At 33.9% G+C, this 56,311-nt stretch overlaps 1 protein-coding gene across 1 annotated transcript; it reads left to right on the plus strand.

The window, feature by feature from the left end:
• Positions 1-23,033: 23,033 nt before the first annotated feature.
• On the plus strand, positions 23,034-51,992 carry LOC129801830 (calcium-activated chloride channel regulator 1-like). The gene is made up of 4 exons (XM_055847187.1): positions 23,034-24,794; positions 46,499-47,642; positions 48,107-49,152; positions 50,477-51,992. Exons 1-4 carry the CDS (start codon positions 24,642-24,644, stop codon positions 51,833-51,835), a joined length of 3,702 nt encoding a protein of 1,233 aa, XP_055703162.1. The 5' UTR covers positions 23,034-24,641; the 3' UTR covers positions 51,836-51,992.
• Positions 51,993-56,311: the final 4,319 nt, after the last annotated feature.

The raw sequence follows: 56,311 nt of genomic DNA on the forward strand, positions 1-56,311 counted from the left end.
ATCTTCCTCCAATCTGGGATATGTTGAAAGACTAAATACACTTCCTTTTTCATCTTCTAAAGTCCACATGTTTGCTGAATTTTCTGATGTATTAATGCCATACAAGATCTTCTCAAATTACATGACAAAATGTTTCGTCTCTAGAAAAATTTTATCATCCACTCCACTCAATATGTCCTCTAGTAAAGTATAGGATCTTTTTACCCGCCTCTTGCACTTGCTTGCGTATCACGGGTTTCATATTGCATTCAAGAGTACTGATACTGCATTGGAGGAACAGTAGAAAACAAGATTCTCCTTCCTCAATGCTTTCAGTATTTTTACCCTGCTGTACTTTAATACACATGGATGTATGTTTTATCGTTTTTTTTATCATTCCGTTGAGAAAGACGCAAGAGTGTCGTATAAATTCCTCAAGCTTCAATATTTGTTACAGTAGATGCATAGATTTGAAACAACGTATATTTATAATATAAAGCCATCATAAGAAAAAATAACAAATCTGTTATATATTATTTGTATTACTAGAAGTAGTACTATTATATTATTGTAGTATTATTTTTATATACAATATTTATTAGGAATTATTGTAAAATTTAATAAAGAAACCATTTTACTCTTATTTATTCTTATGTGGAGATAATGTTTTGCCCATGAACTGTACAGTTTTATGACGGGCTACCACTTCAGCATCCCTCGCAGGTTTTTTGGAATTGCCAGGAAGACAAGTAGATTGGAAACATGTGGCGGAAAGGGAAAGTGAATTTGGACCTCGACAGCAAACGTCTGCATAATTAATGAGATCTTATGAAAAAATCATGAAAATAAAACTCAGAGAAAATCCGAGATAGAATTGAGAGAAATATCCTTTACAGAATGTGATGCATACTTTACGTGTAAAAGAGTTTTCTGCTCGGTTCAATAATAGTAATAACAGGATTTTTTAATGAATTGTATAGAAGAAATCATATAAATAATGGCATTTTCGAGAGATTGCTTTGTCCAATTGCAATCTTTTACTCTATCTAAGAAAAAAAAAACTGTTGCCCGCAGAAGTATCAGTTTATTTGGAAATTTATTTCTAGTGGATTTATTAAGAGATGTTCTCTTCAAATTATTTCTTAATGTGGGTTTATTGAACCCCAAATTAATTAGAGTTGATATTAAAGACGACGAGTGAGTAAAGCTCATACGTATAAAATATTAGTAATCAATCATAATAGTTTAATAAATTATATAGAAGAAATCATATAAATAATGACATTTCCGAGAGATTGCTATGTCTAGCTTGAGTTTCTGTGAATATTTATTTCTATTCGATTTCATATAATTCCATATATAATTCATTGTATAATACCTCCTAACTTCAATTCTAATTCGAATTTGCATGCATGCGAATTTGCTCATATTTTTAAATATCTCACGTCCAGTAAACTGATCTAGGATTGTGTATTTTTCATCGTTCTTCTGATTTTATTTTAAATATTTAAAATTGTCTAATTTAATATATTAAAATAATTGAAATATAAATTAAATTAGGAACACATTTTGTTTATTTTTCGTCTAATTAAAGCATGTAGATAAGGGGTGTGCAAAAACCGTGTGAAACCGAACAAACGTCAAATGAACCTTGCACGTCAATGGTCAAAACGCTACCAGAACAAACTTATTTTGATGTTTATTCGGTTTCAAACGGTTCTTGCACACCCCTGAGTAGATGATAAATTTACTCCAACACTGAAAAAAAGAGGGTGCGATTAACTTTTTTTCCTCAGAACTTTAACACTTTTTAGGTGTAAAAATATATCAACATTTTTTAATGTTAATTTTACACCTTTTTAAGGGTAAAATTAATACGAAAAAGGTTAACTTTAACCCCCAATACACCTAAAAAGGGTAACATTTACACCGATTTCGGATCAATACTGCAGGGTAAAAGTAACATTTCCGGAATGTTATTTTAACTTTTTCGGATTTCTCTCAGTGAATGAAAAAAGTTCTCACATGTTATCCACAGTATATATTAAAAAAAAATAAATGTATTTTCGGAAAGATAATTTTATTTGATTTTTTCGAAGATTTTGTTTTTTTTAGTCCAATGACTTTTCACCGAATCGCACCTCTTCTTAATTCCCTTCATTAAGGACTTGACAAACTCGTCTCCACGGTCTCGGAAGGCTTTTTTTTTAATCTACACGCTTTACATTGCTTTATATATAATACTAGTTACTGAGTTAAAATATATATTAATTCTGATGTTCTATGCTCAGAAAATAACTCAGATCATATTTCTACAATCTGTATTGAATATAAAATCCTTAAATAAAATGACGAGAAAAAAAGCGTAAATCCCTCCTTTTAAAATTCAATGCACTTCACTAACAGACCGTGTTGTGAGCAGGAGAGGAAATTGGATTAGGACCATGAGGGCGGAGATAGCATTATGGGATGTATATGTTTCAGATATCTTTTGAATTCACAACACAATATTGCTGAGAAAATTATAGAGCTGTGTCAATGGTATTCTCAATTGAGGGAGTTTTGAAGATTTCATCCTCCATCCATTGCATATGAATAAGGGTTGATTTTCTTCCATTGAGAGTCCATTCACAGGCAGGAAATTTTGTCTCTTTTAGTAAAATAAGCACTTCAGATGAATTTGCTGAGGATGTGCCTTCAGATCAAAAGAGGAAATTGTCTTTGTTTCGCTAACCTTTTGCCGGAAAAGATATTTCCACCCATTTCTGCAGAAAAACATTCTTCAACCCTCTTCAAAAAACCTCCTCAGTTTGAAAGCATAATAGAATTTCAGTAATTTTACTAATACCTCCCAATATTACTTTTATCTGACATAAATGAAGGTATTCCATATTGCTAATCATATCTTTTATGATAGTTCTGATATTGAGAGCGTAATTACAATACATAAACAAAAAAGAGATGACAGAGCGTGCCAGCTTTGCGGATTGCTCGAACTCATGAAGAATTAAGAGAAAATTTGAAAAGAACATCCTAATAAATAAACTAGAAATAAATTTTTAAATAAATTGATACTTCATGCGAGAAACAGTTTTTTTTCTTAGGTAGAGTAAAAGATTGCAATTGGACATAGCAATCTCTTGAAAATGCCATTATTTATATGATTTCTTCTATATAATTTATTAAAATGCTATTATTACTATCATTTTTAATATTAGCCTTTATCACTCATCATCATAAAGACAAACTCGAATCAATTTGGGGTTCAATAAAGCTTCACTATAAGAAAAGGACAGATAATCCTAACCGGCTTATGTAGGTGAGATTCATAATGTGAGTTAACTCGGAATGCATGCAAATTCGATTTAGAACTGAAGTTGGGGGACGCCATTCAATTACCTTGAATCAAATTCGTGAAATTATACAAATTTTGTATTTAAACCAAAATATCAAAGATTTGGATGAACTGGCACAAAAGTGATATATGGGTGAAATGTAGACCAGAATGTTCTCTATAATTTTGCCGTAGAACTTGATCTCATCGATTAATCAGGAGCCGAGATAATCGACGTTGTTTGTTTCTGAACTCGTTTTTTCGACCAGAGCGCCCCAAGTGTTCATTTTATGAACTTCAACTATATGAAAGAATTTTTGTATTTTGTGAGACTTTCCATTTAAAACCTTATTTTAAGTGTCTTGGTGGAGTAGAGGCAGTCAAATTGGCATCTGAGTGATTTCAAAGCATTATTATGGGAAAAATCAATTTTTTCACACTTAAACGGCAAAATCGGACAGATCGCATTATCTGATCGAAAAATGATGTATGGACGAAATGTAGAGACAAATGTCCTCTACAATTATGTCGAAGTAATCATCAAGATCGGTTCAGCGATAGTCGAGATAATTGAGGTTATGTGATATTGAAATTGGTTTTTCGACTGTGGCGCCCCTGGTGTGGGACCAACACAGTTCAAATGTTCTAGAAAGTTGTAGCATTTGGTGAGATCTTTCGTTTAAGCCCCACACCCATCAAAATCGGTCAAACAGAACCAGAGATATGATTTTTTGAATTTCGTGAACTTTGACGCCTCATATCTCCAGTTCTATTATAACCACAGCGCACTTACGCCTCATTTTGGAAACGCCCTAGACTGGACTATAACACTCTAAAATTTTATTAACTTGCACAATGCCGTTTTTGAGAAAACTGAGTTTGAATTTTGATGAATTTTGACGCTATCGCAGCGCCACCTGTGGTGACTTTTTGAACTTTCATCTGAAAGTGCTCATCGAGACGAAACCAAACACCCAAAATTTAGCTCAAACTGTTAATTAGAACCGGAGATAGAGGCCGGTCAATATTCGAACTTTGACCCCTTTATACCTTGGGTCAGGGGTTACGGATCGACTTAAATATTAGGCGAGATTCTTAACAATCTCACCTACTATAATCCTAACAAAATTTCATGTCCTCCGATCGAGCTCAAACTTGGCCAAAATGTGTTTCGCCACTTCCTGATCACGAATATATGGGGGGCTAAGTTACGTTCCCGGCCGGCCGGCCGGCCGCTATTTGGAGCTTAATAGCTCCTAAACTAAAAGAGATATCGACTTGCGGTTTTCGGCGAAGGCTATATATCGGGTGAAAATTGCAACTTGGTGCATTGACCCCCCACCCCTCCTTCCGCCATTTTGAATACCGCCCTTTTTTTGTTTTCTCAATGTTTCCGCCCCCATGGCATCGACCGGTTTCAAATTTTAGTATGTTATGGCTGGGCCTTAGAGCTATCGATCGATACCAAACTTAAGGAACCCCCGACCTCCCTGACCCGAGCTATAAAAGTTTAAAATGACTATAACTCCGGTTCTAATTGTCAGAATTTAAAAATTGAGGGCGATTTGAAAGGCTCTCGTGAAATGCCACTTCCCCTTCTAACATCGCAAGTTCATAAAACCACCGCTAGGGGCGCTGTTTTTAAAAGATTTTTTTTCAATTAACTTATTTGTTAAATAACTCAAAAATTCCATTGTGTATCGGGCTGAAATTTTAGTATGTTATAGCCGAGGATTATATCTATCAAATAAAAAAGGGACAGATAATCCTAACCGGCTTATGTAGGTGAGATTCTTAATGTAAACTAACTCGGAATGCATGCAAATTCGATTTAGAGCTGAAGTTGGGGGACGCCATTCAATTATATTGAATCAAATGCGTGAAATTATACAATATCTCTTTTAGTTATCCATACAATACATATCTCTTTTAGATATCTGTCGATATCTCTTTTAGTTTAAGAGCTATTAAGCTCCAAAGACTGGACGGACGGACGGACGGACGGACGGGAACGTAACTTAGCCACCCATATATTCGTGATCAGGAAGTGATGAAACACATTTTGGCCAAATTTGAGCTCGATCGGACGACATGAAATTTTGTTAGGATTATAGTAGGTGAGATTATTAAGAATTTCACCTAATAAAGTGACTCGATACGAATAATAATAATTTAAGATACTTACTAACATTAAAAACGGACAACACAAAAAAAATTGTACATATTTTTTCAGTCTTCTTAAGTTTATAAGTCCTTTTGCTAACTAAACAACTACTATAATAAATTTTCCTATAAGAACTGTCAGCATTATCATACAAATTTAGGGGGAACTGGGGCAGTAGTAAACTGAGGTAGTTGTAAACACTGATTTTTTTCATTAATTTTAAGACTCAAGAGGATAAAACCCATAAGCATTCATAGATACCATGGGGATGTATGTCCACAGATGAATTGGTCAATAAAATCCTAATACTTTAAAAATAAAAATCATTTTTCCCCAAAATGTTGATATTTCGATTATTTTGGTCATTTGGATTTCCACCTGGAAATTGAAAACTGTGTAAAATAATCGAAATGTAGCAATACCAGTTCTTTCCTACATCTTTTAGGATTATATTTATGCATTTACTAGACAAATTGAGATTCTCATTATTTCAAAAGAATTAATAATTGGTCAGAAAACAGCATTTGGGGTAGATGTAAACAGGCAATTTCAATTTCACAAAATGAGTAGGTAAAAGAGCGGGAAATTGACCTTCTTGCGAAATATCTATAATTCATAGATTACGAAAAAAATTGGTGGCGCTGTGTTCAATAAAAAGTCACATGATGCCAAAATATGGGGAAAATCCATTGAAAAATGTCTTTGATATGCATGCTTTTAGTTTTTTTGCTATTTTAATTATTCTTTGTAAAAAGTGTCGTGATTTTTTGAAAGATATACAGTTTTTATATATCTCTTAAGTAATTAAAATAATCGAAAGTGGTGCAAAGTTAATTTGAAGGGTGGAAAAAAGGGTGTTTACATCCTCCCCAGAAAGTGTTTACTTCTACCCCAGGTATTTTGTGAAAAGAGAAAAATGCACAGTGACACAAATTTTATTTTTAGGGAAAACTCAATTGTTTTCAAGCATCCGCATTACCCTCGACGAATTGCCTATACCCAAGGGTAAAACATGAGCTAAGAAATATTTTCCAAAAAATCACGGTGTCCTTGGAAAATCACCTCAAATTCGCATCTATCGAAAATGGTTACATGTGCCCCAGTCTCCCCTATAGAGGCTTGATTTTCTTTTTATTGAATGTTATGACTTATATTAATTTATTTCAAAGCGATTTGTTGAAGCTCCTAGACTTAGTTTATGAAAGTTCTGGTAGTCTGACAATGATAGAAATCCCTGTGAGGTTAAAAACTATATAGAACTCTCCCAACTGCGTAATGTAAATCATATTAAACTATCTCACAAAAAAGCCGTACACAAAACGGAGGTGTTTCTTCAACGTTCTGTGAAATATGCTCTCAAACTCTCAACTTGTATGACAATAGGTATAAAAAGCTGGTGAGTTCTCTATAGAAGGAGGTGCTTATTAACTACATTAAAGAATGATTTACAAGAAGTAAGCTATGGAGTGAATAAATATTATCCAATGCTTCTCATATATGTATAATCTAATAGATTTCGGGTATACCTTGGAGAAAAAATTCTCGATACAATTTATCAATTAAAATCTGTTATGTAGAGGTGTGTTTCAAAAAGGCGTGAATAAGTGGAAGAAAAACTGAAAACTCACGTTATTTGAAGCAATTCCAGGGTGATTTCTCATCCCATTTAATCGACAAATTGTCTCTGTACGAAAGAAAATAATTTGATTTAAAACCTAATCCGAAGAGCGATTAATCTTGATGTGAGACATGACAGTTTTTCAACCACTGTCCTCTTTAACATGTTTCACATTTAAAACTTCCAGAAGCACGTCCCGTGGAAATACTTGAAAATCGAAACATGGGGAGATTAGTTTCATTTTTAACCCGGGATTTCACTTAATTCATCGAAGCACATAAATTAATTGGTATCGTGCGTCCCTAATTCGATTTTGAATTTCTTATTTGGCACTGCTAGTGAGATCTCGTGAAAAGTTCAAATTTTTGTAACAAAATCCAAATGAAAGATTGAAAATAAAAAAAAACACACATTTTTTCCATCTTTCACTTTTTCTGTCTCAATGATCTTACGACGAAATAGAGTGATTGGACGCACTCGAAATTTTAAATGATTAACCTATTTTCTTTTCTATTGTTGCCGGCATCATAGAGAGATCTTGTTACAAATCTCTATTTGAGAGCTTTGAAAAAAATATGTTTTTGGAGAAAGATTTTTTGTATAGTTGCAAATAACATAATGTCATCTGTATGTAATAATATATTAATATAAAAATGCTTCTAAATGGTACTGCTATAAGGTATTATAATAATTACTTAATTTTTTATCACAGTTCCACTACTTCGTAGTTTTTGTGAGGTTATAGAAAAAAAGAAGATAGTTAATGAAGGAGAATGTCCAATTGTTAGTGGACTACAATGACATGACATTTCATTGGAATGTAATTAATACTGATGGTAACAGAAGATGCGAATTAACCAATCAGTCATGCCTCTAATGTTTCTCTTCTCAGATGATCAATAATGAGAAAATGAATGGGGTAAGTACCCCTTTTTCTATGTGTATGGTGCATGTGTCAAAGCATGGGTTTTAAATAATTCATTCGATGATACTTGGTTTATTCGCAACCCTATTTGTAAGAAGCCCCTATGTTACTCCGCAGAATATAAATCTGCTGCACCCTGGAAAAGATTCAAGTATACACGAGTGAGTTGAGCCAAAGGGGAGATAGGTATAAAGAGATATAATTTTGATGAGAAATTATTGTAAACAAAAGGCAGGCTGATAGAAAGAGGAAGGATAAAATAAGGGGAGATCCAGGACAAACAGCAAAAATAATTGGATGTCCTTTCACGCTCTTTCACATGAACCAGTGATGTTTTGGATAAAACCAGGCACATTCAGGTTTATAGAAAATCTTAAACCCTTTGACATATATAGAAATATGATTGAAAATTTTTCTACATGAACCATTTTTGCAATCATAATAATTAAAATAAATATTAAATCACAGTAATTACTTAAGTCAGTTGTATTGGCTGGATCTTTGAAACCTTTATATTTAAAAGGGGTGGCAAAGCGTTCCAGGCTTTGCGAAATGCTCGAACTCGTGACTTAGATGCTATACCTCAAAAGTACTTTCGCATTATTTACCGTTTACCGGTACTCAACTGATTTGAATCAATTCATAAATTCAATTCAATTCAATTCACTCAATAGATTCCACAAAATAGTTTAGAGTAATAAAAATTAATTCGAACAAAAATTACATATCGGTAAATAACCTGTTCATTACCGGTTCACGACCGATTTGAACTGACTTATAAATCACTCAAAATATTTCCCAAAATATACCTCAGGAGTAATTTAAATGAATTTCGTATAAAACTATTTTTTATCGGTTATGAACCGGTTCATTACCGATTCAAAACTGATTGGAACCGGTTCAGTTTTGTAGGAATTTCCAAGACCTCTCCAACGAGCCCAAACATGACCCCATTCGCTTGATAAATGCGCTCTCTAGTGTCTTTTTAATCTTTGACCTTGAAAAATCGTTATTAGGAATGATTCAACGGTATTTTTTTCTAAGGACGAAATGTCCGTCTAGGTAATCTCTAAAACATATCCAAAAATGAAAAAAAATCTCACGACGCGTGGGGAAAAAATGAGGGGCATGTTAACGATCCTTGGTTCGACTTATGAGGGGGGTCCCCCGAAGGTCCCAAGTCGCTATCTCTAACCGTTTGGCCCCTAGAGCTGGCGACAGCCGGACGGAGAGATGGACAGACGGACAGCGTAACTCCAAAAAACTCGAAACTTCAGATTTCCAAAATTCTACCAAACTATGATTCATTGGGGGGTAAGGAGTCGAAATATATATATAACTCAAAATTGAGGGATTATATATACTGCTCTCTCCGTGGAGTTCGAGCAGTAAGATCTAATACATTTAATACGTTATATATTTTATTCGATTTTAAACGTCATGGTCATGAAAATATAGGGTAAATTAAGCTAATTCAAAACCTGCTCCAAATGGAAATTTTTCGTTACTCCAAATGGAAATGTCATTGTTTTCATGATAAATACATTACTAAATTATTATATTTATTAATTTTCTATACCATAGTTTCATCATTTAATTAATTTTGCTCCAAATAAAGCGAAAATCTGTTCATATTCTCAAATTTTAATTTGTTAATTTCTCAGAAAAATTAAAAGTGTACCTTTTCACCATCGAATTTTTCATCGATCGACCATGTATTCCAATGAAAAACACAATGAGGTGATTGTTGTTTATTCGTTTTGTTTAACATTTATGTCATATTCCTGGCTAATTTTTGTTAAATTAAGTGGTAATCTTTATTGTTAACGGTACGTGAAGTTTTCTAATGAAATAATTACCTATTTCGTGAACAAAAACAGGTTTTTCTGAAGTGTCTGCAAATGCTTCAATAGGAAACCCCGGATACACAATTTTTTTGGAGAGATTTTCCTTTTGTTTTTGATGAGAAAGGAGAAAATACCAGGAATAAGAACAAATCCTGCACTCAAGAGTAACTCAACAAGGTTTTGGAAGCCTTTCGTCGCGGTTTTACTTACACTGTTTGTCTCCAATTAGAAACTTTCCCTTGTCTCCATTTGGATTAATATGTTTCCAATTGCAGCATTTTGCGCTTGTGTATTTTTCTTGTATTTAAGAAGTTTTCAAATTATATCTAAAGAATTTTCACTAAACAGTAACATTCTAGAAGAGTCAAGGAGCAAATTTATGTAATTCTCTTCAGAAAAATATAAACTTAATGTGTTGAATCTTCTGTCAAAGTTAAAGAGTCTGGAAATGGTTTTGAATTAGGACATTTACCCTATATATTTTATTTCATAAAATGAATTTTTGAAAACTGGATTGTCTTATATAATTATGAATGCTTAAGTTAGAATTTCTATTCAAAATTTATTTTCACTCTTTACAAGCATAATATTAATAGAGTTATGTGTTGCATAACACAACTTACATATAGCTAGGATATTATAAATAACGCTCTAGCACAAAACAAGGACAGAATATACTGAAAAAGTAACCACACAAGCGCTCTAAGTATCAAGCTAAGGGTTAGGTTACGTGTGTTTGAAGAGGGGATGAAAATTGGCAATAATAGTTACATTTAAAATTCTATTATTTTTTTGCCCATGCACCCCTAGCATTAACTTTATATATAGTGACATTTTCTGTGTGTATAAAATGGGTATGAAATATTTCTGGAAGAATGAGATTCATGACTACGTGAATGGATATTAGGAATTTCATGTTTAAAGTTCTCTTAATTTCATCCCTTGCGATTTAAAGATGAATGTATGGGGTGAAAAATATCACACTCAACCTTTAACACCCTTTTTTCACACTTCCACCGGCACAGGTGTAAAAATTAGATGGTAACTAGGGGGAGGCTTTGAACTTTCGCATACTAAAATGATGTTCAAGTTCAGTGATTTTTTCTGACTACCATGCAAACCGTATGGATTCTCCAACTATGCCAAAAAAATGTCTTACTTATAAGGTTTATAATCCCACCAAACAAAATTCCAGGAAATCCTTAGATTTTCCTCCAGAGGAAAATGAAAATTTAATGGCGATTTATCCGATAGATGAATCAAGTTTCTATTATCGCACACGATTCACGCCATCATTGAACACCCCATTTTCACCGTAAATTTTGCACCGGACACTAAAAGTTGCACATCATTGTTTAAAGGGAACTCTAATCTACTTGATTAACCCATTTTTATAAGGAATAAAACATTTTAATATCACTTTTTTGGAACTTTTCTGAGAGATGTTTTATTGACATTAAAAACCATTTTTTTGCTTGATTCTACGAGAATTTCACTCCGGAAACGGTTAAATCTGATGAATACTTTCTTGAAAAGTCCAAATATCACCAAATTTACACGAATCAATAAGTTTTTAAAGCTAAAAATTGACTAAAACTCTGCAAGCGAGAAGACTACACAAGATTCCACCATTCCTCCACGGAGCCGGATATGCACAAAAACGTTTGAATGTGCATCATTGAAGATTTCTCTGTTCCTGCAGCTGCAGGAATCGGGATTTAGCACAGATATTGAGCTTCAACAGGTGAACAAGCTAAAATTTTCACAAAACATCTTCTTACGGACGCAATTTCTTTTCTTTGTCATGAAAAACAACACAATAGTGAGGTTATGTCAAAGATTGTCAAAAACCAGTTGTAAACTGTATGAGCTTATTACAGATGTGATTCTTTCATTGCACATTCAGTTTGTGCAAGCTTGAAAAATATTTTTATATCAAAGAAATGCAAAATTGCTTAATAATTACTCAACTGCAACCTATTTGAGTCAAATTACTTCTTGTTTATCAATTTTACGATTTTTAAGTTTTCCTTTTTAGTGATGGATCAAATCGGTAGATTACAATAGATGTGAATATGAGGGATCGTATCTAAAATGAAGTTTCCTGGAAAATATCTGAAAGAAGCAGTCTTCTATTTGCGATCGATGAATCTGAGTCAAGTTTGTGAATTTTGTTCCACCCACAAAAAGTGTCTGTTCAGCCTAAAAGATTTTTACTTAAATCTGATTCCTAATAACCCTTCTACCCTCTGTGATAGTAGTTTTTCAGAAAAGTGATATTAATTCTGCACAATCGTATGAAATATTGCACAGCAAAATTACAGTTTTTGACCTGTTTTTATTTTTTGCTTCCTGAAACTAGGAAAAAAGGATTAGACTCTCAATTTTTTCAGGAAAGATGGGATTTAAGGTTAGCTATTACAATATAAAGCCATATGTCAGATTCATAAAGGAATATGGGAGAAATATGAAGTGTCCGAAGGTAGCGTATATGCGAACGATCAAAGCCTCCCCCTAGTGTTCGTCCTTCCGCTAGTGATTCATTCTGGGTAAATTCAACAGGAGCCTGAACCAACAACCATTAAAAATTGCATATATTTCAATTCGTGCCTTATCTCTAACATTGAATGCTCAGGTTGCGCCTTCGTTTGCTCCCCCCTAAAATTTAATTTAGGCTCAACTCAGCCAAAACACATTATCCTATGCCCATTCGTTGAGCAACTCTGAAATTTATTATCCATTCATGTTAATTGAAATATTATAACTTGGACACACAATGAACCCTTTCCATGTTTTTCAGACTGAAATACCCCAAACAAAGCTCAAACACTCCAAATATTTTTTTTTCAGTATTCTAAAATCAAAAAACCACATCACAGGAATGTCACCCTCCGTAAAATATCGCATTAAAATCACATTTGATATGAGCAAAACATATTCCAGTATTGTAAATGTTTGAATTTATATGGCATACTTCCTCAAATCTCAACCACAATACTTCATCATTCAACAATATAGGGCCCCAGTTAGAGCATTATGTAGATGAAATATTTTTATAACAATAATACTACTTTGGCAAAAAAAACAAGTGAATCTGTAGTAGTTTCCAATGCAAACTGTACAATAATGCTTTAAAAACAGGTATATAATGATACTTGTAATACAACAAAGTCCAAGTACATGTATGCAAAAAACCTTATAAAATGGATTTTTTGTGGTTTATTTAATTAATTTAAATGAAGAATAAACGATATACTTCACAATAAAAACATGAAAAGAATATAAGTGGAAGCTGCGGTTATTAGAGATGTTTTGATAGACTTCATTTTTTTTTATATATATTGTTTTTCAAGTGGTCAAAGAAAATTTGGAGACTATCCTAGTATTGGCATGAAAAGCGTTATAATTCATGTTAGTTATAACCAAATTTCAAATGTTAGAACAAATTTTGTTGAAGATGAATAACACCCACAAATGTATATGTTCTACTTATTGAAGAATGGTTTTGGTAATTCTCAATTCAGTGGTATGAAATATAAAAAGTGTCACAGAGAAATACCGAAATCTTTATCACACTGTCAATATTGCCGGTGGGAGGCGAAAAAAGGCTATTGTTCAAGCACAAGAGCATGAAGACGAGCAAAAGGTGCGCGGCCCATTTGGTCGTTCTGTATCAGTTCCGGGAACAATAGAGGAAGTTTGTGTTGAAAGAGTGATTTTCACAATTGTGTATCCATGGAGTTATAGATTTTGAATGAGGGAGATATGGTTCCATGACATTTCCGCTCCGCAGAACTCTGCTAGCAATTTCTGCACAACACACATGACAACTCTCTGCAACACGAGAGATATCTAATTATTTGCGACATGATGCCAAAACTGTCTTTACATTATGATTTATTATTATTATTCTTTACATCTTTTTTATGCATATTCACATTAAAATTATATGATAGTTGTTTCGATCATTCATATAGGGGGAGAAAAAAATTCTTTGAGGAAGGCAAAAAATAAAAGTTCATCATGAATGTTACCATTGACAAAATATTGACTGTGGTGGAATAGATGAAAAAAGTCACCCGATGAAGATGATGAAATAATGAGATGAGGCGAAAAACTCATGCAGACTGCAGACTCTTGTCTAATTAAAAAGAGAAATGTGTTTCTGAGAAGTCACTCTAAAAGCGTATACGAAGTTGCGAGGGTAAAATAAGAAGAATCTTGATGAGATTTATGCGCTTCAGTAAAAATTGTGCGTGTAAAACCATCTGGATCTTATTTTTACTCTTAAAAATGATAAAGTAACAGAAAACAGTGTCTCCCATTGAGAATGCTGGAACAACTATGATCTTTGTGCTTTTCAATCTTTGCTTTTTTCCATTTTCTCCAAAGATGGTGAAAAGAGAAAATGTTCTTATTACACACAGAGACTTTTGTAGCGTTATGCGCGCATTCATCTTTCATCTCCCAGTTTTCTAAGATGAGTCTGTGGAGACAAAATTCTGCCTTCCTACTGGTAAAACACAACCATACGGATTTATTTGTTTCAACGAACGCAAGTGTATAAACTGTTAATAAATTAGTAAATATTTACATGAATCTCATCTTATTTTTCTGTGGGAATTTTTATGTTGAGCACTATAAGAAAATTACGGAGAAATTATGAGATCGTTTTTTTTCTAAACAAATTTATATGTCTTATTAATTGATTTTTCTATACTATACAATCACATAACTCAGCAAGTTTTTTATAAAGACATGCACTTATTGTTCTCATTCTTTTTCTTCCATCTATAGTGTTGTCTTGAAAAGTGCAATTGAAATAGTGTAATTGTTTACTTTAAAATATTATATAACTATTTTAACATGTATGAGTAAACAAAGATTTAGTTATTAAGAATACCTTACGAAAAATATACTGAGATTGCTTTAAAAATGTAAAGCAATTTAAGAATTGAGCTTTCAAAAATGAATATTGGGTTCTGAAGGCTCTTGCCTCTTTGTGAGAAATAAGAAATATTTAATTCGCCTTAGTTCCCAACACAAATACCAGTATTTGTTTGATTTTAAAAGATTTGCAGTTCCTTTGCCGAGACTTAGGGGAAAGGCTCATAATTTTGTCCAGTTTCTTATTTTGGACACTTTGAGGATAAAATTGGACAGCAAAAATAAATTGATTAAAATGATGGATTTTTATTCCAATATTTGATGAATAATGAATTCTATCTAAATATTTGTTCTTTTTGGAAGATTTTAACACTAAATACGTTAAATTTTGAATATGATTTGAGTTAAAATTGCTTTGTTGAAAATTCAGTGTGAGCAATTGCTTAGGAGAAATATGACAGAATTTCGTGTTTACTTCAGTCTTATTTAACTGTGGTGAAGTTTCTTCGCTTTTTTTGAGTGATATTATTGAATATTCATTGAATATTGTGTTGATTCACGTTAGTGGTGATTTGTACATTTGTCCTGAAGTGAGATATGCCTTGTGAATTACGTTTTTCATATGAAAAATGGGAAATCTTTTAAGAGGTTCATCAGTGAGGTGACTGGTGATTTTGGGCAGGTGTTTTTCTCAGGAAATTTTGTGAAGTTTTAGCTTTTATGATGACTAGGTTGGACAAATTCCTGGAAAAACAAAGGAGTATCATCTCTACGAAAGAGATGTAGCGAGAAAAGCCTTGAAAGGCTTCCGGAAAGGTCAAGGCAAGGTCCTAATACGCACGTACTTGGAGTACCGAAGTCAACTCATTTTAATGAATGATATGGAAAGTTTCCGGGCTTCTTGTGACATTCTACGTTTCCCTTACATGAACAGGAAGAGGACTTGGTAAGATTGGTTCATGAAATGAAGAACAATGGACATCCTGTTGAGGCGGATTAGCTGTCCATATTTGCAACCAAGTTGTCCAAATTAATAACGAAGTTGTCCAAAATTCGAGTCAAATTCACATCTACATATCAATTGATTTTTAAACGTATTAAGACTAATTTTAGTGAAAACAAAGACCATAAACCCTTGCCAAGTTTCTAAACAACCCTTCTGAAAAGAGTAACAAAAAAAGTCAGTTAGTATTGAAAATATCGCACTTCAAACTTCGAACATCGATGCTTATAAGCAGACTGTCCAAAATTATGAGCCTTTACCCTAATACTTAATCGTAAATAGATTTTAACACATTTCTTATATTTATTTTACTTTGTATTGATATTTCAATCAAAAGTTTGTTTATTTAATATAACAATGAGTCATGCTTATCTTTTTTGTGCCAATCACTTCCTTTATCTACTAGAAAAATGTTTGTTATACCTTTTATGTTCCCGAAAAAAAATCCAAGTTATTTCCTTTACAGAGTTTTTGCATTGTTACCTACAACCCTCACTTTCCTGGAGACATCTATTTCCTTGGAATTTTGTCATCTTGTAACAAAGATTCAACATACATTTGTGTCTGTTTGGCAGTGTTGACCCATACTCAATAGAGCCATAAAATTCCTTTCGTTATGCTTAGAAGGTTCTGATGTCATCAACTTAAGCGCCACAGGATAACACTGGTAATACTAAAACTTACCTCTTTATTGAGATTTTTTCCATGTTCGAAAAGAACATGGCAAATTTACAGAATGAGTCGACGATTCTATCGGACAGGATTCCCAAAAATTTACTAATAAATTCAACAAGAAATTTGTTTGACAGGGCTGATATGTTTCCCTGTGACTATGCTACATTAAAATTCCTCAATCACGCATTTTGTATTCCATGAACTTCAAGAGGATGTACCACTCAGTTTTGTTGTTCTTTTCAACAGAAGAATGACACTTTCCAAACGTGATGTTCATACAAATTTCCGATTATAATTTTGTTCTTTTACAACTGTCTCCTTCAAGTGTGATCTTCCGTCCCAAGTCCCAAGACAGAAAGATATATCGTGCAAATGGAAAGAATTGTTTTGTGCGAACACTCATCTTTTGCTGGTTAGTGTTAATATAATGCACTTTTTTACACAAAGCGAATTGTATTTTAATGCGTACAAGTGTGATGTGCCCACGGATTGGTAAAGTGGCGAAGGCAGCTCAGAAAAAAAGTCCTAAAACGTGAACAGACAACAAAGTTTTGTACATTCTTATTCATGAACAATTCCTTACCATATTTCTTCCCTAAACTTTGTTCATGTAACTATTTCCTGGATTTGACATTTTATGACTCAGAGAAAAATCTTTCAGTTTTTGGAAGAAAAAATATCCTAACTAAATCTTACGACTCCTCGTACGTGCTTACACATAATAAGTGGTCAAGCTAATATATCCTACTGATTTGGAAAACCGTTGCGTCAAATTTTATTCTTTTTCAATTCGCCAGAGGATAATAAGAAAATGGGGAAAAAATAAATGGTCAGTAAAAAGTCAAAAGTGATCAGCAAAAAATTATTTTTTTTAATTCACTTGTAATTTTTTGCTCATAATTTTTTTTTATTTTTATTGTTCTTTTTTTAATTTTTGGCTGACCAATTTTTATTTTTCACTGATCACTCTGTATTTTTTACTGACCATTTTTTTATTTAATTTTCTACTGATTATCTCGAATATTTCTACTGCTCGTTTTTAATTTTTTACTGACCAAATTGAATATTTTTACTGCTCATTTTTAATTTTTTGCTGAACACTTTTTATTTTTTACTGATCACTTTTGTTTTATACTGATCATCTTTTACTTTTTACTGATCATGTTTTATTTTTTACTGACCACTTTTTATTTTTACTGATCGTGTTTCATTTTTTGCTGACCGCTTTTCGTTTTTAACTGACCGCTTTTAATAAAGTACTTCTCCTTTTTAATTTTTTAATGCCCTATTTTAACTTTTTACTGATATTTTTTTTATTTTTTACTGATCTTTTCGAATTTTTTGCAGACCAAATTTGGCTTTTTACTGCTGTTTATTCAATGCCTAAGAAAATTATTTAACAGATTTACAGCTGGTACATTTTTACTCATTTTTTTATTTTTAGTAGATTTAACAAATCTTTGAGAGCTCTTGTCATAGAGTCCAAACTCTTTCAGTCTTTTTGTTAGTGGTTTTGTGGTTGAAATTTAATGTCTTCACGAAAATCACCATTAATACCGTGAAATCAACCTGGATGAGCTAAAAAAACGAACTTAGATTATCATTGTAGAATATTTGAAATTTTATTCATCCACTCATTCGTCTGGCACTGGATTTTAAACATTGTATTCCTTTTTTTTCTTTCCTGCAATAATCCAAACCATCCAAACTGAACTATCCATGGCATATTTCCGAAGAAATAGGTAAGAGCAAAAAATGGTGAAGATTTTTGTCGTCGTCTTTCTAAATTTATTGTCTGTACCATAAGAAGGAAACTGTTATCAGTTTTTAAAATCACATGCGATTTGTTTTCATTTTTGGTCTTCCCAAAACGTATATTAAGTTATCCGTGTCATGATCTTTATAACTCTATTTTGTCAGCAAAAAGTCCAGGCGGAAAGAAATTTTGACAATATTGAGCAATCTATATAAACATTTCGTTTTCTTCTTTAACTTTTAGTTTAGTTTTTCAATCCTGAAATAAGAGTGAAGAGAGATTGAGAAAAGAAAAAGGTATAAGGGAAATAATTGGCTAAATAGTTTTGCTTTGAGATGTATAAGAATATAGACTCCTCGTCTTATGCAGCATTGGTGTCTTTCAAACAATGTTGATGTATTTTTCTTCTTAAGTGATTTATTGGTCGTATTCTAAAACTTCAAGCTTAAAACACCTTTTAATGTGAAAGAAAATACATCAGCAGTAATTCTTTTAAATATTCACGGTAAATAATTATTAAAAAAAAAATTCACTCACATCAATCAATTACCGGTAATTCCTAAATGAACCTTGAAAATATTTTACCAATAATTGAAATCACTATACTCCACAACAAGTAAGCTTTAACGCATTATAAGGTATGGTGAGAAACTTTTAGACACCGAATTTTTCTTTTCAAATCTACAAAAATTCCACCATTCAATTGGATGGCAATTTAAGTATTCATATTTAACGTTCACAGAAAAAAAGTATTTGAATTGCCAATATCTCACGGGGAACTGGAGGAAAACATTAATAGTGCTGATATTAGCTAAACATATTTATCAAATATTTTCTTTTAATGTTTTTTTTTATTATGTATATACACATAACAGAAAGTCAAATGGTCGATTGGAAATAAAACCAAAAAAAAATCAATTGTAACATATTGCCATCAACAGAATGGTTCATAAGCAAAATAATCAATAATTTCCTTTGACAAGATTTTGAATAGCTAAGCAAAGCTGCACCCTGTGTAGTGAGTGGTTTGTACGTTGAATAGGAGAGTGTCAATGACGGTGTACCGATTGAAGACGAAAAGCGGGACGCCAGAGATACTGGCTTTTGATGCTCATGATGAGAATTTTGTAATTCACCACAATTCAATTGAGTGATGTTGTGAATGCAATAAGCCGTGGAATGTCCATAAGAACCTACATAGCGCGCCATTGATGTGCTCAAATGCAGGTATTGCGCAAGCATTAGATGAATATCATTGACTCTCGACTAATGTGTGTCTCTCAGTCGAAGCTAAGAGCGGCATCGAAAATCTAGGTAAAAGGTTGAGAAGCCAATACAACAAATTAATTGATATGCAGATCCATTGAGTTGGAAAAGTTTCGACAAAATTTTCATGCACCATCGCCACATGGTTACATATCACACATACTAAAAGTGTCACCCACAGATAAACCATGTCTAGAGAAAATATTCCAACAAAAAAAAATCATTATCAATCCCCCCCTGAAATGTTGTGCTGTGTTGTGTTTACGGCGGGAGATTCAGCTCTTTGTGAATTTACATAAATAAGGAATACTTTATAGCGCGACATGAATGTGAATTTACTGGTTGGTTTCTTGATGCCAGGGCTCGCCAACGTGAACCAATGTGATCTCCCAAATGTGTTCTGGCTGTGAACGTTACGGGAAGTGCAGGAAATTATATGTTTCTCATACCTGAATACATACACACTTCGTACAATATTGATGATAGTGGCATAACTTAAATTTAAGTAACAATAATAGTAAATAAGAAATTTTAGAAAATAAAAAAAAATTGTTGAATTCCAGCATTAGACGATTTTTCGTTGACCATTGTTTTTAGATACCGGTATAGAACTAGGGTAAGATGGGGTAATTTGGAATCAAGTCTAATTTCGAAGTTTGAGATTTCTTTACAGTTCTACACTGAGAAAAAATTAGGGTGCGATTAACATTTTTTCCTCAGAACTTTAACACTTTTTAGGTGTAAAAATATATCAACATTTTTAAATGTTAATGTTATGCCTTTTAAGGGTAAAATTAACATGAAAAAGGGTAACTTTAACCCCCAATACACCTAAAAAGGGTAATATTTACATCGATTTTGGATCAATACTGCAAGGTAAAATTAACATTTCCTGAATGTTATTTTAACTTTTTCGGATTTCTCTCACTCAGTGTAGATGGCAAAATGAATTAAAAACGTAGTAGTACTCTCGAATGTGAAGTCTTGTACTTCATCGTGGTTTTCTTTTTTGTCTTTGACCATCTGAAACAGTCGGAGAATCTCAAAATTCCAAAATACATGATTCCAAATTAACCCTAAAGACGCTTCGTAAGTCACCCCGTCATACAAATAACCAACTGAAAATCTAGTTAAACCAACTCATCCAAAATATTCCCTAACCCATCCATGTTTTTCAAAAACCTGTTTTGTTCATTCTTGGATATATTTTAGATGTAGTCCAACTGAAAATTTCGTGCTAAGACACCATTCACCGGGTATATGGCCACTTTGAATTATTCAAGGCTAAACGTCCTTTTACTTTTAAAACATTAATGAGTTGTTTTTAAAAAAAAATGAGTTGTTTTCAAATTAAACCAAAAAACAATCTCCATTTCATGTCACATTAAGCTTTTCATTTTAATTGTTAAATTTTAATTTGACTGTTAAATTTAACTAATTTTTATTGAAATTAATAAAATAATGACTAAAAAATCAAAGCTTGCAATATCTAATTCCTGAAATCACACTCAAAATCAATAAAAACATCTAAACTTTTAAGATATTATTGATTTTAGGTTATAAATAATCAATCTACTATAGTATTAATATTAATAAATAATATAGATGGTTGCACAACATTCCATGGAGGGACTTAGGCTTTTTTTTAAATTCGGAACATCCATTAGGGGGAGGCTTTGATCGTTCGCACATACGCTACCTTCAGACACTTCATATTTCTCCCATATTCCTTTATGAATCTCACATATGGCTATATATTGTAATAGCTAACCTTAAATCCCATCTTTCCTGAAAAAATTGAGAGTCTAATCCTTTTTTCCTAGTTTCAGGAAACAAAAAATAAAAACAGGTCCAAAACTGTAATTTTGCTGTGCAATATTTCATACGATTGTGCAGAATTAATATCACTTTTCTGAAAAACTACTATCACAAAGGGTAGAAGGGTTATTAGGAATCAGATTTATGTAAAAATCTTTTAGGCTGAACAGGCACTTTTTGTGGGTGGAACAAAATTCACAAACTTGACTCAGATTCATCGATCGCACATAGAAGACTGCTTCTTTCAGATATTTTCCAGGAAACTTCATTTTAGATACGATCCCTCATATTCACATCTATTGTAATCTACCGATTTGATCCACCACTAAAAAGGAAAACTTAAAAATCGTAAAGTTGATAAACAAGAAGTAATTTGACTCAAATAGGCTGCAGTTGAGTAATTATTAAGCAATTTTGCATTTCTTTGATATAAAAATATTTTTCAAGCTTGCACAAACTGAATGTGCAATGAAAGAATCACATCTGCAATAAGCTCATACAGTTTACAACTGGTTTTTTGACATCTTTGACATAACCTCACTATTGTGTTGTTTTGCATGACAAAGAAAAGAAATTGTCCGTGAGAAGCTGTTTTGTGAAAATTTTAGCTTGTTCACCTGCTGAAGCTCAATATCTGTGCTAAATCCCGATTCCTGCAGATGCAGGAACAGAGAAATCTTCAATGATGCGCATTCAAACGTTTTTGTGCATATCCGGCTCCGTGGAGGAATGGTGGAATCTTGTGTGGTCTTCTCGCTTGCAGAGTTTTAGTCAATTTTTAGCTTTAAAAACTTATTGATTCGTGTAAATTTGGTGATATTTGGACTTTTTAAGAAAGTATTCATCAGATTTAACCGTTTCCGGAGTGAAATTCTCGTAGAACCAATCAAAAAAATGGTTTTTAATGTCAATAAAACATCTCTCAGAAAAGTTCCAAAAAAGTGATATTAAAATGTTTTATTCTATATAAAAATGGTTTAATCAAGTAGATTAGAGTTCCCTTTAAACAATGATGTGCAACTTTTAGTGTCCGGTGCAAAATTTACGGTGAAAATGGGATGTTCAATGATGGCGTGAATCGTGTGCGATAATAGAAACTTGATTCATCTATCGGATAAATCGCCATTAAATTTTCATTTTCCTCTGGAGGAAAATCTAAGGATTTCCTGGGATTTTGTTTGGTGGGATTATGAACTTTATAAGTAAGACATTTTTTTGGCATAGTTGGAGAATCCATACGGTTTGCATGGTAGTCAGAAAAAATCACTGAACTTGAACATCATTTTTGTATGCGAAAGTTCAAAGCCTCCCCCTATTATTTTTTATCCAGGGATGATGATGTCAGTCCCATGTCCCACGGAGTCAAGTGCAATGAAGCTCACTAGATGCAATTCGAACACCTTTAACGCCAGAAAAATTCCTGGTGACCTAAAGAGGATTCGAACCCGGGACGCTTGTATTATAGAGCGAGTGCTCTACCACTTGACCCAATGAGGCGTGAAATTTCCAAAAAGTCTGTGAACTATCTCGGTCCCCATATTATTAAATTACATCATGATAGTGCTCACTTCCGTTTAAAAATATCAAGAGAAAATTCCTATTTTTAATGTACCCTAATTCAAACAATATCCTATTCGTGTTCAAAATAGTTCTTTTAAAATGTTGCGCTCAGCAGACCTGTAAGATAGCGTAAATGTGCTAATTCAAAACCATTTCCAGACTCTTTAACTTTGACAGAAGATTCAACACATTAAGTTTATATTTTTCTGAAGAGAATTACATAAATTTGCTCCTTGACTCTTCTAGAATGTTACTGTTTAGTGAAAATTCTTTAGATATAATTTGAAAACTTCTTAAATACAAGAAAAATACGCGAGCGTAAAATGCTTCTATTGGAAACAAATTAATCCAAATAGAGACAAGGGGAAGTTTCTAATTGGAGACAAACAGTGTACCTTGTTGTTGTACAAACCTTGTTGAGTTGCTCTTGAGCGCAGGATTTTTTCTTATTCTTGGTATTTTCTCCTTTCTCATTTAAAACAATAAGAAAATCTCTCCAAAATATCATATTTCCGGGATTTCCTATTGAAGCATTTGCAGACACTTCAGAAAAACTGTTTTTGTTCACGAAATAGGGAATTATTTCATTAGAAAAATTCACGTACCGTTAACAATAAAAATTCTTTGGTGAAAAGGTACACTTTTAATTTTTCTGAGAAATTAACAAATTAAAATTTGTGAATATGAATGGATTTTCGCTTTATTTGAAGCAAAATTAACTAAATAATGAAACTGTGGTATAGTAAATTAATAAATATAATAATTCAGTACTGTATTTATCGTGAAAACAATTATGTTTCCATTTGGAGTAGCGAAAAAATTCCATTTGGAGCAGGTTTTGAATTAGCTTAATTTACCCTATAAATAATCATTTTAGAGATTTGTTTTTGTGAATCAAAATCAGAATTTGCATTTTTGATCTTTTTTAGGCTAAGTGTGTTGTGTCGTTATATTGGCAATGTGCGGTACTGTGACTTCCCCAACGAATACATATATACAATCCACCCGCGCCTCTTGAACTCAGTGAAGAATGGTAAAAAAAAACGAGGCAGCTCTTCCAAGTCGTGACTTCACATCTACACTCACAAGAGAAGCGACCCAGAGCCGGTACATTTGGTGCTTCGTGCTCCTCACCGTCTATTCATTCGGTTCCGTTCCGTGGTCACGGCAAGTCGTATTTGTTGCCACTGAATCATTCCACATAAGCATTTTGTTCGTAGTACAAGAGAACTTTTCATTGAGGAATCCCTCAGGATTTTCTAACTAGTGGTATAAGTCCAGTGTTCATTGTGAGGATTCTCAGCTCAAGTGACTCACAAGTGATCTCATAAACAGACAATATAAGTGTGTATTTTTTTGTGGTTAAATACCAAATAAGGGTTTCTCATTTCCGATATTTTACACCTGTCTACAATCTACCGCCACTTTTTCAGTAATGTGTCTCAGCGTTGGAAAAATTTAAAGAGCGGAAGGTGGCTATTGGTGCGTGACATTGCATTCAGAGTTTTCACAAAATAACGACAAAAATACAAAAAAAAAAAATAACAATATGTGTTTAAATGTTTGTTGAATCAATAATTTCTTGTCGTGCTACATACATAATGTGAATTTCAGATTAACATTTTCCAAACTCTATTGTTGTTCATGACCCCATCGCCATAGTAACATTGATGATGTCGACGAATTACTTGTGAAAAAGAACAAAAACACCAAGGAAAAATTTATTGGCAAATTAGAAACCATAAACACACATAGAAAATCTCGAAAAACTAACTCTTGAACTTTTAAACAGACTGACAGTGTTGCAAAATGTTCAAAGTACTGATAGTATTTATCACAGTGATAAACTTTTGGCCATCCCTCGGTATAACCATCACAAAATCAGCCTATCGGGATGTTGTGGTGAAGATTGAGGAATCAGTTACTCGGGAGGAGTGCGTAACAATTCTCACGGAATTGGAGGTAATGTGAACATTTTAGTCGATAACCTAATTTTCATTATATAATTGATGAATAACGTCAAATTAATGAAATTTAATTACAAGTGAGAATGAAAATTGATTAATTATTATTTATTGCTGATTGGCTGAATTTAGCATTATAACCAAATTATTTTATCAGTTTCAATTGAATTTTATTGTCCATCCCTGTTTTAAGATCATACCCTACCACCTCCATCTGACCATCGTCGTCACATAACAATGGATGTTGGCTTTAAGAAATAAAATCAGTAATTGACCTAGAATCTATTACAAATTTTAATTTGGTAAAATATTTTGGAATAGAATAACATTTAAGAGATACATTGTGTGATTTCTACCAAAATCTAAAAATGTAGTCCGCATTGTTTTTAGTAAGAAATTTCTTTAAGTGTTTTGTTTAAGAAATTATCTCACGATGAAGCTATTTGCACATCACAATTAGAAGTTGTATAACTTCTTGTTTAGGTAAATTTTGGATAAATTGAAAAACATTTTGATCGTCAGTTACTTTACGACAAAATATTTATCATTTACTTTAACATGATACCGTTCATTATTTTGTTAAGCTATGTAATCTAAATCATACGTTATGAAATTTCACTATGCATGTTTCCATCAATTAAACTGTGCATTTGCTATAGTGGCACATAACATCAAAAAGTCATCATCCACTCAATTCCTAGAGATTTTTTTCTGCAGACACACTACAATTTTTTGAGGTAAAAATTACCAAAGTAGCGCATTTTCTTATTGTCATTTAGAAAAGAACGGAAACTGCCAAAGTACAAATTATCAATCAAGAAAAAGAAATTAATGCTCCATTTGTGGAGTGTCGTGAGCTCGTGGGTCGCTTTTTTCATCCATTCTTGATAAATGCGAATAAAAAAGCTCGGATATGAATTGACTTTTGTATGGTTTTTTTTTTGTATTGTTCATAGTTCAAGGTACAATTGTTAAAAAAAGCCCGTGTTTGTTCAAAAAGAACTATAATTTACATTTGTATGGCTCATGCACATTGTTCTTAGGAAAGGTAAAACAAAAAGATCGTCTCTCGTATCAATTATGTCGCTACGGCAAACAGTTAATATTTTGAGCATCAGTGAATAGAAGAATCGAGTCTTGATCGCGCGATATGCTCTAATAATGATTGGAAACTCCTATCGCTGCTTCGCCCTCAAAATGCCACCGTAGTCTCTTTGGTAGTTTCTTTGCGCAGAGACACTCAACAAGAATATGAATTCTGGTGGGATCACCAACAATTTAAACCAAAGAATTTCTTCCTCTTGCCTAATAACCATAACAATATTAAATTTATGTGTATTCATTTTGCAAGTCTCAAGCTATAATTACGTTAACTTTAATACATAGATATCTTGCAAAGTCACTTTTCAAAATAATATTTTTATGGAAAAGTGATTTTCATATTTGGTTAATGTTGTTATGGAAAACAACTGCTTTTTAGTCATCGTCTCTTCTCCATATTTATTGTAAGATTAACCAGCAAAAATGATGCTTTGAGCCACAGCACTGGAGTTTAGCATCGAGGAAACTTTCACTGAAATTGTCTAATTGGGAAAATTTGATGCTATTAATTTTAAAATCTTCACATAGTGTATTATGAAATATCGTGATCACTGAGAGAAGTTGAATTGGGCATATTTTACAATTGCATAGCCGAGGGCACATAAACTATCGGATAAAATTAGCATAGAAAAATGTAGGATCATTAAATCCTAGTCTAACCAAAAAATGTTTGCAATTATCCTCGCCGTTTTCTAGACATTAGTCTTATAGAATTATAACACCATCACCACTATCAGAACTTCTGCAGATTTGGGGAAGACGATTGACGCGAATAGGAGTTATAGTGCTAATCAAAGAATTACCATCGAGTTTTTCTTACCAGTAGACCATTTTAAAGTTCGATCATGTGTAGGCTTAGATCCTTGCGTATACAATCTGAAATTAACCCCAGATTTTATCCACATTATATTTTTAATTAAAAACTTTTATTCATTTTCGTCAATATAGGGTAAGTGTACCAAATTCTGGCCAGCTTGCAATTCCGACCACCTTTCTTGTTCCTCAACTTTCCATGGATTTTTAGTTTTTACATACTCTAGAGATTATACAATGCAAAAGAATAACAAAAAATTTAGCTTCGACAAACGAGATGACGCGAAAAAGGCATTGGAAGAATTCCCGAAGGGCAAGGAACTATGAGAATGAAGGTGGCCGAAATAGGGTACAAAAGCTATGACTACATTTTTATTCATTTTAAAATCTACTAAGAATGATTTTAAAGTAAAGGGACAGATAATCCTAACCGGCTTATGTAGGTGAGATTCTTAACGTGAGCTAGCTCGGAGTGCATGCAAATTCGATTTAGAGCTGAAGTTGGGAGACGCCATTCAGTTATCTTGAATCAAATTCGTGAAATTATGCAAATTTTGTATTTAAACCAAAATATCAAGGATTTGGATGAACTGGCAGAAAAGTGATATATGGGTGAAATGTAGACCAGAATGTTCTCTATAATTTTCCCATAGAACATGATCTCATCGATTACTCAGAAGCCAAGATAAGCGAGGTTTTTTTGTTCCTTACCTCGTTTTTTCATCCAGAGTGCCCCAAGTAGTCATTTGTTGAGCTTCAACTATTTCAAAGAATTGTTGTATTTTGTGGGACTTTCCATTTAAACCATATTTTAAGTGTCTTGGTGGAGTAGAGGCAGTCAAATTGGCATCTGAGTGATTTCAAAGCGTTTTTATGGGAAAAATCATTTTTTTCACACTTAAACGGCAAAATCGGAGTGATAGCGTAGTCTGAGCGGAAAATGATGTATGGACGAAATGTAGAGACAAATGTGTTCTACAATTGTGTCGAAGTAATCATCAAAATCGGTTTAGCGACAGTCGAGATAATTGAGGTTATGTGATATTGAAATTGGTTTTTCGACTGTGGCGCCTCTGGTGTTGGTCCCACGAAGTTCAAATATTCTAGAAAGTTGTAGCATTTGGTGAGATCTTTCGTTCAAGCCCTCACTCATCAAAATCGGTCACATAGAACCGGAGATATGATTTTTTGAATTTTGTGAACTTTGACCCCTCATATCTCCGGTTCTGTTTTAACCACAGCGCGCATACGCACCATTTTGGAAACGTCCTAGACTGGACTACAACATACTAAAATTTCATTAACTTGCACAATGCCGTTTTTGAGAAAAGTGACTTTGAATTTCGATGAATTTTGACGCTATCACAGCGCCACCTGTGGTGACTTTTTGAACTTCCATCTGAAAGTGCTCATCGAGACGAAACCAAAAAGGTAAAATTTAGGCCGCTATGTTAATTAGAACCGGAGATAGAGGCCGGTCAATGTTCGAACTTTGACCCCTTATAGCTCGGGTCAGGGGTTTTAGATTGACTTAAGGTTTTTTTTGTTTGATAGGTATAATCAACGGCTACAACATACTAAATTTTCAGCCCGATGCACAATGGAATTTTTGAGTTATTTAACTTTTAAGATTTAAAAATTTTCTTTTTAAAAAAAGCGCCCCTAGCGGTGGTTTTATGAACTTGCGATGTTAGAAGGGGAAGTGGCATTTCACGAGAGCTTTCCAAAAAGCCCTCACTTTTTAAATTCTGACAATTAGAACCGGAGTTATGGCCATTTTAAGAAATTTTTTTTGGACCCTTATAGCTCGGGTCAGGGGGGTCGGGGGACCTTAAGTTTGGTATTGATGGAAAGCTCTAAGGCCCAGCTATAACATACTAAAATTTGAGTCCGCTGAATGCCATAGGGGCGGAGCTATTGAGAAAACAAAAAAAGGGGGGTCTTCAAAATGGCGGAAGGAGGGGTGGGGGGTGGGGGGTCTATGCACCAAGTTGCAATTTTCACCCGATATATAACCTTTGCCGAAAACCGCAAGTCGATATCTTTTTTAGTTTAGGAGCTATTAAGCTCCAAAGAGCGGCCGGCCGGCCGGCCGGCCGGGAACGTAACTTAGCCACATATATATTCGGAATCAGGAAGTGGCGAAACACATTTTGGCCAAATTTGAGGTCGATCGGACGACATGAAATTTTGTTAGGATTATAGTAGGTGAGATTTTGTTAAGAATCTCACCTAATAAAGACGATAAACTGTCTACAAGGTTCTAAGCAACACTCCTTAAATAGAAGGAATAAAAAAAAAACAATTTCTATTAAAGATATTACATTTCAAACTTGAGACTTTGGCGCTTGCATGCAACTATGCCGAAATTTGGCACACTTACCCTAAAAATTTTTCAAAAATTTAAAAATCTTGACGAAAACTTCTATGTATAAGTATGGACTTGACATTTTAACTGAAAATATCAAAGATGAGCGTCAATAAATTGATGATTCTCTGAAATGCTAAAACGGAGCAATTAACCACAATGGGCCCGGCTTTTGTCTAAATTTTCCATCTCTATGAGAAAATCAATTTTAACATAATGTGATGAGTGGCGTCTGGCGATGAGAAATATCCACCTGAGTGTTTTGTCGAATGAGACTCAAATTTCAATAATGGATGCATTGATTGCTGAGTGAAGATGTTCTTTCACAAGCCAGGATCGAAGATGCTTCGAGATTGAGGTAAAATTGAGGCCTAAAACCTATCAGATTGTTAGCAAGTATTATTCACGATGATATTGATGATTTGACATGAAATTGCGGGAAAAAGAGCGTCAATGTTGCTAGAATATGGCTTAAGACATGACAACACCATATAAGATATGCTATGCTCATCATTCTCTTTTCCTCAATCTTCCAACATAGTCATAATCTGCAAAATACTCCAATGTGTGCATTTTGCAATCATTGAATTCTAATACATGTCCACCATACACCACTTATCTATCCATAAATAAAGTGCAAGAGATCAACTTTCACATAACTGAATGCATCAGCTTTGTCATATAGCCAAGCAGCACTTTTTGTTGCCGTTTTAGCGTCTATCTTGGCATCGTGAGTCAAAGTGTCCCTCATCTTCAACATCGTGAGAATCGAGCAATGCAATAAATTCAAGCAACAAAACACACACGGGAATCAATGTAATTTAATAATTTAAAGTGACGTTCTATTTCAACATCAAATCATACATAAAAAGTTTTTATATCCTCTTTCTCCACCATCCATTCCTTCCGACCTATTAATATACCACAAACCCAAAAGTTATCCTCAAGAAAATGATGCGTATTAGGCGCTCGTAAAAATTTCAGTCATCAAAAATCTCATTTCGAGGGGACAAATTTTATCAAGAAACTATTTGAGATTATATAATTAGTTCTCTGAATGATCGTAAAAGTTCTCCAAGTGAAAGGCTCTTCTGAAGCGATGACTGTGAGATGAAGTGAAAGATGTTCTATTTCATTGACTAAATACCAGTAACTTTTACTAAGAATTAACTTCACAAAATTGCCAATATAGCAGTCCAATAAATGTCCGTTGAATTGACCGTTTTAATTTATTATTTGCCATTCTAAAGCACTTTAATTCACAATAAAGATGAAAATATTCTGAGAAAGTTATAAAATGCCTGATGAGACGAAGAGTCACTATTACGACGAATTTATTATTTCGAACACATTTTTCCTAACTCAATTTTAGTTACTTTCAGATAGCTAAATTAATTTCTAAAGATAGCTAAATTCCTCTTCAGGAGGGTTGTGTGGAACCTTGAAAACTAGTTTATCATCTTTGTTTTCTTTAAATCACTTCCTAAAATATTGAAAAATTAATAAAAATATGGGCATTGCTTTGGGTACTATTCCGGCCACTTTGAGTGAAATACCGGCCACCTATTTTCTGACCACCTTTGTCTGTGACGCAACGGATTGAAAATTTCAAAACGTCAAACAGAACGAGTTTAATATTTAGTTTAATACGTTTATATGACCTACAAGACCTGAGATCTTCCGTGTAATTTGTCCTGAAGACCTGAAGAGTAGCATCTCAAATTTACGCGCAGATTGCCGTAGCAATTTACCCTTCCTGAACTCTTCCAAGGCCTTTTCCACATCATCATTTTCATAGAAGGGATGGTTTTTTTCTCTGGACATTGTAGAACTCAGATATTGAAGAAAAATCATAAAATGAATAAGAAATTTATTAAAGCAAAAGATGTTGCCGGATTAGGCAACACTACCTGACCGGAGAGACGCTCACAAAGTATATACTTTTTACGCGAAATACAGGATCCAGCTGGAAAATTTTACCCTAAATTTAAAGAATGATTCACTATTAACATAAACAGAAAGAATCTTTAATGAAAACTAATCAATTTTCATGAAAAAACCGAAGGAAAACCTTTTGCACTTCACCACAAATCAGAAGACTGCTAGAAACACAATCGATCTGTCACATTTTTTGTAAGACTCTTTCCACACTGAGTTTTTACAATGCAATTTAAATTCAAATTAAACCTAAAATTTAACGGTCTTTGTGTTAATACATCCTAAAATGAATAAATATTTAAAACCAAAATGAATTCATTGACTATTCGAAGATTACATACATAATTTTAATTTATTTATTTGCATGGCCGAAATTACACTCAAAGTGGCCGAAATTAGAAGCTGGCCGAAATTTGGCACACTTTCCCTAAACATTCAATATTACATACGCATTGATAAATCATATTATAGCAGCTCTCCGTTAATATATAATGTATACTGAATTATGAACATTTTTAAAATGTGTAATTGATTAAAACTATGCTGACAATGGCTGGTGCATATGATTGGATTCAAACATGCGTTGCTCATGAGTATTTAACAAAGAAGTGGCTATTGATGATATGTGGGATTCGTCAATCAGTGGTTATTGAAGATTAATTTTCGGATGATTTATTAGAGGGAAATGTACATCCATGGCCAGTTAATAGTCCCATTGAAATGTCCAATAATTCTTGAAATCCTAAGGAGAATTTCCATAGCAACCCTCCTCGCCTCACGTTCAACATCAAAAGAACTTATATGTCTTCCACTATATGAAAATGCCACAGTGTCATGCAGAGCCAGCATAATCGTCTGAAAGTGTTCCTGCTGATTTTCGTATGAGTTTCCATAGTTCTTCATCCCTTCCTCTTGTAACACCTCTTTGGCCCATTCACCTTCCTCACTCAAAGAACACTTTGACTCAGTATTGGCTTTATTATAGTGAAGAATCACTTCTGTAAATATACATATCTATACATATATATCCATTTAATGCCTCCAAATGAACGCTAACATGTACACACATATAGAAAGGTATATAGATATAATGCACGATGCACAATATGAAATTGAGCTTGGATTGTTATAGAAACGTGACTAAATATCACGAAAGAAAAAAGTACAATCTTGTGGTGCATTTCAACTCAGAAGACGGCAACATTTTTCGTTTGTATTATACAGTCACATTCACATTATTTATTCGCGAGGTACCATCTTCTTATTTTCTATGTCACTGAACGAAAATTTTTCCTATTGTTTAACGGAAAAATGCCCAATAGCATCCACAAATGCCTCGCAATTTTTTCATTAGGTCAATACATATATATGTCAGGTAATTTCATCTATAAGCAAAATTTTCAATCTCTTTTATTTTATGCCACCACTCAAAGTTATTTCTCATATCGCTTTATTGATGAATAAAAGGTGAGGCGCTCAAAACCACAAAAGGTTGAATTTGGTACCTTATAAGAGAAGTGCAAAGAGACTTTTTAGAACATCACGATTCTCTCGCGATTGATTCACATTATTTATTACTTATACGAATGAAGTTTGACGAGGGAATTCTATTAGTTCCCATCCAAATAATTCGCTGATATCACCAAGTTGACGTATGAATCACGATGAAGATTCGTATCTTCTCATTCATTTTTCTCTGCCCAAATGTTGAGACAAGGACTAATCTCAAACTATCTTTTATTAGTGATAAATATATCTATATTTACCATTAGCAAAAAATTACAGATTTTTATTATTTCATCTATTAACCTCTATTACTATTAAAATATTTATTCGTTGGATGTTTTTTTTACATATAGGGGAAAGCGCGCTACCTTCGGACGGCTCAAGCTTCGGACAATTCAATTTTTTCTCTATGTTCCTTATGGTGTTCACTCATAGCTCTTTTCTGAATATATGAGGCATTGAACTAGCTATTGAAATATAATATAATATTACAAAGAGGCAAATTCAATTATAACACAATAAAAAAAATTATTTGTGCGAAGCATAAATCGTCCGAAGGTAGCGCGCTTTCCCCTACAGAGTACGAGAAGTTCTTATGTATCAATTAGTTCAGAAGGTTGATTTTCATCATCTAAGGTAGCAGTAAACCTGACTCTTTAATTTCTTTAATATATAAAAATTTATAAATTCACATTTAAGTTAGATATTTATAAGTACACATTTAACCCTCAAACAGTGTTTTCTTTAATACACGATAAAAAGTTGTAAAAAATAAGAAAATGTTTTTTAGGATAATTACGATCCAATAAAATTGAAAAAACCATCCATTCTTCATTATCTCTTTTAGCGCTAGGTGAAAAAAAAATTTAAAAAAATTGAAACTCTTTTTGCCTTTAAAATTAACATTTTTATTTTTTTTTTATTTTTTAAATATAATAAAAAGTAGAATGACATATCTTTGAGTAAAAAATAAATTTATTTTAGTCAGATAATTTTAAATCGGTATTTTTATGGAAATTGGAAATGAGTTTTTTGCACAAATATTTTTTGTTGCTTTTTCTCTGACCTGTCACACAAAATTGGGGATAGCAACTAAACGAAGAGTGAAAATGAATTCAAACTTCCAAAGGTGTTAGTAAGACTATTACTGAGGACTTTATATCACTTTTAAATAAATAAAAACTTTGCAATCGCAATAAATGTGATTTTTGTGAAGACCGGCTTGAGACTGTCTTACCTGATAGAGGGTTAAGTCATGGTGATAAATAAAATCTTTATTTACAATACAATTGCTGTAAATTGAACTCCCTAGCTGAACAACATTTAAATTTAAAATTTGAAGTTATGAAGAAAATATTTATGATATGCAAAAAGTATTTCTTGTTCATTTAATTTTGTTCATTCATTTAAGTTTGTGCGGAAATAGAGCTTCTACATAAAGGAGAATCCCTCAGTGGCAACGACGACGTTCAATGTTGCAAGATAACAATTGTAAGCTTGAAAAACCGAAAGAAAAAAGTCAAAAAGAAAAGAATCAAGAAGAGGATGAAAAGTCATACATTGAAAGTATTTCGATCTCAACGATAAATTACTAAAAAAAAAACTACAGTAGAACCCCGCTATAGGCCATCGCTCTATAGTCTACAATTTATCGAACGTTGATTTTAAAACCCTGTTTTTAAGTTAGGTTATGTTTTGGCAAACTTTATTGAGTAGTTGTGATAATTGTGATCCATAATGAAGAGAGCGAGGACAAGTACCATAATCACAAAGATAGTGGAAGCCGTCGAGCAATTTCAATACTAAAAGTCGTTGATAATTTTAGAAAATGACATGGACTGCGACCCAAAAGTGTCAAATCTGGAACCAAATATGGCCTATAGCGGGGCTCTACTGTACTTAATGTTCTTGTTCTTAATTTAGTTTTATAGATTTAACTAACATGAAATTCGTTTAAAAAAATTAGGTCAAATTGAAGGATTAAAAAGTGTAGTATACCCCCCAAATGTTCAAGTTTGAGTAACTCTACTGTACTTATATTAAAAAAAAATTAAATATTTATGTGCGTCTACGTTTCGTAAAATAATCGATCTTCTAAAATTATTTCTTCCATGTTTAGTAGTAAAATAATTAATGTATATTCACATGATATCCATGCACACGTCAAAAATGAAAGTCATCAAAGCTCTATTGAGATAGTAGGTAACAAGGGTAACAAATAATATGAGAAACTTTTGCAATACAAATTTTGCAAAAGAAAAACTGCAAAAAATAAAAGTCCAGACAAAAGGATGATTCCTTTGAAGTGAGGTTACTTTAAAGATGAACTTGGAAGAAATATGAATAGTCCTGAAAATGTGAATAAGAATTGATGGGTGAATTCTTCATTGTCAAGTAAATACAATGGGAAATGCTTTTTCATTGCACTTTTAATACAGTGCTCACCTTTCCATCATCGTCTTTTAATAAGCAATTTGCATTTTTTTTTATCTGAAAAAGATATTCACCAAACATCTCAAAAGTATCTAAAGATTTCCATGAGTGACATCATGCTTGCTCATTAATCATTGATCCTCATGACTGGATCTCCTTCTCTATACTACTTTGGGTATTATTTTTGGCTATTATTACAGGAAAAGCGTGGCAGACGGAATAAGTTTTACGGATGGATGGAATTATCTTTCCTATTCATTCACCAACATAATATAATCACGACATTTGCAAGACGATTGATTGAATATTGAAATATACGGGTATAGGATTTGCATAAAGTTTAGAGCTACTGTGAGAGATTTCAAACAAATCATTGACATAATATTTAATTTATTTGGCTTGATTGAAATGTTATGTAGCTTTTTATACGATTGAGACATATATTTTCATGTAATTTTTCTGCAATCCTGAAACCACGATACCTAAAGTCATTAATTTCACTTTCAACTGAAGATCATCTTTCGTAAAAGTATTTTATGTAAATTATTTAATAATTTCAACCGACTTGTAAACACAGATGCTCAAGAGATCGCGACAAACATCGAAGCGATGTAAAGTGCTTAAACTCAAACCACAATATTAATTTTAAGTCTTTGGCAGACTTTCTGATACTGAAATAATGCGGGATTAAAATGATTCTCCACCATGGCATAGATGGCGAACACAATTTTTTCGTTCATGTTTCATCGTATACACCGTTTGGTACCCTGAGGCGACTTAAAAATTTTAAACCGCATCATGAAATCTTTTCCCATCACGATACTTCTTGCCTATAAGCTTTTGTTGAGGACGAAAGAGTAGGGGTTTTATGAAAACTATTGATCAAATTTGTTGCATGAACAGTGTTATTTTTGGCCTTTACAAATCATTTGCTTTGTATATAGTTCTCCTCAGTCGCACAATGTGTGAGTAACATATTCTGTGGTTTCAAATGTCTTTTATTAAATCTATGGAGACATAATATAAAACAATTACTTGTGGCATATTGCCTACAATTAATTTCTTACAGTGGGAAAAATTTCATTTGGCTAATTTTAGGACTGTTTGAATAATTTAAAATAATTTTAAGATTAAAAAAAAATCATTGGAAATTGATTAACCCTTTAAGGACGAGAAGGTTTAAAATTGGGGGTCAGAAAAAATAATTTTTTCCGCTTTTATAGAGCAAAACATAAGTTTAGAAGGCGATAGGAAAAATTTAATTTTTGGGTCACCGGTGACCCAATCGTCCTTAAAGGGTTAAAGATTGAACTGCCATATACTTTAACATACAATATAGAAATGCCTATTCATGTACTCATTTGGTAGAATATACATACCTTCCCTTACCAAAGACTTCATCCCACTCCCATTATTAGAGCCAATTTCAAATTGTGTTCTTGTTGAATGTAAGGATTCCCCAGAACCATGATTGTTCCAGTCAGTTCAGCCCTTCTGTGAATTCATGATTGATTGAATAATGCATGATTTGCAAGTATTGTTGCCAAATTGATTGGAAAGTGAATTCGGTGACAAATGCAAATTTTATATGAATGGTGAGCAAATTAGAGAAATTTAAATCTATAATATCTGCGTTAGTGAAATTAATTGCACCTTATCGCGTTGTGTTTAGTAGAAAACTCAGTGTTAATTTAAGTGAAAGGGATTATTTTCAATTAAAAGCGGGTAAAAATTAATGTGCGGTGATATTTTATGGAAAGGAAACCTATTTCAGTCCCTAAGAAGCTTTTCTAGTTTTACTTCTTTCCTCATCCTAAAAGAAAATTAATAAGGGAGAAGAATTTTCTTTAAGGAAAGAAGCGTGATATTAATTAAACTTCTCATTTTATAATCATTATCCATTTATTTTGTATACTGGTGTGTGTACGTAGTATTAATTTCAAATATTTATAGTTTGAGCCATCACATCTCATTGCTTTTTAAAAGTGTTAACCAAAGATGGTAAAAAAATTATTGTTGAATTGCTGCCTGATAATTGTGTAATATTCTCACAAATGATGATGGATTAAATGAAAATTCAAATTTGTATTTAAATATCTATCTGACTATATTATTTTCATGTTGGTTTCTCTATATACTTTGTGGTTTATTATTATTAAAATATATTGATGAAATTTTCTTCCACAAGAAATTGCACAAGAATAATGCCCCTCAACATGCATTTTATGTAATGATCATCATATACTGCATGCAGGCATTGTTTAGCAATATTGGAAATTAAATATCTGACTATTTTATGAGTAGAAAAAAGCACCTAAATGGTCTGCCACGGTATTTGATTTATTGCTGAAGAGAGGGTTAAAACTTCATTTAACCATTTCATTAGATGTTTCTCTCTTCGCAGAAGAAATAAATCATGGGGACTTTTAATGCATAGCTTCATCATCTCATGGATTCAAATAATTCTTCATTAGACTCTTCTGTAAATTATTAATCGATGCGCTTCAACTTGCCACCAATTTCTTGACTTTTATATTTTCCTTGACTAAGAAAAGGAATGTTGTTTCCTTGAAACATATATTTTCTCATAAACTTTTTACCTTGTGATTTGACAATAAATCCACGAAACATGCTCAACTAATATCTTTGTTTAAATGTATTGGTAATACAAATCAAAAAACAGAAGTTGGAATAATCATTTCATTGGAAAGCATTTAGGTAAAAATATTAAAAAAAAACTGCACTTCGGAAGTAAAATCAATTGATGAAATTTAATAAATTATGTAGTTTTGGGAGAGAGCTGTAAGTTGAACATATTGTGATGAAAATTGATGGGTAAAACCAAATTAATGTTGCTAATGCAGTATGAAGTGACTGTGTATCAGAAGGGACACAGATGTCTTTCAACCCCGAATGACACTCATGACACTCATAAATAAGAAGCCATCCACATGATGCAATGCGGGATTCTTACAAAATCTTTTCAGCAGCGAGATTTTCTTTTTCCAATATCTCCAATCGTCCATTGAATTTTTTGAGCCATCCTATAGATTTTTTTCGTGTTTAAATGGATCAGAGAAGAGATGGATGGTGTTTTTTTTGGATCGGGAGATGAAGTGAATACTCCGCGTAGGGACATTGATGTCTTGCGTCAGAAGATCCTTCCACATTTTTTCTGGGCATTTGTATAATCTTCTTAGAGGATTAGACCAAGAAAAGAGGAAGAGTGGGGAGAATGCATGAGAAAAATGAAAGGTTGTGAACCGTAGTAAATTCTATTCAACATTAAAGTCCTCCTCCTCCTTTTAGGTCGAAATAATTGAATTTGAGCGTATAGAACGAATGTGTTTAATTTTCTTTGTGCTACTACGAAGCGTTCCTTAAGACGAAAAGGACTTTTAATCCTTGCATTTCTTCCCTTCATTCTCTCTAATACTGTAGCATTTTAAAGAGATTTGAATTATTGAAAGACGATGTAAAGCAAAAATATCAAAAATACCCTCTTTTAGTGTTTTCTTGAATTAACAATAGTTAGGGGTGTTTTTTCGCAGTGATGTGATTGGATCAAGGTGTTTAGTTTTTTTTACTGTGATGTACACTAATAGAAATTACTTACCTAGATTGCTGTGTAGTTTACAGTTTCTATTCTTTAAAAAATTAAGAATAAAGAAATATTGAAATTTAGTAATATATTAGTAAAAGGAAAAATATTAGTAATATTTTTTTTAAGGAGTGTGAATCCTATTCAGTAAAAGTGTGAAGTGTACTCGGCGCACGTGATTCATTCAGCCCTAGAATCGATGTCGCAAATTGATGATGATTGAGTTGCAAAGTCTACATCCCTTCTTTTGGTCCACCAAAGAATTGTATTGTAAGGGGAACAACAGTAGCAACAATAGCATCAATGTCAGTTAATGTAATTTCGTTCTTTCGATGTTGTATTTTGCCCCGAGGTACCATATGGTGGATGGCGCATTTATCCATGCGTTGAAATGAAATTAATTCCACTGTAATTGATACATAATAAATGCACCTAGAGACGCTGAGCATTAATTCTCAAGAGGGACTCCTTGACGCTGAAGCACCAAAATCTAGAATTTCGTTGTGATGGTAACCTTTTGAGCGAAAAGTCGAGGGTGGACGGAAATTGCAATTTTCACATCAAGAGCACTCCCATTTATCACACCAACATTCTCCGGTGTATAGACGGGATTGGAAATTGTGAAATCTCAACCCCAAAGAGATGTGGTCTTTCCCTTTTCTAAGCTTCTTCGTATGCGCCACGTTTCACGATAATAGCATGTGCGTATTCATAATATATTGCTCGTGTCAAATTATGCACGTGCACAATGGATTACAAATTGCAATTCTAACTTGAAACTTCCAATGCTCAATCATTTAGTTAGTAGAAGAACAATGAGGATTTGTGCAGATCGTACGCCAAATTGATGATAGGCTTTCATGCCGATGCTTTCGAATTGAGTGAAAGGGTATTTGACGGATTATCCTCAATGTGCACTTCCGAATGATACACTCACGGTAATACAATTTATCACGCTCTTTTGGTTATACTAGTTAGAAGACAAAATATCAAACAATCAAAGAAATATTGTTAGCTCTCTACTAGTAAATAATTACTAATAATAATAATAATAACAATAATAACTAGCCAAGGAGTGTAACCTTTCTTCAAAAAAATCATTTTGTGTTTAAAATGATTAGTTATTATAATAATTTTTCACCCAATTAACCACGTCAAGAGATATTACAAAGTAGAAGAAACTTTACATGAAAATTAAATTACACTCCCATCTCTAAATTAGGAAGCGTCCTTAAGAAAAATAAAACTTCGCAAGAAAGGCATTCCCCGCCAAGTTAAATCAATTAAAGTACTATTGAGAAGAGGTTGTTTTGACAGGTAAGATAGCAGAGATTGAAATATAATTTACGGCTGAAATTTAAGAAAATATCGTTTTGTGAGGGGTAACTGTAGGGGAGACTGGGGCAAAATTTGTCAAAATGAAAATTACAATATTCAGTATTTTCTAAAATAAAAAAGACTTAGGCTTGACATTTTTATTATAGATAGCCTGAACCTTCTTAAACTTAAAAAGTTTCAAGGGATTCGAGGAAGGATTATATAAAATAAAAAATAATGAAATTTTAAGCCGTATTTTGGAATATTTGGCTTACAGAAAATATCAATTCTGATTAGCTCAATTTAAGCACATTTCTCGTTAAGATAGAGAAAAATTATTTTCGACAAAGTTGTAGAGGAATAAATTTCCTATAAAAATATGTCTCTTTGATATTTTTAACGTTTGCGAGAGTAAAACGTCACAAATTTCCGAAGACTGACAAAATTTACCCCAGGAATTTTGAGAATCTCCACAAAATCGACTTTTAGAAAATGATTCGAAAATTATATTTCTTTCGAGATAGAGGAAAATAGTCTTCTGCAATGTTGTAGAGCAGTAAATTTCGTATAAGAATATGCTCATTATAAAACGTTTAAGTTTTCTCAGAGCTCGTGAAAGAATTAAATTTGACAAGTTTTGCCTCAGTCTCCCCTACTGGCTGAATTTGACAATGCACAACTACAAATTTCAAAATATCTTTTCGATTTTACATTGAAAAAGATGTGCCCAAGGCCAAGGGAATAAAGCTTTCAGCAGAATGTTTGAACTCCTGAGTTAATAATAAGCACCATTAAAACATGAGTCTCGCAATGTTTGTTGGAATTGTTACCTTAAATGGTTCACAAAAAATATTATAGAGAGATGAAGCACCGATATTTCGAATGTCAGTGTTCAGTGAAATATTGCAATAACATATTAATAATAAAATGATAAAACTTAAGATAGCAATGTGCTAGATTTCTTACATTTTGGAAATTACAAGAGAGAAAATCTCTAACTCATTTAACTCCTTTTACCTTATAATTTCCCCTTCCCCAATTCTGAGATACAGAAAGCTTCTTAAAGATTTAAATTTTAAACATCTAGTGTAACCATTACAGATTTTCTAGTTAGGCTAGAATGATACTCGATCTATTTCAATGTGACTCAAAAATTTCTCTATTTAAAAAGATTTGAATTTGAAAAGTCGTGCTCACGACCAGCCTTAAAATCAAAGTAAAAGTACAAAGAAGTTTGACATATCCATTTCCAGCTTCGTTATTGTATTTCTGCACCTAAAAAAATGACACTTTAATATTAAAGATAAAGATCTTTGTCGGTACATCATATAAACTTGCCAAAATCATCAAATTTTATTAAATACAAAAGAGCGCATTTTACTTAATAATGCATAGAAATGTCTGCTTGAAAAATCTCTAAAACACACTGAGAGAAATCCGAAAAAGTTAAAATAACTTTTCGGAAATGTTAATTTTACCCTGCAGTATTAATCCGAAATCGGTGTAAATATTACCCTTTTTAGGTGTATTAGGGGTTAAAGCAACACTTTTTCATGTTAATATTACCTTTAAAAATGTGTAAAATTAACATTAAAAAATGTTGATATATTTTTACACCTAAAAAGTGTTAAAATTATGAGGAAAAAAAGTTAATCGCACACTCTTTTTTTCTCAGGGAAAAGTACCCCGGATCGGAATGTTAAGAGACATGTTCGATATTTAGTTGAAAAGGGACAGATAATCCTAACCGGCTTATGTAGGTGAGATTCTTAACGTGAGCTAACTCGGAGTGCATGGAAATTCGATTTGGAGCTGAAGTAGGGAGACGCCATTCAGTTATCTTGAACCAAATTCGTGAAATTATACAAGTTTTGTATTTGAACCAAAATGTCAAGGATTTGGATGAACTGACAGAAAAGTGTTATATGGGTGAAATGTAGACCAGAATGTTCTCTATAATTTTGCCGTAGAACTTGAACTCATCGATTACTCAGAAGCCAATATAAGCGAGGTTTTTTGTTTCTTAACTCGTTTTTTCATCCAGAGTTCCCCAAGTAGTCATTTGTTGAACTTCAACTATATCAAAGAATTGTTGTATTCTGTGGGATTTTCCATTTAAAACCCTATTTTAAGTGTCTTGGTGGAGTAGAGGCAGTCAAATTGGCATCTGAGTGATTTCAAAGCGTTATTATGGGAAAAATCAATTTTTTCACACTTAAACGGCAAAATCGGAGTGATAGCGTAGTCTGACCGGAAAATGATGTATGGACGAAATGTAGAGACAAATGTCCTCTACAATTATGTCGAAGTAATCATCAAAATCGGTTCAGCGACAGTCGAGATAATTGAGGTTATGTGATATTGAAAATGGTTTTTCGACTGTGGCGCCCCTGGTGTTGGTCCCACGAAGTACAAATATTCTAGAAAGTTGTAGCATTTGGTGAGATCTTTCGTTTAAGCCCTCATTCATCAAAATGGGTCACATAGAACCGGAGATATGATTTTTTGAATTTCGTGAACTTTGACCCCTCATATCTCCGGTTCTATTGAAACCACAGCGCACATACGCACCATTTTGGAAACGTCCTAGACTGGACTACAACATACTAAAATTTCATTAACTTGCACAATGCCGTTTTTGAGAAAAGTGACTTTGAATTTCGATGAATTTTGACGCTATCACAGCGCCACCCGTGGTGACTTTTTGAACTTCCATCTGAAAGTGCTCATCGAGACGAAACCAAAAAGGTAAAATTTAGGCCGCTATGTTAATTAGAACCGGAGATAAAGGCCGGTCAATGTTCGAACTTTGACCCCTTATAGCTCGGGTCAGGGGTTATGGATCGACTTAAGGTTTTTTTTTGTTTGATAGGTATAATCAACGGCTACAACATATTAAAATTTCAGCCCAATTGCATAAGGAATTTTTGAGTTATTTTTTTATTATAACTTTTAAGATTTAAAAATTTTCTTTTTAATAATAGCGCCCCTAGCGGTGGTTTTATGAACTTGCGATGTTAGAAGGAGAAGTGGCATTTCACGAGAGCTTTCCAAAAAGCCCTCACTTTTTAAATTCTGACAATTAGAACCGGAGTTATGGCCATTTTAAGAAATTTTTTTTGGACCCTTATAGCTCGGGTCAGGGGGGTCGGGGGACCTTAAGTTTGGTATCGATGGAAAGCTCTAAGGCCCAGCTATAACATACTAAAATTTGAGCCCGCTCGATGCCATAGGGGCGGAGCTATTGAGAAAACAAAAAAAGGGGGGTCTTCAAAATGGCGGAAGGAGGGGTGGGGGGTGGGGGGTCAATGCACCAAGTTGCAATTTTCATACGATATTTAACCTTTGCCGAAAACCGCAAGTCGATATCTTTTTTAGTTTAGGAGCTATTAAGCTCCAAAGAGCGGCCGGACGGCCGGCCGGACGGCCGGCCGGCCGGCCGGGAACGTAACTTAGCCCCCCATATATTCGTGATCAGGAAGTGGCGAAACACATTTTGGCCAAGTTTGAGCGCGATCGGAGGACATGAAATTTTGTTAGGATTATAGTAGGTGAGATTGTTAAGAATCTCACCTAATATAAGCCTCAAAGTACTATTTGGTATTTTTATGTATGCTAATCAGTATATTAGTGATCCATTTAACTATATCTGTGCGTTTGAACTTTAAAATTTTACAATAAATTAATAAAAAAAAATAGATGTAATTGCTACTGTTTACTCTGTACCTCGGATCGTCACGAATTTAATCAGGTTTTAATCGCGGAAAATTGATTTTATAAATTAAATATACACTAATGCACTGTATTCTTGTGAGAATTAACTGGTAAAAAGTAGCTAATAATTTTTAAAATTTCATTTTAATTGGTGCAATAATATGACAATAGCTTGACGATCCGAGGAACACTGTCGATCGCTGATGCTCTTCCCTTACATATACTCTGAAGATTTCGAGTTAAACTCTATCTGCGCGGTTGCAGATATTTTTTATTCTATTTGGAGAGGGATGAAGAATATCAATTGTGCAGAATTTAAGTACTTTTCTTGATCTCAATGTTGTTTAAATGATTTAAAAACACATCCTCAGAGCTCTTCAATCCTTCCCGTTTGGTGATTAAAAATTTTGATATGGAAAACTGATGAATTCTATTTTCTAAAGCACAAAAATCTATAGTTGTCAGCACGCTCGTTGAATATTCATATAATATTATTTTTATCATATAAATTTTATAATTTAAAAATCCAAAAATGTTTCATCTCAGCAAATTCGGAAGTTATATAGTATTTCAGATATCTCCTTTGAAATGTAAATGTGTTATTTGATATATTAGTTTAAAGTTTGAATTTATCAATTATAAAAATATTAAGTTTCCCGAATCACCAAATACAGAACAGTCTTATCGCAACAGGAAAAGGTGCGAAAAGAGATCTTTGACCAAAAGTCTCTTATCGCTAATCCCCATACAGTTTTGTCGCAGAGTCAATCAATTCAGCCTTAATTGCTAAAGTCTTGTTATGCCGACAGACTGTGTTATCTCTCTTCGCGTGCTAATGCTGGGTGTCTCAATGGAGGCAGGGCGCAAAATGTTATGCAAAAATCTTATATATTAATAGCGCCAGCCAAGTTGTTTAGATAGTCATGCAAATTTGGGTGGAGAAACACGACGGATTTTGAAGTGATCGTATGGGTATACTTTTTTCAGTTGGATGGATCTCTCTTGTGTTTTTGGATAGGAAATGGCGCAAAATAAAACTTGGCGAAAGTTATGGGTGATGGTGTTTCAGGACAAGCCAAGAAGATTCATTGTTGAGGCGCGTCTCTTGCGACATAAGGTGAATTGGTAGTGCTCAGTCAATCTTCACCAACATTTAGCCACGCACTCAGGTGGAATGAATTCTTGCTAAATGATTTTCCATTATGGTACGTGGAGCAAAAAAAAAGGCCTCGGAAGATCTACATATTGGGTTGTGGATTGAGTTACTCAATGACAAAATTTCTTTGCCAACAAGTGCAGAATGGTGCGAAGAATTGCCTTTAGAGCTTCATCAGAGATAGACATCTGCGGCACCATCAGTTCACAAAGGTGCACATTGTCTGCCTTCTTTCATCTCAAATTTCATATTATGACGAGAAATTCAATTCTCTCAATTTTTCGTATCCTTCCGCTATAGACTTTTATTTTAGGACATGGTAAATCAACTCATGTGTAACACCTATAATTTCCTCAAGTCTCACCAAACAATCTCCTCTTCTTTGACACCCCTCAAAATATGTTGGAAAAACAATGAGGGATTCTTTAAGTCCGTCTTTTAAAGATAAATACAGTTTCCTCTTTATCGTAAAGCTGAAAAATCACTTAATGGGAGCGAAGAGAACAAAATTGATGCCCTACTAAAATTGATAACATTTGTCACAAAGAGTCACAATAGTACATCTTTCTATTAACGCTTCTACAGATGTACGATGTATAAACCCTCAAATAAAAGAATACAGCTAATTGAGGTTGTATGTTCAAGCTAATAAGTATTAGATGTAAGATACACATATCCAAAATCTTTCATCAGATAACACCAAGGTGCTCATTTTTCTTCTTTTCCATAAACTATCTTCAAGTGAAAAAAAGAATGTCACCCAGAGGCTGCAAAATGGCAAATTGTCTGTAAGATCTCAAATTACAGTGCAGTGGTGAACCTAATTAGATCGCCGCGAAAAGACAGCACGTGCGCGATGAACAAATTGAAAACAATCCTATTGGACTTTTTACTGGAATATCATTAAAGAGTAGCGAAGAAGAAGATGGAAAGTGTGCAGAGGAAATCTTTTTGCATCAAAAAGCAATCATAAGAGTGGTCATTCAAGGTTGAGAAAGATGTCAGCGTGCCCTAATGGGATTATTGATCAGCGGTATGAGATTGAAGATTGTAGCTCTTCTATCGGTTTTATCTCATTAGATTTTACCATTTCTAAGGCAAGATAAAAAACCAGAATTACAGATAGAAATATCTTCTGTACCTATTTATATATCAAAAAATATATATATACAAAATTTTGTGATTATAAGAAGCATTTTTGGAAGGTTGTGTCATAAATTCACTTCTTATTCCATAATATTGTTCTTTTCTTTTGAATATACGTATTCATTGTATAATGAAATCAACGACTGTTGCTTGGAAATAAGAGTGTGAAAATATTCTTTAACATTATTGCTGCCATCAATCACTACGCATCAAAGTCCAAAGTGTCACCTTACCATTTCATTCGCGTGTATATTTGTTGGCTAAAGAATTCTACCGCATCAGCAATTTGACCAAATTGCTGGACAAAACAATTCTCATGTTTTCTTGGAGCTCTATAACAGAAACCCTATATGAAGAATTTTTTCATAGTCATGCAAAACCTCAATTTATGAGTTTCTTTTGCGCTTCACACTTTCATCTTTTGCGTTAGGACGTGACTTCTTCGCTCACTTCATGGTTGTGACCTTTTAATTGCCAACTGCATGATGTGTTTAGCAATAATTTTAGGATTAATGCGGGTGGTTTTTGTGGAGAAAATGGATTTTTTTTACTGGTTGTGCAATAGAAATGATTTCTAATAGTTACCTTTTATCTTGTTATTTTTTTCAGGCATCTCTAGCATCAGCGTCGCAGTTTCTTTTCTCAGCTCTCGATGGACGAGCATATTTTGGCGATATAACTGTACTGATACCAAACACATGGCCAGATGTCTGTCTCCCGCCAAATCGCACATTTACCACTTCCAGTGGCGAACGCAGTGATATCACCCTAACTTCAATCCATCCGATACACGGTGAAGCAATCTGGACGCAGCAGGCAGGAGGATGTGGCGAAGCTGGCGAACAAATTTTCATGAGCTATACTGGTCTAAACCGCGGGACTTTCGCCAAGGAGTTCGTGCGTGAATGGGCTAAGTACCGCTATGGAGTTTTCGATGAAAGGGGTTTTGCCAGGGATCCTGTCTATCCCAAATGCTTTATGACAGACAAAAGACACGTAACTGGATGCTCAGATTCTCCCATTAATACTGAAGGTATCTGCGAGGATAATCTCACAAATTACAACATCTCAACCGCTATTGATCCGAATTCACGCACGAGTATTATGTATGCAGCTGAAGCGTCAAGTGTTGTAATGTTCTGTGACGAAGGAAATCACAATAAATTCGCTCCTACAAAGCATAATCATCTATGTGGTCGCCAGAGTACCCTTGATGTCATCTTAAAGCATACTGACTTTGTCTCTAGCAATATAGTCTCTGTAACTTCGCCTTCGTCTATTGTTAATACTCATCCTATTTTCACATACAAGAAACGAACTACGACTCGCTATGTAATTGTAATTGATGAGACACAGGATATGCAGATACGCGAGTCCTGGAGCTTCCTCAGAAACGCCATTAGAAAATGGGTAGTCTATGATCTACCACGCAATACTGAAGTTGGTGTTGTATTGGCTAATGATACAGCTGCCGATAAAATTTTACCAATATCATCCCTTATGGTACCCAAAACAAGGGATCTTGTAGCATCTTTCATTCCATATTCTCCCAACGATTCAAGACAACCAGCGTGTATCAACTGTGCAATAAGGGACGCTATCAGGATGTTACGTGAAAGGAGTCGTCTTATTGGACCAGCTAGCAATGTAATTTTGGTAATAGCCCCTGGCATGGACTATAATACTGATCACCATTCACTATCGTTGGAAGCCAATTCAGCTAAAATTAGGATCGTCACCGTGAATTATCCAGGTAAAAAGTAGAATGATTCTTACTGTGTTATCACACTTGCACATTAAAATTTTAATACGATACACATTAATTGTCGCTGATTGTCCAAATATGTAATTTATGTGTTTGAATCATTTTATATTCAAAATTTGATCTATTTGTTGATAAAAAGGTAGACTTGGCCCGCAAAATTTGATATAAATTGATCTATAGCGTTAATGCGAAAAATTAATGCGATTTTCTCATTAATTTTTTAATGTGAAAAATATTTATGCTTTAGGTAAATTTAAACTTATTTTTGTAGGCCAAGTCCACTTCTTTATCAATAAATAGAAAAACCCCAAATATTGAGTGACTCAAAGACACAAATAACATATTTGGACGCTCACAAGCGACAATTAATGTGAATCACATTAAAATTTTAATGTGCAAAACGCCGTTATACTAGGAACTATCAACTAAATCTTTTTTTTTCTGTCTTTTAGGTGTAATCCGCAGACAACCTTTGGATATTTTAGCTGCAAAAACTGATGGTTCTTCTTTTACTATAATGGAAAACAAGTACAACGGTGAAAAAACATTCTTATCAACGTACTTTGAGCTCACAAATATACTTTTCCACATTGGAACACAGTATTATGAAGGGAATCCTTCTGATTTACCCGTAGAAATTCACCGTAAAGAACTTGTTGATATTGTTGAAGATGCAAATTCTGCCAAAAGAATCAGTCGCCTTATCACTGGTAGCTTTATGCTAGACAATTCAATGGGTGTTCCATCATCTTTCTTTGTGTACACGCACAACGGAGAGCATCCTTTGATACATAGCCTCAAGCTCATCAGTCCCAATGGAGTTGTGTATTCTACTAAAAGTGATTCTCGTTTATCCGTAAAGCAATTGATGATTCCTGCGACAATTAATGAAACTGGAACATGGACTTATACAATTGAAAGATTTAATGGAAATCCTCAACCTCACTACGTACAAGTGATGGTTACTCCAAGGAGTACAGACGCAGCTGTTATAAGAGCTAAGGCTTGGATCAAGCGAAGTTTTCAAGGAGGACCTTATCGTCTCTTCGCCGAAGTGAAGAAGGGACTTTTGCCAGTTCTTTCAGCACTTGTTGAAGTCCGAATAACTCGACTGAATATACAATGTAATGCTACAGTGGATTGCTTTAGGAATTTTAAGCTATTGGATACTGGCAGTGGTGATCCTGATGTAACCCGAGGGGACGGCATATATTCAAGATACTTCAGCAGTGCTGACATGGGAGTTGGATCATACAAACTGGAAGTTACTGTCACAGATAACGGTAATACAGCATATTCCCTTGCGGATGAAGCATTTACGAGGAATCTAGATGGCAAAGGTCAACCGTGCTGTGGTAGTGTTATACCAGTACCATCTAAGCAACCTCTGCCTCCGTTCCAAAGAGTTCTGCCGGCTATCACAATTTTTGTCACCAAAGAACAATCTGATCTCGAAAGTAAGGAGATTTATGGAAGAATTGGAGATCTTAAAGCTGAGGTAAGATTATTTTACTTATGTTTTTTTACGCCTCGAACTCAAAGAGAGAGCAGTTATATAATCGACTTTTTTTTCAACTTCTCACTGTTCTGGAGCTTAAACGCTAAGAGATATCGACTTCCGGTTTTCAATGACCCCTCCTCAAATGACATTATCTCGTACCCAACTTCTTTACTTTCCCCCCTCCCCTTTCGTACGTTCCCTATCCCTCAAAAATTGGTCAAAAATTAGGTTTTTCCCATTTGCAAAAAATTGGCCCAAGCTTTTTCAATGATTTTTGGATATGTTTTAGAGCTGGTCCTGGCGAACATTTCGCCCAAACATACCTATGACTGGAAAATTCGCCATTTTGAATTATTGAAGGTCAAAGTTTAACCACTTTGGAAGACTCATTTTTCAACCGATTTGGTTAAATTTGGTTTTTTTTTTGGAAAAGTGTTGGAGACCAAGTCCCCTGGGTCAAACAAAATCAAGAGATAGTGGACTGTATTTATTTTTATCGACTGATTTTACGCGTGGCGGAATGAAAGAACTTGATTAATTATGGCGGTGACTGATTGGCTAATTATTTCAATAAATAATTTTGTTTGTTTGCATGTGTTAATGTGTTGATGTTTCCTAAAATGTAACCTACATTTCAATTCACTCCTTAAATAAGATAATTCAATTCTTACTTTAACACAAACGGCCTCCGTTTGCTTCCATCAACCTCAAGCTATTTCACGAGTTTACAATCTGTAATGTAATGATTTTCATACTATCGCCATATTGAATTTCTCTAATTTTTCTCTTTCAACCTACCAAGTTATAAAACTCTTTATCCTGACTCAGGACCTAGCTTGATCGTCTCCCAAGGAGTTCAGCCAAACTTATACAATAAATACTACTAAATTACATAGGTTTTAACATGAGAAAATATCCTAACTTACGCAAATTCCTTTCCCAAAAGAATTACACAACTGCACGTCACGCCACGCTTTTCACAAAAAGACTGACAAATTTGCCGGAAGGGCTTACATAATAAACCTTCAAATATTTCCGCCAGTTGGCGCTCGCGTTTCCTACAAAAAGTATTGCAATTTCAAACCCGGCTGCATCGGTCTTCATCGGTAATGAATCGGTTAAGTACCGATTTTTTGATTTTCAAATGATTTTATGATTTATGAATCAATTTGATCTCTAGTAGATCAGTGATTCCAAAAGATTATGCAAAAAGCTAATTCACGGTGAGCTCTATCTCGTGAGTTCGAGCATTCCGCAAAGCTGGGACGCTTTGCCATCTCTTTTTATAAATATTCTAATATGTGTAAATTTATCCTTCTAGGTACTTGAAGGTATGAAAGTTCGCCTCAGCTGGACATCACCGGACCTCGGTGGACTGAATGTGGCTCGGTATGAGGTGAAATATGCAACATCTATTGAGGATATTGTGAATAATTACGAAACAGCAGCAATCATGTGGACACATGATCAACCGTTTGCATTCTCAATTGGAGATGAAACATCCTTCATCCTCAATATGACCACAGAACCCGAACTCATAGGTCAGCCACTATATTTTGCAATTCGAGCTTACGCACAACTCTCCAAAGATGCCTTGGCCAGTCAAGTGTCCAATTACGTACGCGTATTTGTGTCACGACCCAGTCTTCCGTCCACAGCCCCTCCCAACTATGCCACCGATGGGATTTATTCATCGTGGCCATTTGGAAATGAAAGCGACAATTCTGACAATATCATCCCACGTATCGCACAAAGTATCAATATTGGTTTAGAGTTGATAATTCCAATAATTGGTGGAATTATTTTGTTGATTGTCCTAATTTTCATATACTGCTACTGTTCAGTAGCAAAAAGGAGGTCCGGAGGTGGCGAGAAGAAGAAGACTCTAAAACAGCTAAAGAATGAAAATAATTTAGTTAATGTAATTGTTCCATCGCCAGTTCATCAGAATCACCAAAATAATATGCATACAGAAAAAGCCCTTGATAACTCAACATTGCAGAATTACGAAGCATTGCATGATGTTCAGGATCTGCACACCGTCGGTGTTCCCATTTATAGTTTAGATGATGATCTCCGGGCCAAAAATCGCTATTCACTCGTTCACCACCAGGAGCAGCAGTTGATTGAGGAACTGAAGCAAACCCACCATATGCAAAGAGAAATCCCAGTCACGCTTTCCGGTACTTACGGACCTCAGGGTCTCAGCATTATTTCCACTAGTAATACACTTGGTCGCAATGGACGTACACTCAGTCCCTACGAATCCTGGACAGCATCTCAACTTTTGACTGAACACGAACGTCGCCATAGCCCAACAGATGAACTTCTGATGCCCAATGGCAATACCTGTATTGACGGGCTAGTAGATCATGTGCCGCCAAATGACCAAATGCTCTTGCTCAATCACAATCGCTCGGATTGTGTATCTCTCTCAGGCAGTCACATGGCGCCACCCGTTCCACCCCTTCCCTACAGCGACTACCAAACACAGACCAACTATGTTATCTATGGTAGGGGACAAAACCAACCTCCACCCATGTACTCAGTGGTTAATCGTAACAATACATCCCCGGGAGCGGCGCCCCCACAGCAATTTGGGGTTAATAGTTCTCTACAAGGCTCACTGAATTCCGTCAATTCAAGTGAACGGAAGAGACGCAATGTGACCATGGTGTAGGCTCACGAGAGAGCGCCCCAAACCAATGTGACTAGTCAGAAAATCCCTAATGTATAGGCATTAATATCAACTCAGATCCTATGTGAATCTCATATCTCATAATTTTAATATACTTGTATATCATAAGAATTTGAGTAATAAAGTGAATATAAAAATACTTTATTTGCCTTCATATTTTTTTGTTTATCATCCAAACCAGATTAATTCTATATTGATTGCTATCAATTAATTATTCTTTCTGGATTTTTGTTGAAGTAATTCCAAAATTTTGAGTATTTTCTTTCCGGTAAAGACCCTTTAACCTTTTCAGGACGAAAAAATATTTTTCTCCATTTATTTCTCCACTAAATAGTCAAACAATTTTTTTGGGTTATTGAGGACCTGTCTGGCTCCAATTGTGACTAAGTGGGATGAGAGTATTATTCCCGCGTAGACTAACGGATGTACTCATTCAAATCTCATGAAAAAAGAAAAAACTGTTTTATCGATGTTTATGGTACAATGTCAATTCCTATATGGTTTATGTACATGATAAAGTAGGAAACTACGAAACAGAGTTGAGAAATTATTAGATAAAAGATAAATAATTCAAGTTGTACCCATAAAAAAATTTTGTTTCTCTCTCTTCTTCTTCTGTTTAAGTAAAACCCAAAAAGGATTGACTATTGAAGAAAGAAAGCCCAATTGCCTATTTTACAAAGAATAATGGGCAAACATATTTATGGTTGTTAAACCAACCTTTCGCCAGAGATGTGATATTAGACCGGGTCCATTTTGTAGGTATTAGGATTAGGGGTAATAGTATGTGATTTAAGAAATATTGAGACACAAACTAGAAAAGCTTGTGAGACCTTGGAAAATTAACTTACAAAAATTCACAACTTAGGGAAAACTGGGACACCACCAAACATGGGGTTGCACCATACAGTGCGATTTTTTTAATCAGATAGTCGACTTCAGAGGACAAGACTTATAGAAATTTATAGACATTATAGGAATGCCTGTCCACTGAAGAAAGGGTCGAGATAGTCCACGTAGTTTAAAAATAAAAATTAGTGTTTGGTGTTTGGAGATACATAATCCAAATGTATGACGTTTTGGGCTTGTTAGAATTTGGGTTTGGAATTTTTACACTAAGTCCCGGGGATTATGCACATTTTCGGGACTGAAAAATAAACGCGCGAAATGGCATTACGCATCGAGAAAATTTGCATACCCGCAGGGGCTTTCTTTTGAATAAATCGGCTGTAGAACGAATTTTGCGCGGAGTAAAAGTAGTTCAAACAAAAAGATTCAACCGTTTAATAGAAATGCATTAAACAAACATTACTTTTTGCTCATAGTTCTTAAATAAATGGTTAGAATATTTAAAAAAAAATTTACCCTTAAAAAGAAATTAAAGTTTTATACTGAAAAAGAAGCACAATGTTTTCAAATTTCCCCCGCCGCAACATAGTATACAGTAGAGTCTCGCTATAGTCCATATTTGGTTTCAAATTTGGCACTTGGGTCGCACTGTAGTCCATGTAATTTTTTAAAATTATCAACGATTTTTAGTATTGAAATTGCTCGACGGCTTCCACTTTCTTTGCAATTGTGGTACTTGTCCTTGCTCTCTTCATTATGGATCACAGTTATCACAATTACTCAATAAAGTTTGCCAAAAATATTAAAATAAATATGCATGTCGCATACTAAAAAACATAACCTAACTTAAAATCAGTGTTTTGAAATCAACGGTCGATAAATTGTGGACTATAGAGCGATGGCTTATAGCGAGACTCTACTGTACATTCAGGCTTATTTCAAAAATGATTTCATAAGTTGACTCCCAATGGTAGGCAAACTTGCATAATTTTATGTTCATAATTCCGTCAGGTGCATAATCTCGAAGTGCATAATGCCGGGACTGAGTGTAGTAAGCCCGATTCCAATATAATAAGCAATTTTTGTCCGAAAATCAATTCTATTACTCTTAAAAATTTTCGAGTATCTTTTGACTGATTATATTTCAGTGATAAAATAAAGTTTTACAAGAAAGAGAAAGATGAGCCGACGGTGGATGATACTCGTATTTTTAGGACATGAATGTCCTTCCGGTGAGCGTCGGTGTATTGGGTGCAATCCAAAATAAAAAACACACAATGTACCAGAGCTTTCGACACCTATCGTGTCTTCTTCAGTGGTTCTTGGTTAGTCTTTCTTTGGATATTTTGTCAAGTTTTGGTCTACTTTTTTACACATCAGTTGTTTGAAATTAGTTAGGAGCGAATTTCTTTTCTTTCTTTGTTGTCATCAAAGTGCCAAGCCGTTTGATGACAACAAAGAAAGAAAAGAAATTCGCTCCTAACTAATTTCAAACAACTGATGTGTAAAAAAGTAGACCAAAACTTGACAAAATATCCAAAGAAAGACTAACCAAGAACCACTGAAGAAGACACGATAGGTGTCGAAAGCTCTGGTACATTGTGTGTTTTTTATTTTGGATTGCACCCAATACACCGACGCTCACCGGAAGGACATTCATGTCCTAAAAATACGAGATTTTACAAGAAAAGTCAGAAAAATTATAGTGAAAATAAAGAGATAGAAATATGGTTGCTCTGGGAAAATATTATCTAAATCCTTCTTTCCAAGCTGTTCTTTGACACCAACAACATAAGATAAATCGCTATTGAAAAAAAAAGAATTTTGTGTAGTAATTCCATCCATTTCCTAAACAAATGGTTTTATGGTCCAGTGGTTTTCTTTCATTTTGAGATTGGTCCCTGATCAAAAGTTCTTAAGGAACGTTCTGAGTAGAAATCAGCGCCGAACTGACCCAGCGGGCACCAAATGCTAACCAATTTTAATTCAGTTGAAAACATGTATTTTCAGCTAAATTCCGCTAACCTTAAATCGACACTCGCACGACAGTGCCATTTCCATACATTTCGTTAGCACTTTTTGTTCGAAAATAGCTGACTGCTGACCAGTCAGCATATATTTGCCGATCGATTCAGCAAAAATGTGCTGAAAACGCTGCTTTTTTCAGCTAACTGTGCTCGCTGGGAAGAGACATCTATTATATCAATTCAAATATCAACGGGGAATTTAACCGTTAAGAAGAAGCTACACTCACAGTCCCGGTATTAAGTCCTTCGGGATTATGCACCTAACGGAATTATGCACATACAATTATGCAAGTTTATCTACCATTGGGAGTCAATTTATAAACTCATTTTAGAAATACGCCTGAATGTATACTATGTTGCGACGCGGGAAATTTGAAAACATTTTGCTAGTTTTTCAGAATAAAACTTTAATTTCTTTTATTAAGATAAGTTTTTTTTTAAATATTCTAACCATTTGTTGAAGAACTGTTGAAGAACCATCTGTTGAAGGCCAAAAAGTACTGTTTGTTAATGCATTTCTATTAAACAATTGAATCTTTTTGTTTGAACTACTTCTACTCCGCGCGAAATTCGTTCTACGGCCAATTTATTCAAAAGAAAGCCCCTGTGGTTATGCGAATTTTCTCTATGCATAGGGTAAAGTGGTACAAGTTGGACAGTGGTACAAGTTGGTCAATGGTACAATTTGGACAGGGCTTTTTGTCTTGATAAATTTAGTACTTCAGTTTTACAGTAGAGTCTCGCTATAGTCCATATTTGGTTTCAAATTTGACACTTGGGTCGCACTATAGTCCATGTAATTTTTTAAAATTATCAACGATTTTTAGTCTTGAAATTGCTCGACGGCTTCCACTTTCTTTGCGATTGTGGTACTTGTCCTCGCTCTCTTCATTATTGATCACAATTATCACAACTACTTAGGGTAAATTAAGCTAATTCAAAACCTGCTCCAAATGGAAATTTTTCTCTATTCCAAATGGAAACATAATTGTTTTTATGATAAATACAGCACTAAATTATTATATTGATATATTTTCTATACCACAGTTTCATTATTTAGTTATTTTTGCTCCAAATAATGCAAAAATTCATTCATATTCACAAATTTTAATTTGTTAATTTCTCAGAAAAATTAAAAGTCTATCTTTTCACCATCGAAATTTTCATCGATCAACCTTGTTTTCTAATGAAAAACACAATGAGGTGACTGTTGCTTATTCGTTTTGTTTAACATTTATGTCATATTTCTGGCTAATTTTAGTTAAATTAAGTGCTAATCTTTATTGTTAACGGTACGTGAAGTTTTCAAATGAAATAATTACCTATTTCGTGAACAAAAATAGTTTTTCTGAAGTGTCTGCAAATGTTTCAATAGGAAACCCCGGAAATATGATTTTTTTTGGAGAGATTTTCTTATTGTTTTAGATGGGAAAGGAGAAAATACCAGGAATAAGTACAAATCCTGCACTCAAGAGCAACTCAACAAGGTTTTGGAAGCCTTTCATCGCAGTTTCACTTACACTGTTTGTCTCCAATTAGAAATTTTCCCTTGTCTCCATTTGGATTAATTTGTTTCCAATTG

Source organism: Phlebotomus papatasi, chromosome 2 (genome assembly GCF_024763615.1).
Source record: "Phlebotomus papatasi isolate M1 chromosome 2, Ppap_2.1, whole genome shotgun sequence".
NCBI classification, from domain to species: Eukaryota; Metazoa; Arthropoda; class Insecta; order Diptera; family Psychodidae; genus Phlebotomus; species Phlebotomus papatasi.

Coding starts and splice junctions, on each gene's coding strand:
- LOC129801830 (XM_055847187.1), top strand. CDS start 24,642: ATGTTCAAAGTACTGATAGTATTTATCACAGTGATAAACTTTTGGCCA. Junction 24,795..46,498: donor CAATTCTCACGGAATTGGAG/GTAATGTGAACA, acceptor TATTTTTTTCAG/GCATCTCTAGCATCAGCGTC. Junction 49,153..50,476: donor TTGGAGATCTTAAAGCTGAG/GTAAGATTATTT, acceptor TTATCCTTCTAG/GTACTTGAAGGTATGAAAGT.